This window comes from Aegilops tauschii, chromosome 3, assembly GCF_002575655.3.
Source record: "Aegilops tauschii subsp. strangulata cultivar AL8/78 chromosome 3, Aet v6.0, whole genome shotgun sequence".
Classification (NCBI taxonomy): domain Eukaryota; kingdom Viridiplantae; phylum Streptophyta; class Magnoliopsida; order Poales; family Poaceae; genus Aegilops; species Aegilops tauschii.
This window is the reverse complement of record NC_053037.3, coordinates 514,216,154-514,287,939: the sequence shown is the minus strand read 5'-3', so window position 1 is coordinate 514,287,939 and position 71,786 is coordinate 514,216,154. Positions and strand designations below refer to the sequence as shown.

At 47.8% G+C, this 71,786-nt stretch overlaps 2 protein-coding genes and 1 pseudogene across 4 annotated transcripts; 1 reads left to right on the top strand and 2 right to left on the bottom strand.

Annotated features, from left to right (window-relative positions):
• Positions 1–16,893: 16,893 nt before the first annotated feature.
• LOC141042483 (uncharacterized) lies at positions 16,894–23,349 on the top strand. Of its 3 annotated transcripts, XM_073510944.1 has the most exons (6): positions 16,939–17,249; positions 18,495–18,578; positions 18,983–19,557; positions 20,181–20,708; positions 22,449–22,501; positions 22,958–23,349. In XM_073510944.1, the coding sequence occupies exons 3-5, from the start codon at positions 19,071–19,073 to the stop codon at positions 22,478–22,480; spliced, it is 1,047 nt and encodes a 348-aa protein (XP_073367045.1). In that variant the 5' UTR covers positions 16,939–17,249; positions 18,495–18,578; positions 18,983–19,070; the 3' UTR covers positions 22,481–22,501; positions 22,958–23,349. The 3 variants fall into 3 exon arrangements, with proteins under 3 accessions (XP_073367044.1, XP_073367045.1, XP_073367043.1); XM_073510943.1 differs by lacking the exon at positions 22,449–22,501 and having other exon boundaries at positions 16,894–17,249; positions 18,500–18,578; XM_073510942.1 differs by lacking the exon at positions 22,449–22,501.
• On the bottom strand, positions 20,949–22,323 carry LOC109783646 (probable nucleolar protein 5-1; annotated as a pseudogene).
• A 37,459-nt stretch (positions 23,350–60,808) lies between the features above and the next one.
• On the bottom strand, positions 60,809–64,648 carry LOC109736556 (probable methyltransferase PMT19). Its single transcript, XM_020295769.4, has 6 exons — positions 63,901–64,648; positions 63,610–63,820; positions 63,190–63,487; positions 62,071–62,451; positions 61,889–61,966; positions 60,809–61,415 (listed from the first exon to the last, which is right to left on the bottom strand). The coding sequence occupies exons 1-6, from the start codon at positions 64,546–64,548 to the stop codon at positions 61,202–61,204; spliced, it is 1,830 nt and encodes a 609-aa protein (XP_020151358.1). The 5' UTR covers positions 64,549–64,648; the 3' UTR covers positions 60,809–61,201.
• Between the last annotated feature and the right edge of the window lie 7,138 nt (positions 64,649–71,786).

The following is a 71,786-nucleotide window of genomic DNA, read 5'->3' as shown; positions in this document are numbered from 1 at the left end:
AATCACCGACATCGTGGTTCATCTGATGAGATCATCATGGAACATGTGGGAGCCAACATGGGTATCCAGATCCCGCTGTTGGTTATTGGTCGGAGAACGTCTCGGTCATGTCTGCATGGTTCCCGAACCCGTAGGGTCTACACACTTAAGGTTCGGTGACGCTAGGGTTGTTATGGGAAATAGTATGTGGTTACCGAAGGTTGTTCGGAGTCCCGGATGAGATCCCGGACATGACGAGGAGCTCCGGAATGGTCCGGAGGTGAAGATCGGTATATTGGACGAAGGGTATTGGAGTCCGGAATTGTTCCGGGGGTACCAGGCTATGGCCAACATGTCCGAAAGGGGTTCCGGAGGCCCCGGCAAGCGTTGGGGGGCCTTATGGGCCAAGGGGACGGGGCAAACCAGCCCACTAAGGGGCTGTGCACCCCTCCCAACCCCTCTCACGTAACCAGGAGAGGTGGGGGTGCTACCCCTAGGGCAGCCGCCCCTCCCGGCTTGGGGGGCAAGTTTCCTTGGGGGTGGGGGCGCCCAAACCCATCTAGGGTTTCCCCTGGCCGCCGCCTCCTCCTTTAGATCTATCTAGAGGGGCCGGCCCCCTCTCCCCTTCCCCCTATATATAGTGAGGGGGTGGGAGGGCAGCCGCACCCCCTGGCCTGGCGCAGCCCTCTCCTCCTCCAACTCCTCCTGCTCCTCCGTAGTGCTTAGCGAAGCTCTGCCAGAGAACCACGAGCTCCATCGCCACCATGCCGTCGTGCTGCTGGAGTTCTCCCTCAACTTATCCTCTCCCCTTGCTGGATCAAGAAGGAGGAGACGTCCCCGGGCTGTACGTGTGTTGAACGCGGAGGCGCCGTCCGTTCGGCGCTAGATCGGATCTTCCGCGATTTGAATCGCCGCGAGTACGACTCCATCAACCGCGTTCTTGTAACGCTTCCGCTTAGCGATCTTCAAGGGTATGAAGATGCACTCCCTCTCTCTCGTTGCTAGCATCTCCTAGATTGATCTTGGTGACACGTAGGAAAATTTTGAATTATCGCTACGTTCCCCAACAGTGGCATCATGAGCTAGGTCTATGCGTAGATTCTATGCACGAGTAGAACACAAAGTAGTTGTGGGCGATGATTTGTTCAATTTGCTTACCGTTACTAGTCTTATCTTGATTCGGCGGCATTGTGGGATGAAGCGGCCCGGACGGACCTTACACGTACTCTTACGTGAGACAGGTTCCACCGACTGACATGCACTTGATGCATAAGGTGGCTAGCGGGTGTCTGTCTCTCCCACTTTAGTCGGATCGGATTCGATGAAGAGGGTCCTTATGAAGGGTAAATAGCAATTGGCATATCACCGTTGTGGCTTTTGCGTAGGTAAGAAACGTTCTTGCTAGAAACCCATAGCAGCCACGTAAAACATGCAACAACAATTAGAGGACGTCTAACTTGTTTTTGCAGGGTATGCTATGTGATGTGATATGGCCAAAAGGATGTGATGAATTATATATATGTGATGTGTAAGATTAATAATGTTCTTGTAATAGGAATCACGACTTGCATGTCGATGAGTATGACAACCGGCAGGAGCCATAGGAGTTGTCTTAATTTATTGTATGACCTGCGTGTCAATGAAAAACGCCATGTAATTACTTTACTTTATTGCTAACTGTTAGCCATAGTAGTAGAAGTAATAGTTGGTGAGACAACTTCATGAAGACACGATGATGGAGATCATGATGATGGAGATCATGGTGTCATGCCGGTGACGAAGGTGATCATGCCGCGCCTCGAAGATGGAGATCAAAAGGCGCAAGATGATATTGGCCATATCATGTCACTTTATGATTTGCATGTGATGTTTGTCATGTTTACATCTTACTTGCTTAGAACGACGGTAGCATAAATAAGATGATCCCTCACTAAAATTTCAAGAGATGTGTTCCCCCTAACTGTGCACCGTTGCGAAGGTCCGTTGTTTCGAAGCACCACGTGATGATCGGGTGTGATAGATTCTAACGTTCGCATACAACGGGTGTAAGCCAGATTTACACATGTGAAACACTTAGGTTGACTTGACGAGCCTAGCATGTACAGACATGGCCTCGGAACACAAGAGACCGAAAGGTCAAACATGAGTCGTATAGTAGATACGATCAACATGGAGATGTTCACCGTTGATGACTAGTCCGTCTCACGTGATGATCGGACATAGTCTAGTCGATTCGGATCATGTATCACTTAGATGACTAGAGGGATTGTAACACCCCCAGTGTCATGCTACAGTAATCCCCTGTTAATGGTGCCATGTCATCACATTACTGTTGCTAATCTTCACTTGATCCAAATCACTTTTCAAATTCAAATCCAATCTAAAGTAAAAAAAATCATATTTGTCACACATGAAATCTAAAATGTTCATCTTGTGCCAAATAATCCCATAACTAATATTGGTAGTGAACCAACTTTTTCACAAAGTGTTTAAGTGCACCAAATTAGCTAAAACAGTGCTTATAACATTTGTTTAAATGCTTTTTAATTTGTAAAAATGCTAACCTGTTTTATTTAAGTGCTAAACTAATTGTGGCAGTAGCCTAAAACATGATGATATTTTAGGTGTAAGTTTTATAATTTATAAAACTGTTTTGGTTCTGAAAAGTTTTGGAAAACAGAAAGTTTAAAAGGAAAAGAAAACTGTTAGAGAAAACAAAAGTGAGAGAGACACAGCAACCCCCCTGGACCTAACCCACCTGGGCCGGCCCACCTAACCCACCTGAGCCAGCCCAGATCCTCCCTGCCCGTCCCCTTCCCTATTCCCCTGACCAGGGTAGGAACAGGGGCGTAGCCTCGCCGAACCCACTCACCGTCGTCAGCGAGGGGATAAGGCCGCCACGCGCGCGCCTCGATCCCTCCCCCACTGCACGCCTCTCTCCCTCTCCGCCTCTCCTCTCAGATCCCCCCCACGCGCTGCTGCTTCTCCTCTCCGCCATGGTCGGCACTGCCGTCGCCTCCGCTTGCTCGCCCATGTAGTCACCGGCCCCTCCTCGACGAGCCACCGTGTTCAGACGCGCCGTCGACGTCCACTACTACGACCCTGACCACCCGCTCGAGCCGAAGCCCGCTACAGCACCGCCCCGACCAAGTCATCGTCCTCGGCTCCGACGAGCACCGTCGCCCCGCTTCGCCGCTTCTGCTGCTCCTAAGCGTTCACGGGGCCACCATGTGCCCGCTAGGTGAGCCTCCATGTCGCTCCCTTCCCTCTCTTTCATTCTCTAGCGCGCTCCGTCGCCGTCCCCGCGGAGGTGAGCTCCGCCGCCCGCCATGGCCGCCGCCCGCGCGCCGTACGCGCTTCCGAGCCCTAGCGCAAGTCACTGGAGTGCTCCAGGAGACGCGCAGCACCGAGCTGCAGCCCCAACCGCCCCCCTAGGTCGCTCCCGCCGCGATTCGAACGGGGCCTGAGCGCCACCGCTGCTCCCCGTCGCTACTCCAGCCAGCTCCGGCCTTCCCAGCATCACCTAATACCACCACTTGACACGACGTCGACCCGGCGTTCGAAAGAGCCCACCCGCGCCTCCGTTCGTGCCCCCTGTCGCCGACTGCATCCTCGCCCAACTCCGGCGACCGCAAACCTCGACGCCGGCGATGCTCGGATCGTCCCCGGCGCCGGCCGTCCTCACCATCGCGTGCGCGATGCCAGCACGCACCCGTAGGTCCAAACTGCCGGTCTGGAGGCCCTCTGTGGCCTTTTTTCGGCCGGCTCCGTCGCCGCCGTTGTAATATCCGCCGCCGGCGCGCCACCGCCACCGCTGACGTGGCCGCCCGGGGCCACCACCCTGGTCATTGACCGGTGGCCCCAGTGGCCCCCGCTCGCCCCCCTTGACCAAGTTGACCCGGTCAACCTCGCTGACTGGGCGACCACCAGTCACTGACTGGTGGGCCCTGCCCCTAACACTAATTAAATTAATTAATTTAGTTAAATTTAAACTGATTACTCACTGACAGTGGGCCCCCGTTATCTAATTAGTTAGATTAGTTGAAACTAAACTCTGTTAACACCAATGTTTATGACAGGTGGGACCTGCTGGTCAGTTTGACTAGTCAGCGGGTCAAATGACTGCTTACATCACCCTGTCATCATGCTGATGACATATTCCATTTCTGGAGATTGTTGTTAACTTATATAAATCCAAAAAGTGCTAGAAACTTTGAAAATTCATAGAAAATAAACCGTAGCTCGGATGAAAATGTTTTCTATATGAAAGTTGCTCAGAAAAATCCAATGAATCCGAATACACGGTCCGTTCATCTGTCACATGCCTCTAGCATGTTGAACATGGAACTTTCCCCTCTTTTCCTCTCTCCAGAATCCGCCTAACGCCGGGAATTCATCCTCGGATGTTTATCCCCTCCGTCTGCAACGTATAGTACTACGTTAGGTCGACCCTAGTTCTTCTTATCGTCATGTCTTGCTTTGTGATGCTATGTTTGCTTTATATTTACTGTTTCTTCCCCCTCTTCTCTTCGGTAGACCCCGAGACCGATGCCGCCCCTGTGATCGACTACGTCGTCGACGACACTTCTTCCTTTACAGCAGAGCTTTCAGGCAAGCCCCCCTTTGATCATCCCGATATCGCCCATTCCATTCTCTCATGCTTGCATTAGATTTTGCTACTGTTATTGTTTGCTCCTATTTTGATGCATAGCCTGCTTTCGTAACCTGCTTATTGTTACCTACCTGCTTATCCTAAACCGCTTAGTATAGGTTGGTTAGTGATCCATCAGTGACCTCCACCTTGTCCTTGTTGCCCCTGCTTCATCATTGAAGACCTGATCAACGGGATCGAAGACCAGGCCCCGACACCGCACATCACTTTCCCCTTAGTTGCTCGACACTATTGGGTTACTATCGAGTGCCGAGGGTGAGACCTCTACAACACTTCTGATGTTAACCCTGTAGTGTAGCTATTCGGTCATGGTCATCGAGGGTGATTCCGCCTTAACCACTTCCGATACGACTCTGTCGTGCAACCCCTCAAGTGTGAACCTCGGGGGTGATTCCTCTTACGTTCGCCTTGATGATTACATCGAGTGGAATTCACCGGGGTGATTCCTCGGGTTTTCCCCTTGATGTTTGGACACACAGTTACTATGGTTACTATGACTTTACACTGAACCATGCTACTAAAGACGGGTCGACCCTGAGGGGTACCCGCGCGAGCATAATTGCGAGTGATGTGGAGATGGGTTGACCTGGAGGGTGCCCGCGAGATAATTATGAGGCGTAGCCGGGCATTCTTAGCCCTTGCCGCAAGTCCTCGAGACGGGGCGACGGGGTCACATCTTTCATGAGCCTCTGCTTGTTACCGCACGTTCCTGATCCACTACGATTTGGATATTTGATCCAAGGGGCCTCTGGCCTAATAGCACTAACCATCACGTGGGCATAGTATGGGCGTTCTGCGTCGTATGCATCAGTCGAAGCTTAATAGACGTCAGCGACTGAGCGGTGCGCGCCGGGTTGGACTGGTAAGCTCCTGTCTTTTTAAGGAGGTAGCTAGGTCTGCTCACCGGCCGCCCACGCAACATGCAGGAGTTCCCGGGGCGATGGCCCATGACCCCTGGGGGCATACGTTTAGTCCGGCGTGCTGGCCTCTCTATTAAGCCTAGGTCGGGTTGCGGCGTATTGTTTGGCCGAGGCCGGGCATGACCCAGGAAAGTGTGTCCGGCCGGAGTTAATCGAGCGTGGTGGGTAAGTTGGTGCACCCCTGCAGGGAAGAAAACATCTATCGATAGCCTGTCCTACGGTAACGGACACTTGGAGTTGTATACCGATCGATACAACTAGAACTGGATACTTGTGATGAGTAATGGATTGTGATGATAACTGGATAGTATGGCTCTGGGATTGCTTTCTCGCAGGGAGTCGAGAAAGGATCTCTGGCCGAGGTTGATAACACTTCTACTACTTTACTTTATGCTATTCTACTCCCTCCGGTTGCTGCAAGATGGTGGTTTCCAGAAGATGCTAGTCTTCGATAGGTTAGGCTTTCCCCTTCTCTTCTGGCATTCTGCAGTCCAGTCCACAGATACAGCCCTTTTCATTGATACCGATGCATATGTAGTGTAGATCCTTGCTTGCGAGTACTTTGGATGAGTACTCACGGTTGCTTTGCTTCCCCTTTCCCCCCTTTCTTCTTCTTTCCGGTTGATGCAACCAGATGGTGGAGCCCAGGATCCAGACGACACCACCGATGACTACTACTACCCCGAGGGTGCTTACTACTACGTGGAGACCGCCGACGGTCAGGAGTAGTTAGGAGGCTCCCAGGCAGGAGGCCTTGCCTTCTCGATCGTTGCTGTTTTTGTGCCAGCCTTCTTAAGGCAAACTTGTCTAACTTATGTCTGTACTCAGATATTGTTGCTTCCGCTGACTCTTGAGTATTCGAGCTTATGTATTCGAGCCCTCGAGGCCTCTGGCTTGTAATATAAAGCTTGTATTATTCTAATTTGTGTCTAGAGTTGTGTTGTGATATCTTCCCGTGAGTCCTTGATCTTGATCGTACACATTTGCGTGTATGATTAGTGTACGATTGAATCGAGGGCGTCACAGGATGTCTATCTAAGTGGGAGTTTATTAAATAATCAGATGAACTTAATTATCATGAACATAGTCAAAAAGTCTTTGCAAATTATGTCATAGCTTACGCTTTGGTTCAACTATTTAAGATATGTTCCTAGAGAAAATTTAGTTGAAAGTTGATAGTAGAAATTATGCGGACTGGGTCCGTAAACTGAGGATTATCCTCATTGCTGCGCAGAAGGCTTATGTCCTTAATGCACCGCTCGGTGTGCTGAACCTCGAGCGTCGTCTGTGGATGTTGCGAACATCTGACATACACGTTTTGATGACTACGTGATAGTTCAGTGCGTAATGCTAACGGTTTAGAATTGAGGCGCCAAAGACGTTTTTGAAACGTCGCAGAACATATGAGATGTTCCAAAGACTGAAATTTGGATTTCAGACTAGTACCCACGTCAAGAGGTATGAGACCTCTGACAAGTTTCTTAAGCCTGCAAACTAAGGGAGAAAAGCTCAATCGTTGAGCATGTGCTCAGATTGTCTGAGTACTACAATCGCTTGAATCGAGTGGGAGTTAATCTTCCAAACGAGATAGTGATGGTTCTCCATAGTCACTGCCACCAAGCTATTAGAGCTTCGTGATGAACTATAACATATCAGGGATAGACATGATGATCCTTGAGCAACTCGCGATGTTTGACGCCGCGAAAGTAGAAATCAAGTAGGAGCATCAATTGTTGATGTTTAGTAAAACCACTAGTTTCAAGAAGGGCAAGGGAAAGAAGGGATACTTCATGAAACGACAAATCAGTTGCTGCTCTAGTGAAGAAACCCAAGGTTGAACCCAAACCCGAGACTAAGTGCTTCTGTAATGAGGGGAACGGTCACTGAAGCAGAACTACCCTAGATACTTGGTAGATGAGAAGGTAGGCAAGGTCGACAGAAGTATATTGGATATACATTATATTAATGTGTACTTTACTAGTACTCCTAGTAGCACCAGGGTATTAGATACCGGTTCGGTTGCTAAGTGTTGATAACTCGAAATAAAAGGCTACGGAATAAACAGATACTAGCTAAAGGTGAGATGACGATATGTGTTGGAAGTGTTTCCAAGGTTGATGTGATCAAGCATCACATGCTCCCTCTACCATCGAGATTGGTGTTAAACCTAAATAATTGTTATTTGGTGTTTGCGTTGAGCATAGACATGATTGGATTATGTTTATCGCAATACGGTAATTCATTTAAGGAGAATAATGGTTACTATGTTTATTTGAGTAATACCTTCAATGGTCTTGCACCTAAAATGAATGGTTTATTGAATCTCGATCGTAGTGATACACATGTTCATGCCAAAAGATATAAGATAGTAATGATAGTACCACATACTTGTGGCACTGCCATTTGAGTCATATTGGTATAAAACGCATGAAGAAGCTCCATGTTGATGGATCTTTGGACTCACTCATTTTTGAAAAGATTGAGACATGCGAACCATGTCTAATGGTAGATATGCATGAAGAAACTCCATACAGATGGATCGTTTGGACTCGCTTGATTTTGAATCACTTGAGACATGCAAATCATACCACATGGGCAAGATGACTGAAAGGTCTCATTTTCAGTAAGATGAAACAAGAGAGCAACTTGTTGGAACTAATACATTTGATGTGTGCAGTCCAATGAGTGCTGAGGCACGCAGTGGATATCGTTATGTTCTTACTTCACAGATGATTTGAGTAGATGTTGAGAATATTTACTTGATGAAACACAAGTCTGAATTATTGAAAGGTTCAAGTAATTTTAGAGTAAAGTTGAAGATCGTTGTGACAAGAGGATAAAATGTCTATGATATGATCATAGAGATATCTGAGTTACGAGTTTGGCACACAAACTTAAGACATTGTGGAAATTGTTTCACAACTAATACCGCCTGGAACACCATAGTGTGATGGTGTGTCCGAACATCATAACTGCACCCTATTGGATATGGTGCATACCATGATGTCTCTCATCGAATTACCACTATCGTTTATGGGTTAGGCATTAGAGACAACCGCATTCACTTTAAATAGGGCACCACGCAATTCCGTTGAGACGACACCGTATGAACTATGGTTTAGAGAAACCTAAGCTGTCGTTTCTTAAAAGTTTGGGGCTGCGACGCTTATGTGAAAAAGTTTCAGGCTGATAAGCTCGAACCCAAAGCGGATAAATGCATCTTCATAGAATACCCAGAACAGTTGGGTATACCTCCTATTTCAGATCTAGAAGCAAAAGTGATTGTTTCTATAAACGGGTCCTTTCTCGAGGAAAAGTTTCTCTCGAAAGAATTGAGTGGGAGGATGGTGGAGACTTGATGAGGTTATTGAACCGTCACTTCAACTAGTGTGTAGCAGGGCACATGAAGTTGTTCCTGTGGCACCTGCACCAATTGAAGTGGAAGCTTATGAGAGTGATCATGAAACTTCGGATCAAGTCACTACCAAACCTCGTAGGTCGACAAGGATGCGTACTACTTCAGAGTGGTACGTAATCCTGTCTTGGAAGTCATGTTGCTAGACAACAATGAACCTACGAGCTATGGAGAAGCGATGGTGGGCCCAGATTCCGACGAATGGCTCGAGGCCATAAAATCCGAGAGAGGATCCATGTATAAAAACAAAGTATAGACTTTGGAAAAACTACTTGATGGTCGTAAGGCTGTTGGGTGCAGATGGATTTTAAAAGGAAGACGGACAATGATGGTAAGTGTCACCATTAAGAAAGCTCGACTTGTCGTTAAGATGTTTTCCAACAAGTTCAAGGAGTTGACTGCGATGAGACTTTCTCACTCGTAGCGATGCTAAGAGTCTGTTGGAATTATATTTGCAGTTACTGCATTATTTATGAAATCTTGCAGATAGGATGTCAAAACATTGTTTCCTCGATGATTTTCTTGAGGAAAGGTTGTATGTGATACAACCAGAAGGTTTTGTCAATCCTGAAAGATGCTAACAAGTATGCAAAGCTCCAGCAATCCTTCTAAGGACTGGAGTAAGCATCTCGGAGTTGGAATGTACGCTTTGATGAGATGATCAAAGATTTTGAGTTTATACAAAGTTTATGAGAAACTTGTATTTCCAACGAAGTGAGTGGGAGCACTGTAGATTTTTGATGAGTATATGTTGTTAACATATTGTTGATCAGAAATGATGTAGAATTTCTGGAAAGCATACAGGGTTATTTGAAAAGTGTTTTTCAATGGAAAACCTGGATTAAGCTACTTGAACATTGAGCATCAAGATCTATAAGGATAGATCAAAAACGCTTAATAGTACTTTCAAAATGAATACATACCGTGACAAGATTTTGAAGGAGTTCAAAATAGATCAGCAAAGAAGGAGTTCTTGGCTGTGTTACAAGGTGTGAGTATTGAGTAAGACTCAAGACCTGACCACGGCAGAAGAGAGAGAAAGGACGAAGGTCGTCCCCTATGCTTTAGACGTAGGCTCTACAGTATGCTATGCTATGTGCCGCACCTGAAGTGTGACTTGCCATGAGTTAGTCAAGGGGTACAATAGTGATCCAGGAATGGATCACATGATAGCGGTCGAACTTATCCTTAGTAACCAGTGGACTAAGGAATTTTCTCGATTATGGAGATGGAAAAGGAGTTCGTCGTAAAGGGTTACGTCGATGCAAACTTTGACACTAATCCGGATGACTCTGAGTAGTAAACCGGATTCGTATAGTAGAGCAGTTATTTGGACTAGCTCCAAGTAGCGCGTGGTAGCTGCATCTACAAGATGACATAGAGATTTGTAAAGCACACACGGATCTGAATGTTGCAGACCCGTTGACTAAAACCTCTCTCGTAAGCATAACATGATCAAACCCTAGAACTCATTGAGTGTTAATCACATGGTGATGTGAACTAGATTATTGACTCTAGTAAACTCTTGGGTATTAGTCACATGGCGATCTGAACTTTGAGTGTTAATCACATGGTGATGTGAACTAGATTATTGACTCTAGTGCAAGTGGGAGACTGTTGGAAATATGCCCTAGAGGCAATAATAAAATGGTTATTATTGTATTTCCTTGTTCATGATAATTGTCTATTGTTCATGCTATAATTGTATTAACTGGAAACCGTAATACATGTGTGAATACTTAGACCACAACATGTCCCTAGTAAGCCTCTAGTTGACTAGCTCATTGATCAATAGATGGTTATGGTTTCCTGACCATGGACATTGGATGTCATTGATAACGGGATCACATCATTAGGAGAATGATGTGATGGACAAGACCCAATCCTAAGCATAGCACAAGATCGTGTAGTTCGTTTGCTAAGAGCTTTTCTAATGTCAAGTATCATTTCCTTAGACCATGAGATTGTGCAACTCCCGGATACCGTAGGAATGCTTTGGGTGTACCAAACATCACAACGTAACTGGGTGGCTATAAAGGTGCACTACAGGTATATCCGAAAGTGTCTGTTGGGTTGGCACGAATCGAGACTGGGATTTGTCTCTCCGTATGACGGAGAGGTATCTCTGGGCCCACTCGGTAATGCATCATCATAATGAGCTCAATGTGACTAATGAGTTAGCCACGGGATCATGCGTTACGGAACAAGTAAAGAGACTTGCCGGTAACGAGATTGAACAAGGTATAGGGATACCGACGATCGAATCTCGGGCAAGTAACATACCGATAGACAAAGGGAATTGTATACGGGATTGATTGAATCCCCGACATCGTGGTTCATCCGATGAGATCATCGTGGAACATGTGGGAGCCAACATGGGTATCCAGATCCCGCTGTTGGTTATTGGCCGGAGAACGTCTCGGTCATGTCTGCATGGTTCCCGAACCCGTAGGGTCTACACACTTAAGGTTCGGTGACGCTAGGGTTGTTATGGGAAATAGTATGTGGTTACCGAAGGTTGTTCGGAGTCCCGGATGAGATCCCGAACATGACGAGGAGCTCCGGAATGGTCCGGAGGTGAAGATCGGTATATTGGACGAAGGGTATTGGAGTCCGGAATTGTTCCGGGGGTACTAGGCTATGGCCAGCATGTCCGAAAGGGGTTTCGGAGGCCCCGGCAAGCGTTGGGGGGCCTTATGGGCCAAGGGGAAGGGGCAAACCAGCCCACTAAGGGGCTGTGCGCCCCTCCCAACCCCTCTCACGTAACCAGGAGAGGTGGGGGCGCCACCCCTAGGGCAGCCGCCCCTCCCGGCTTGGGGGGCAAGTTTCCTAGGGGGTGGGGGCGCCCAAACCCATCTAGGGTTTCCCCTGGCCGCCGCCTCCTCCTCTAGATCCATCTAGAGGGGCCGGCCTCCTCTCACCTTCCCCCTATATATAGTGAGGGGGTGGGAGGGCAGCCGCACCCCCTGGCCTGGCGCAGCCCTCTCCTCCTCCAACTCCTCCTGCTCCTCCGTAGTGCTTAGCTAAGCTCTACCGGAGAACCACGAGCTCCATCGCCACCATGCCGTCGTGCTGCTGGAGTTCTCCCTCAACTTATCCTCTCCCCTTGCTGGATCAAAAAGGAGGAGACATCCCCGAGCTGTACGTGTGTTGAACGTGGAGGCGCCGTCCGTTCGGCGCTAGATCGGATCTTCCGCGATTTGAATCGCCGCGAGTACGACTCCATCAACCGCGTTCTTGTAACGCTTCCGCTTAGCGATCTTCAAGGGTATGAAGATGCACTCCCTCTCTCTCGTTGCTAGCATCTCCTAGATTGATCTTGGTGACACGTAGGAAAATTTTGAATTATCGCTACGTTCCCCAACACAAAGCACGTCGGTAGAACCAGTCTCGCGTAAGCGTACGCGTAATGTCGGTCTGGACCGCTTCATCCAACAATACCGCCGAACCAAAGTATGACATGCTGGTAAGCAGTATGACTTATATCGCCCACAACTCACTTGTGTTCTACTCGTGCATATAACATCTACGCATAAAACCAGGCTCGGATGCCACTGTTGGGGAACGTAGTAATTTCAAAAAAAAAATCCTACGCACACACAGGATCATGGTGATGCATAGCAACGAGATGGCAGAGTGTGTCCACGTACCCTCGTAGACCGAAAGCGAAAGCGTTAGCACAACGCGGTTGATGTAGTCGTACGTCTTCACTATCCGACCGATCAAGTACCGAACGCACGGCACCTCCGAGTTCAGCACACGTTCAACTCGATGACGTCCCTCAAACTCCGATCCAGCCGAGCTTTGACGGAGAGTTCCGTCAGCACGATGGCGTGGTGACGATGATGATGTTCTACCGACGCAGGGCTTCGCCTAAGCACCGCTACGATATTATCGAGGTGGATTATGGTGGAGGGGGGCACCGCACACGGTTAAGAGATCAATTGTTGTGTCTAGAGGTGCCCCCTGCCCCCGTATATAAAGGAGCAAGGGGGAGAGGCGGCCGGCCAGGAGGAGGCGCGCCGGGGAGGAGTCCTACTCCCACCGGGAGTAGGACTCCCTCCTTTCCTAGTTGGAGTAGGAGAAGGGGGAAGGAGGAGGGAGAGAGGAAGGAAAGGGGGGCGCCGCCCCCCTCCTTGTCCAATTCGGACTAGAGGGGGAGGGGGCGCGCGGCCTGCCCTGGCCGCCCCTCCTCTTCTCCACTAAGGCCCATCTTGGCCCATTAAACCCCCCGGGGGGGTTCCGGTAACCCCCGGTACTCCGGTAAAATCCCGATTTCACCCGGAACACTTCCGATATCCAAATATAGGCTTCCAATATATCAATCTTTATGTCTCGACCATTTAGAGACTCCTCGTCATGTCCGTGATCACATCCGGGACTCCAAACTACCTTCGGTACATCAAAACACATAAACTCATAATATAACCGTCATTGAACTTTAAGCGTGCGGACCCTAGGGGTTCGAGAACTATGTAGACATGACCGAGACACGTCTCCGGTCAATAACCAATAGCGGAACCTGGATGCTCATATTGGCTCCTACATATTCTACGAAGATCTTTATCGGTCAAACCGCATAACAACATACGTTGTTCCCTTTGTCATCGGTATGTTACTTGTCCGAGATTCGATCGTCGGTATCTTAATACCTAGTTCAATCTCGTTACCGGCAAGTGTCTTTACTCGTTCCGTAATACATCATCCTGTAACTAACTCATTAGTCACAATGCTTGCAAGGCTTATAGTGACGTGCATTACCGAGAGGGCCCAGAGATACCTCTCCGACAATCGGAGTGACAAATCCTAATCTCGAAATACGCCAACCCAACAAGTACCTTCGGAGACACCTGTAGAGCACCTTTATAATCACCCAGTTACGTTGTGACGTTTGGTAGCACACAAAGTGTTCCTCCGGTAAACGGGAGTTGCATAATCTCATAGTCATAGGAACCTGTATAAGTCATGAAGAAAGCAATAGCAACATACTAAACGATCAAGTGCTAAGCTAACGGAATGGGTCAAGTCAATCACATCATTCTCCTAATGATGTGATCCTGTTAATCGAATGACAACTCATGTCTATGGTTGGGAAACATAACCATCTTTGATCAACGATCTAGTCAAGTAGAGGCACACTAGTGACACTCTGTTTGTCTATGTATTCACACATGTATTATGTTTCCGGTTAATACAATTCTAGCATGAATAATAAACATTTGTCATGAAATAAGGAAATAAATAATAACTTTATTATTGCCTCTAGGGCATATTTCCTTCAGTGGCGACTTCCTGAAGATGGAATAAGGTTCTTCACGCCTGCCCCCGTTATGGTGATTCGCCTAGCATCGTCAGAGGGCGTGTGGAGGTGTGTCTCCACCGGGCCTTGCGGGATTCGGTCGGTGCTGATCCTCGATGGATCCGCTTGGATCCATCCTTTGCTCATCTTCGTGCGTGTGTCTACAGGTTGGATGCTTTCGATCTATACTTCACTTCATCGACGGCGGTTGTTGTTCTGGTGTGTTGGTCCTGTGAGGCCTTAGCACAACGACTTCTCGACTATCTACTACAACAAGTTTGACCCGACTATAGTGAGGGAGGGGTAATGACAGTGACATGCCTTAGCCTCGCTCCGGTGCTTGTAGTCGCCGCTAGATGGTCTACGGACATGGATGCATTTCTTGTTATTTCTGAGTTTTTTGTATTGCCATGGCATGATGAATAGATCAAAAGTTAAAAAAATGCAAACTTGCCGGGAAGATGAATTTGGTTGTTCTCGTGTCGACAGTCCACATTATCTGTGTGGTACGTAGAGCCGCTGCCTCATCCTCCCAAAACTAGGGTTTGTGCCTCTCGCCGGCTCCGCCACAGGTCCGCCTCGTCTCCGGTGGCCGTAGGGCCATGGGGGCGTGGTGGATCCTGGCAAAGTGGCAAGGCCGGCGGGATGGCTCCGTTGTTAGTCGTTCTTTTTAGATTTGTTAAGTTTGTGTCCTGCCCAGGAAGGCGAGACGACGACGACTCCTTGAAGATGGAATAAAGGTCTCCTCGCCTAGCCCCGTTCCGGTGATGTGTCTAGCATCGTTGGTGGGCGTGTGGAGGTGTGTCTTCGGAGGATCTATCCTCGGTGGATTTGCTCGGATCTGGTTGTTATTCGTCTATATTCGTGTGTCTTCGTGTTGGATCCTTTCGATCTACGTTATTTTTTAGGAAAACGTTTGTATACGGCGGACCGGCCGAGCGTTCCGCCGGTCGCGTGCCGCGCGTCGGATCAACTAATATCGTGCGTCTCCTAGTACTCTACGCTAGACACATGTCTAGTGGGCCAGACGCACATCATTCTCTAATCTCTATCCAGTACGATCTGGAGAGTTCCCCTGCCTCGTTCCCAATCGTGGCTCTTATCCTCTCCCCACTCCTCGCTTTCCCTTGCGATAGATCGCGCCGGCCACCATTGTCACTGCACGAGTCGCTGCAAACTCCCCTCTTCCACCCCCATCCATCCTCCCCCTGCCTTCATGCCGACAAGCCGGACTGGGCCTCCGCGGAGCTTTTTGTTGCAAAACACCGTCCAGTCCTGTAAGCCTTCAGGGGGCGGGGCCGAGTGGGAGACCGGGTGCCGGTGCCGGAGCTAGGACCGGTGCCGCTTGGTGTTGGGACCGACGCTACCCGGTTCTGGGACGGTGGCCACAAGATTGAAGACGACGACTACAAGTGCTGCAACCAGCACCCATCGGTGCTGGATATAGTGGCGACAAGTGCTGGAGAGCTGCGGCGGCCGGCGTTCAGGGCGTTTGAAACCACGGCAACAAGTGTGGGAGATCCGGCGAGGTTCTTTTTTGCAGGAAGGAGCCCCAAATATTTGCTACCATTGTCTTTTTTTTGCTGGAACCAGTCATTTTTTTGCTACCACGGTTGTGTTTTGCTGGAACCAGCGTACCAATTTGCTACCATCATGTTTGATTTTTGCTGGAACCAACCCAAAATTTTGCTACCATGTTTGTTTGGGTAGAACCAGAGTACCAGTTTTGCTACCACTGTTTTTGCTGCAACCATTCTTGTTTTTGCTACTACGGTGTTCAGGTTGTTGACAGTTTTTGCTACTACGGTGTTCAGGATCGATACATATGTTGATAGTTTTTGCTACTACGGTGTTCAGGATCGATACATATGTTGATAGTTTTTGCTACTACGGTGTTCAGGCTTGATACATATGTTGACAGTTTTTGCTACTATGGTGTTCAGGATTGATACATATGTTACAGTTTTTGCTGCTACCATGGATGAACAGGGGAAGGCCATGTAAATGCTGATACGGGACCATTGGATTTTTTTGTTGCATTTGATGGCCCCGAGCGTTGGAGGTTTGATTCGACGACGAGCGTCGGGGGCGAGACGAACGGGGAGGGCAGGAATTAGCTCTGTGGAACGCGGTGGCGAGAGGGCGGACCGCCATGTTTTTCTCAGAGGAGGGGGTGCGAGGGGTGAGGCGTATGGGGAACGAAACCAATCGAACGGTTAGACACAGAGGGATCGAAGGGCTGCGCGACGACCGGCCGAAATATTGGGCCGGTCGACCGGCGCCTAGTAGTCGCCTATTTTTTATCGGTGGCGGTTGCTGTTCTGGGGCGCTGGTCCTATGGGGCCTTAGCACGACGACTTCTCGACTGTCTAATACAACAAGTTGTGCCCGACTCCGGCAAGGGAGTGGCGATAACGGCGGCACGCCTTCGACTCGCTTCGGTGCTCGTAGTCGTCGCTAGATGGTCTATGGTTTTTGTTGTACTGCCATGATTGAAGATGAATAGATCGAATTTTTTTTGAAAAAAAAGACAGTCCACACTATCTGCCTTCTGCTGTTGCACACTTTGTACCACTCCTTTTTTTGAGGGAACACTTGTAGCACTCCTGCGTGCAACTGCAACCACATATTTCGCGTTCGGCTCGAAAGTCGAAACGCACGCCGCCCTCACTCGCGCCTCTCTCTTCAAACCCCAACCCAAACCATCCTCGACCGCCTCCTCCGCCGCACCGCTTCCCTCTCCCTCCCACCGCCACCGACCGGTGTCTTCAGCTCGAGGGTTTCTCCCTTCCCCCCTCCTCTCCGATCACCCTCTCAACCCCTCCGAGTCCGAGGAGAGCCTGGTGGAGTCCCGCGACCCGGCTCCCCTCCGCCCTGCTCCCCAGCCGGCCCATCCCCTCCGCCTCCGCCGACCCACTCGCTTCGCTCGGGGGCACGAACGACCACGGCGACGATTTCGAGTCGGTGAGCTCGCCCTCACCCCCCTCCGCCTCCCTGCGTGTTTTGAGATGGTGAATTGCGATGTCGTCGCTTGGTTGTTCGACTTCGTACCCGTAACACTAACCCGGCCGAATCAACCAACCACCACCACTTGCTGTTTATTTCTGTATGTATGCCTCTTTTGCTAGTGTTATTTAACCCTAGAAAACGCATGCTAGCACTGACATAATCACCTTGTTCAAGTGATTTTTCGAAAACCGAGGAGACACGGGAAAGCGTTCAGAGTCGAATAACGATCTGTTCAAGGTTGGCAGAATAATCTTCTGGAACGACTTGCTTCTAAATCATTTGACTTGCGAAAAAATGGGTAGGATATGCTTGATTGAAATGAAGATCTTAGGCTTCCTCATTCTGAATTTTACTTGATATGTTTGACTGATTGGGGATTATACATGGTCAGGGTGGTTATGTGTTCATATGCTTGAGGTTGCAACCCTTTGTTTATCCAATATGAGCTACTGTTTCATTACATTCAGCTAGCGTTTGATTCTCAAGTAACAACTTGTAGTAGTATAACTTGACACTTTGATTCGGAAAGAGAATAGTGTTAGCTTAAGGTGAACTAAGAAGAGTGATTTCTTCATACATTTTGGTGATAATTATGGCACAGGATTTTATTTCGTTGTATTTTGCACTGTGGCCAAGGCCAACTCTGTGTTTCCTGTAGTAGTTTATATTTTGCATATTGCATAAAAAACTCCAATTGGACATCTTTTTGCATAATTAACAATTATATAAAAGGGGATTGTAATAGGTTATCTGTGTGATTTTTCTTTGAACAAAATTCTTGAGTTGTCCACGAGTTAGATATAATTTGGTCTAACTTGTAAGAAATGCAAACATGAAATGTTCTAAAAGCACCCATGTTTACCTTATATCATGTTTGTCAACCATATCTGGCTTGAAATACTTCTGATTAAATGCAGGCCATCTTTTATATGCAATCAACAATTTATACAAGTTAAGTAAATTGATAAGAACATATATGTGATTGTGCCTTTGTGACTTGCAACAGTTCAATGTTTATGTGATATATGACACTATATTGCTGCAAATTAATTAACTAAAGTAGGTATCATGGCCTGTTGCAATTCAATCTTATTAGAATAGTCAATGCTTGTTGTATAACAATAGAAGGAGGGCATGACTACCATTTAATTAGGCTTGCCATGCCCTTTCATCTCTAAATAATGAAATGTCTTGATGCAGCACAGGAGTTGGTGGGTGGTTCTGGACTGAGCTACAAGGTGGAGCTGTTGAATTCAGTATGCATTGAGCAGGATCATTTGCAACGTAAGCCGTGTGATAAGTTGCTTCCCAAGCAGCATCCAAGGCTGCATCCAAATCACAGACTTAGAAATGTTTTAGTGAAATCCAAGCTTTCAGCAGGGGCCCATGCTGCGACCGAGTTATAGACTTGGCAATTTTGTATCTTCATGTTTATATCCTTGATGGTTGATTGTGTTCCTGGTGCTTATAGAAACTCAACTAGCAACTGGTAGGATAGTTACTGTTACACAATTATCACTTGATGTTCATTGACATAGATTCATGCTGGAAATAAAATAAGAAACTAGAGTGCATGCCACTGGCGCCATTCTTTGCATTGCATGATCATGTATTCTGTTAGTTACTATATCCAATTACTCATTGCAGTTCCTCTTTAACTATCATTATTACTTTTGTGGCATTGGCAGGCAAAACTGAATTTCTCCGATTGCTTTAGCTTCCCGTTTGTCAACTATAAGTCTGCGGCCCCCTTTATATCCCTGGGGAACCTTCTCGATGTCTCCTAGACGAGCACAGGCCAACGCTGATGTCGATTTGGGTGCAGAAATAAGAAGCAAGGTGTTCTTTGCATTAACTCCTAGGCGTCCACATCGCTCCCATACTGTCCGCCAGGAGCTGGGGCTTATCGAGCAGCCACGTCCCCCTTCTGCACGACCAGCTGAGTCACAAAACGCTGATGTGGATGTGGGTGCAGAAATAAGAAGCAGGGTGTTCTTTCCATCAACTCCCAGGCGTCGACGGTGCGTTCATACTGTCTGCCAGGAGCTGGGGGCTATCGAACAGCCGTGTCCCCCTTCTGCACCACCAGCTGAGTCACCAAACGCCATTGAAGCATGCCGGGAGAAGATCAAATGGTGGGAGAGCGTGAGGATTTGGCTGCAGCATAAGTCCAAAATGATCAATGAGTCTTTATGCAAGGATCCTAAAGATCTTATTGTGCTACACAGTGGGCCAAAATTCGTGGAATTGAGCACAGGAGGCTGTAAGTGTTACATCCCATTGTAGTAATAAAAACATTACTTATTTTCCTCTATTTAACTTGATAGCAAAACTTGTAAAACGAAGGAACATACTAGAATAGATGAAAATAGGACTAGAGGTGGAGTTACTGGAATACATGATAAATAGGGTGGTCAATGTGACAGCTTTGGTTGAACTGAGTAAGTGGCTGCATACCCTGGTAACACCAATGGTGCACCACCAATTGGAACATCCGAATTTGGGTTGGTCAATTCTTGCCATGTATGGGATGACACTGGCATGGGTCATTGTTTTGCCATGTCACAAGTTCTCTGTTTAACTCCTCCTTTTGAACAGAATGGATTTCATTGGATTGTGGTGTTTAGCATTCATATAGCTTAACCATCTCCATGCTTGTATTAACTTTAATTTGATTTTCATGACTTACAAGTCAAACTGTATGGTGTTTCTGTGCATCTGATTTAGGAATGTCAAGTTGATAACAACTAGAGAAAATATTTAAGCTATCATGATGAATGAAATATATGCGGCAACGAAGTGTTTGTAATCTGTAGATATATATTATATATGCAATATTTAAAACGAGTTTTGAGTTTTGAAATGTTTTTTTTTTTGGTCATGCAGTATATTGCAATCCAATTCCACAGGACATCGTACCACGAAGAAAAATGCGTATGCCTGATGGTTTTTGGTCATCTTATGAAGAAGACACACACGGATATTGGAAGGTGTATCATGATCAGCAGCGGGACATCCAAACCTGCAGTTTGAGCGATAAGTTCTATGGTCCCATGTGCCTCCCTGACATCAAGAATCCGTCTGTGCATGATGTTGGCGTAATTCAAGACTTCTATTATTCCCACCGTGGGTACATGGCCAAGCATTTTGAACATTTAATGTACCTCAAATATGTGATAGAGGAGAACTTGATACTACAAGTAAGCAGCAAAATCAAGGACCTGATACAACATCTTAAGTGGCTGGAACAAAATCCTGGTTTAATGTTGCCTGAGCCGGTTCATTCGATTGAAGATTGGGAAGCCGAGGAGGAATCGGTTGACTATTTAGTTCCTGAAACTGAGAATGATTATCCCGATCAGTCAGATGAGGAAGATAGAGATACCAATATGATGAGCAGGCTCAATCTTGAAGGTACCGACTATTTCCACGTGACTATTTTTTTGTTTCTGAATATGCATGTTTTTTTAATAGATAGAGCAAAATTTAAGTTTCACCAATCGTCTAAATCGTAGTTGTTCAATACAGCCGCATGATCAAACTGAACCCTGCAATGTTCCTATACCACGGCTAACTAACACAGACTAGCCAACAAAATTCCATTTTACCGAATAGGAAGTCTTGAACCGAGGCCTACAGAAAATGACTTGCCTTTCTCCCTTCTTCTCTGGGGAATTGCTCACCAACCAACCTGTTTACTTCTTTGTTTTATCCCCTTAACTAGACTCAGCTTCCATGATGACAATCTCCTCAGCTTGTGCTTTGGTTTTCTTCTTTTTTTACTTCTTGCCTTCGGCAGTGGTCATGTCAGGATCCTTGCTCTCCTTGGACTCCTTTTCTTTTCTTGTCGCCATTAGCACCCCCTGCAGGAGACTCCTCACTGTCCTTGTACTCTTCCGATTTTCCTGGTTCCCACCCTTTTTGAATTGCTTCGCCAGCAAGCTCAGTTGATGGTGCAGTCTCCGCATCATCATGTTTCTTCTTCGTTGAAGCCGCCTCAAGCTTCTATGGTGTTTGTTCGGTAGATTGTGCACGAACCAGATCAGCGAACGGATTGTACGTTTTAGCAGGAGTAATTAACCCAGCACCCTTCTTCCAGTCTTTTCCGTACACTTCTATCTTGGGCGTTCCCTTCGTGGAACCAGCAGATCTCCCTAGTTCTCTACCCTCAAGAATCTGAACCCATGTTTCAAGCTTCAGTTGACTCTAAAGACCGATGGAGTTACCTTCACCGTCACCAAGGGCATCACACCGGATGGCAAGAGTGACTTTTGAAGCAAACGAACGAGAAATTTTTTCCTTGTGTTTTGGAGCTGCCTGACAATCGAGGATGCATGGTAGATGATGCCATACTTAGGTGTAGCATGTTCTGACTTCAGAGCTCTGAATAAAGCCTTCTCTGCATCGAGTATCTGAATTGTGCTACCAGGCTGCTTGGCCAAATTTAGAAGACTGCCATCATGTGAAATAAGTCAAGCACCAATAAGTTTGCCCACTAGTACAGTTAAATTTGGTGCGATTGCACTCGTCCTACTTTTCAGATAATCATACAGCTGAGCTCTGTACTCAGAAAGAGCCAAGAATCGATCACAAAGTACCCTAATGTTTGATAAGTCGAGATCATTACCATGGATATTATTTTGGTGACCTCTGGGAAGTGCCAACCATACCTTTCATGAATCCTGCATATTAGGCCATCTATCTAGTTCTGTGTCCTCAATGTCAATGGGGCTTCTTGGTTCTCTGCTTGAGGGCCCAGGATGAGCAGCTGTGAGTGTCACGTTTATGGTACTGCAGTTGCTATGCATACTTTTGCCTGCACTGAGCCGAACAAATCCTTGTTTTGTGCTGTAATTTAACCATAAACCACCACTATACTGTAGCTTGATCATGGTTTCCGAATTTCTAGTGGTAAATGTTTCTACACTCCTGCAAGCTTGCTGTTTAGTCATAGGAGGAGTGCAAAATGACTCTGGACTTTTGCTTTTCAAACTACCACCCAGTTTGCTTCTTTGTTCTGCATTCCCATGTTAGCATCACTGAGAAATCATTTGGTAGAAATTGGATAGATCAGGACTCATGTTCATTGGTCTTGATCCACATTGCACCAACAGATGAGAATGAGATTGATCCCCATGTTCATGTTTTTGGTAGTAATTGGTTTTCTGGAACATGAAGTTACATGACCTGGCAAGTTTACAGATCAGGTATTTGCATACATTCTTTACCTAGATGATCCTCGGCCAATTTATTCAGAAAACGATTATGCCATCTTTTCACTCAAATTTTTAAACCTGTTACTATTTGCCTACACACTTTATGATGTATCTGAGTTATTTATGACTAATGAGGGGTCCATGGATTATACTATTCAAAAAACTTTAGCTATGTTGTCATGTGCCAAGCTAATTCTTTGTGATTCCAAGTGTTTTTTTCTTGTCCCAAATTGTCACTTGTTTGTAAACTAGTCCATTCTTGCTTCATTTTGGCCTTAACTTGCTGTGTTGCAAGTGTTTGCGTAATTCATATACAGTTCTAGGAACATTTTAGTTGTGCTGGTGCATAATGCATATACAAATTCAGCAGGCCATATTTTTTTGTCTAGTGTTTGCATTCTTCAGTCTACTCTTGTGCGTAATTAATATTTTGTCTTATGTTTGCAGCTTCAAGTGGTAAGACGACAGGCATGGAGTGAACACAGTTAAAAGTGCAGAATCGTCCTGGTACATACTAGTACAAAGTAGTTGAAGCTGATGTTGGGTTGAAAAAGAAATTGCATTGGCTGTGCCGCTCTTGGTGGTTGGAACTGTGGGATATATTCCAGAACGATGAGAATAAATGGCTGCGACACTCTGCGTACTATGTTTGCAAGCTTGTGGTTGAATGGAATTCATGCTCTATCCCTACTTAGCTAGCTGTTGGCATAAGATAAAGACATTTTCATATCTCGGATGACATAGGTTATCTGTTGCATGTGTTATTTGAATGCATCTTCACTTGGAATTTGTAGTAAATGTTATTTTTCTTAGTTTTGCAGTAAATGGTTGCTTGCTTGTGGGTTGTGAGCGTGACATAATTTTTTTTTCAGTTTTTATCACTTGAAGTATGCTGTAAAAATCAAAGTTTTTACGCTATCCTTTATAGAATTTCAAGTTTAGAATCGGCAACAGTTTACGTTACACAGTCGCAATGCTTCTGCAAGAGCTTGTGCAAACCGTTGGTGGGCTTGCTATCAATGATGGTTGCAGTGGAAAGGGCGTCAGATATGTTCTCAAACTTGTTGAAAGGCTTCAGCTCAATCACCTTTTTTGCTCCAACGTCGTGACCTTGTTGAGCTTGCCCTTGCCGATTGTGCGATGGAGAGCGTGAGGTAGGAGGAGCCGAAGAGGGAGTTTGGCTGCGTTGAGTAGGGTGGGGAAAAGGAAGGCATCGCATCTCGTATATACTGGGGGAAAGGAAGGCATCGCATCTCGTATATATAAATACGGGATTGCTAAAACTCACCTAGCTTTGATGCGTCTAGTATCGTCGATGGATGTGTGAAGATGTGTCTCCAGCGGATTTGTTTTGGAAAACGTTCTAAATAAACCGGATGATTTTGTCCCTGCGTCCGCCGCCTTTCCCGCCCGATGCGTGTTGCTTTGGGGCCCACCACCTCCTATCCTCACGTTCAAGTCCTTCATCAAGATCCATTCTCCTTCCATCCCCGTGCTGCACACTTCTCTGCACCGTGCCACTGTCGCCGTTGCACAAACTCTCACCATCTCTGGTCGTCACGCTCGCTCTCACCAATCCACCGCTGCCACGAACCGGGTGAGGAACGACGGCGACCGTCGCAGCATCAGAATGTCACCGTCATATGCTTCATCGCAGTACCCCATCACCGCCGCAGCTTCAGACGTCGCCGCCGCATGCGCGCAGCGGTGCTGCAGAGGAGCGCTCGTTGGCGGCTCCCGATGCTGCGATGCAGCGCTTGCGTGGAGGCCCGGAGCTCGGTGATGCAAAGAAGCTTCACCAGCGGCTGCAAAATGGAGCTTCACCGACAGCTGCAATGGAGCTTCAACGGCGGCTCCCGGAGTTGCGATGAGCACGCGAAGCTGCAATGAATCTTCACAGGCGCTGCAATGGAGCTTCGCCGACGAGCCCCGAGCTGCGGCGCGGCGGGCGGTGCTGCATTTGAGCTTCACCGGCGGCTGCAATGGAGCTCCACTAGCGGCTTGAGCCGCGATTCAGCGGGATAGGCGCTGTAGTGTAGCATCGTCGGCGCCGTCGACAACAGCAATGAAGCTTCGCCGGTGAACCCCGAGCTGCGGCGCGGCGGGCGGTGCTGCAGTGGAGCTTCACTAGCGGCTGCAATGGAGCTCCACCGGCGGCGCTGAGCCGCAGTGCAGCGGGGTAGGCGCTACAGTCTAGCATCGCCGGCGCCGGCGACGACAACGATGAAGCTTCACCGGCGCTGTAGTGTAGCTTCATCACCGGGGGGGGGGGGGGGGGGGGGAGGTGGGGTGGTGTGAGGGGGCGTGGTCTCTGCCGCGAGCATGCGGTGCTGCGTCCCTTTGGCGACGCGGTTGTTGCTCGCGTTGACCTGATCCAACGGTTGTTAGTAGATGAATCCAACGACGCGCAACCTGACTGATTTCCCCGTGAAATCAGCCGGATGATTTGGGCAGCCACCTTTGTATTTGGTGGGTATGCTCGAATCTGGTCGTCATTTGTCTACGTTCGTGTGTGTTCAGGTTGCATCCTTTCGATCTACGTTACTCTTCATCGATGATGGTTGATGTTTTGATGCGCTGGTCCTATGGTGCCTTAGCACGACGACTTCATAACTGTCTACTATAACAAGTTTTTGCCCGGCTCCGGTGAGGGAGGGGTAACGACAGCGGCACGTCTTCGACTCGCTTCAATACATATAGTTGACGCTAGGTGGTCTATGGATCCGGGTGTAATTATTATTATTTTTGTTGTTCGTTATTCCGTCGTGATTGAAAATGAATAGATCAAAAGTTTACTCGAAAAGAGAAAACTAGTACTAAAGGTTTACGTTGGAATTAGCTTGCAATGCCATATGGAACAAGCTGAGTCCGGCTTGAAGTCCAGAACAAGTACGAGTAGGTTTAGGTGATCTTCCCCCGCAAAAAAAAAGGTTTAGGTGATCTTCGGGTCGGTTCGTGCATATATATGCATATCCCCTGCATAAGTCTGTACCACCGAGGAAACAAGAGAAGGAAAAAAGTAAAATAAGAAGAGACATAAGTTACGTGTCTTTGGCAAAGTTTTCTGGACGTGCGTGGTCATTGATTTTGATGTGATCTATCCGTGTTATAATATTAGTATTTTTGAAAGCCTACCTGTTGAAATTGTTTTCGAGGACGAACTGTTAGAATTTCCACTACCGAATACGTCGGGAAGTCCTACAGTGTTTCGGATTCCAGCACGATCCGAGATTTTTCGCTTAACTATATAGGTCCAGCCTGTGAAACCAGAATTTTCCGGTGAGCTCGACGATGGAGTCGTATCATCCCGCTGACACAAAGCTTGAAGATCTTCCAGAGGTACGTGTACATCGCGCCGTACATATTCAACAGTTCGTGTTATATTATGCGCAGTAGCTATATGTAAATTGTCTATAAATGTAACAAGATGAGCTACCGCGGCATCACAGGTGGAGGGATTTTTTAGGGTACATTCTTTTGTGTGTGTGTGTGTGTGTGTGTGTGTGTGTGTGTGTGTGTGTGTGAGAGGGTTTTTTTGGGAGGAGGGGGGAGGTCCGGCTCGCCAAGGTGAGGTGGGAGGCGGCGATAACACGGCGATGGGAAAGGCCCAGGTGCACGCTCGAGTGTCCCCGGCCGCTGATGGCGGTGAGATCAGGTGGACAGAGAGGAAGAAGACGATGGAAGATTAAAGAAAAAAGATGAGCTTTGAAAAGACTAAAAGAACTACCTGCTCGGCAACCTATAAATAGTCCGTCTATATCACAGAAGTCCAACTTGACTCTTGGGAGCATATGCTTCTGCTCGTTAAAATATTTTCTATAAATGTAAAAAGTATGAGAAAAATCAGTTGTGTTCACCGTGACACCCAAATGTTACATGCAATTTTCTTTTTGAAAAAACTTAAGCATCTTGACCTGTGCTGAAAAACAAATCAAACGCCAAATGTTATACTTAATTTTGTTTTTTATAGCGAAGACCGCTATCTCATTTGACATGAAAATCAAGCACGCTTGTCACACTAACATGAACACCTACAAATAAGATTAGAATTTTTAAATTTTATTTAGTATTTGTTTTAAATTTACTGTTCATCCGGTGTGTCTCTCTGACGGCGGAGTATGCATGCATGCAGGACGTTCTGTGCAGGATACTTTCGTGCTTGTGCATGAGGGACGCGGCTCGTGTGTCCTCCTCGTGTTCCGTCTTCCTACGGGCTTGGGGGAGGTACCCTCGTCTAACCTTCGACGAGGATACGCTCCGTCTCAGACGACAGCACCCGGAACCGGAAGCAGCCGCTCCTCATGAAGCCGGCGAGGACAACCTGATGCCTCCCCCAATCATACTCGGACAGCAGCAGCAGCAAGACGACGTGCTCGTTGCGCTGCGGGAGCGAGACGAGCTCGCGAGGGGCTTTGTGCGCCACGTGGATGCCGTCATGTCGCGACGCCGCAGCGACGCGGCACTGGATGCGCTGACCATCAAGTTGGCCTACCTGCGGGAGCAGGACGCTCCCTGCGTCGACCGCTGGGTGCGCCTCGCCCTGACGTCGACGACCACCAGGCGCCTCAGGCTCGACTTCCTCCCGCACGGCTGCTACAACCCGGACAGGCTCCGGTACGAGCTACCCTGCTCGCTCCTCTCCGCCGGGACGGCAGCGGCCGGCGCGCTGGAGCACCTCTACCTCCGGATGGGAAGCATACGGGCCCCCATGCCGGAGCTGGCCAGCTTGGTGACCCTGGTTCTGTCGAGGGTGCGCGTCACCGGGGAGGACCTTGGGCACTTGCTCTACTCGTGCCACAGACTGCAGAGCCTCAAGCTCAAGCGCTGCGAGGACCTGGCGTACCTCAAGGTGCCGCCTGATCGTCTGAAGCAACTGAGGACTCTTGTGGTGAAAAGCTGCTGGTCGATGAGGGAGATGGACATATCGGGCTCCTCCGTCGAGTCCCTGCGGTTTGAAGGCCGACACATGCCGGGAACCCTGCTTTGTGGGTCAGTTGGACCCGCCCTCAGGGTGACAAGTGCGGAGTTTGACCTCGAGCAACTGATTGCCCCCGCCGAATCTGAAGCCACCGAGTCATCGCGGCTTCAGCTGTTAAGCCTAGCGCACCTCATGCCGCGCCTGGAGACCTTATCCTTGACCTTAGTACGCCACATCAAGGTTTGTCAATAATTTCTTCCAACTCAAATTTTCTTCTTCTTCTTCTTCTTCTTCTTCTTCTTATCCAACCCAAATACCAAATACAAATGCTATTTATTTATATACAAATACGATTTAGTAAGAGAATAAATGCATGCAGTGTAGTACTCCCTCCGTTTTTATTTACTCTGCATATTAGAGTTGACTGATGTCAAACTCCGTAAAGTTTGATCAAGTTTATAGAAAAGAATATAAATATTTACCATAACAAATCTATATGATGCGGAAGTACGTTCAATAATGAATCTAATGATATTGATTTGTAATTGTACATGTTACTATTTTTGTCTATAAACTTCGTCAAAGTTTACAAAGCTTGACTTTAACCAAAGTTAATATGCAAAGTAAATAAAAACAGAGGGAGTACTACTACTAATGACTAAGAGGAGTTGCAGGTAGTTATGACTTCCCCACACAGCAGCGGCAACAGGTTCCGTCATCTGAAGCGTGTGAAACTCGAATTCTACATGCCGGGGCGAGATGGAAGAGACGATTTTCTCTTCCTCTATTCATTTCTCGACTCAGCGCCGATAATGGAAGCGCTTTCGTTGGATGTACGTAGCAGCTAGCTAGTTCTACATACTATCACTAGCACGTACTCCCTCCGTTCCTAAATGTAAGTCTTTATAGAGATTCCACTATGAACCACATATGGATGTATATAGATACATTTTAAGTTTAGATTCATTTATTTTGCTCCGTATGTAGTCCATCTAATGAAATCTTTATAAAGACTTATATTTAGGAACGGAGGAAGTAAGTAGTAGTAGCTTGCTAATTAATTGCCATTATTATTAAGATCTTTTTACGTGTATATATCTGCAGGTGATGCGTGGTGCACCGGTTTTCGACGCGAGACGATATAGACGACAGCAGCAGCAGCAGCAGCCAGCGGGTGGCTATTTCAGGAAGCACCAAGGGCTCCCGCACCATAGCCTAAAGGATGTCGTCATCACCGGGTTCGATGCAGACCTTGCTTCCCTAGAGCTCGCGCTCCACATCCTAGACAGGGCGTGCGTGCTTCGCTGTATGTCGCTGGAGACGATATGGAGCCGTGACGACGATGACGACTCGTTTCAGATACGCCTTATTCGGGAGGCCGTTTCCAAGTATATCGCCCCGGCGGTGCCATCGGGATCTGGCATACTGCTACAAGTCAAGTGAGGTGGTGTTTAAAACAGAACGTAATAAATCTTCTGGTCCTGATGGCTTCACTTTTGAGTTTTATCATCACTTTTGGGATTTGGTTAAATATGATTTAAAATCTCTTTCTGATTATTTTCATAAAGGGTAGTTGGATATCTCTAGGCCAAACTATGGTATTATTACATGGCGTCTGCTACGCGTAAGTCGGATGATCTTAGAAAAGATCAGCCGCCTGTGCAGCCGTCTGATTTAAGCATAGGTGGCCGTTAGATCGCAGGCTTCCAACAGCGTGTCTTCATCTTCTTCCTTCGCACTCTTCTCTCGTAGTGCCCAGTCGTTAGAAGCAGAAGCCCCTCCCCGGCAAACAATGCAGCGCTGCCGTTCGCTGGAATCTCGTCTAGTCGGAGCAACCCCGCCATCGGCCGCAGACGATGCTCCGACGCAACATCGACCGGCCCGGCGATGCTCCAATGCAGCCCCGGAGCCCCGGCAATGCTTCATCGCAGCACTGGAGAACCTGACGATGCTTCAGCGCATCTCCGGCGCCTCGGCAATGCTTCGTCGAAACACCGGCGGATGTTACGCAGCACACGGCCGCGACAATGACGCATGCTGCTGCTACGCAGCACATGGCGGCGACGGTGGCGCATGCTGCGATGCAGCGGCGGCGACGGTGGAAGCTATTATGCAGCACGAGACGGCGATGGCGCATGCTGCGATGCAGCGGCGGCAACGGCGACGACGCATGCTTTTATGCAGCACGCGGCAGTGGCGGGCACATTGCTACGATGCAGCGGCGGCGACGGCGCATGCTGCTATGCAACACACGGTGGTGGCGGGCGCATGCTGCGATGCAGCGGTGATGACGATGGATGCAGCGGCAGCATGCGACGGCGAGGTTCCGACGATGAATACTGTGTTGGAGCATCGTGTGTGGATCGTGTGGTAGTGCTGGTGGCCGGGGATGGGAAGCAGCCATTGCTGCCATGCACTTGGAGATCAGAGCAGTTACAGAAGACGAGCGGCTCACATGCTCGCTTGGAAGGATAAGGTTGGGGTGTCTTGGGTGGGTCCATGGGAAAGCATGGCATGAGTGTAATGATTAAGAAGCGTGTATACCGCATGATGAGTTTCATCGGTTGGCTCGGGACGCGGCTTACGCAACGGAAAGATCAGTCGGTTTACACAAAGAGTTTTCCTTATTACATTGGTGCCTAAGACTAAAGAGGCAAATCAGATCTACAAATTTAGACGCATATGTCTTCTTTGAGCAGTGGCGGAGCTTGAAAAAAATCTCAAGAGGGGCGAAACTGCATTAAAAAAATATGAATACAACAAGTTAGACATTGCAAATTCAGAAAACTTAGATAATTATATATTGATCTTGCCCACATTAGCTTACAAAATACATTTCTAATATTAATTAGATGTATAACCTTCCCATGACAAAAGAAACTAAATACTCCCTCTGTCCCATAATATAAGACGTTATCGCATTCAATGTACTCACATTGGATGTAAAACCTACAGGGCGGAGTGAGTACTATTTTGAAGGAAATATGCCCTAGAGGCAATAATAAAGTATTATTTATTTCCTTGTATCATGATAAATGTTTATTATTCATGCTAGAATTGTATTAACAGGAAACATAATACATGTGTGAATATATAGACAAACAGAGTGTCACTAGTATGCCTCTACTTGACTAGCTCGTTAATCAAAGATGGTTATGTTTCCTAGCCATAGACATAAGTTGTCATTTGATTAACGAGATCACCTCATTAGGAGAATGACGTGATTGACTTGACCCATTCCGTTAGCTTAGCACTCGATCGTTTAGTATGTTGCTATTGCTTTCTTCATGACTTATGCATGTTCCTATGACTATGAGATTATGCAACTCCCGTTTACCGGAGGAACACTTTGTGTGCTACCAAACGTCACAACGTAAATGGGTGATTATAAAGGTGCTCTACAGGTGTCTCCAAAGGTACTTGTTGGGTTGGCGTATTTCGAGATTAGGATTTGTCACTCCAATTGTCGGAGAGGTATCTCTGGGCCCACTCGGTAATGCACATCACTATAAGCCTTGCAAGCATTGTGACTAATGAGTTAGTTGCGGGATGATGTGTTACGGAACGAGTAAAGAGACTTGCCGGTAACGAGATTGAACTAGGTATCGAGATACCGACGATCAAATCTCGGGCAAGTAACATACCGGTGACAAAGGGAACAACGTATGTTGTTATGCGGTCTGACCGATAAAGATCTTCGTAGAATATGTGGGAGCCAATATGGGCATCCAGGTCCCGCTATTGGTTATTGACCGGAGACGTGTCTCGGTCATGTCTACATAGTTCTCGAACCCGTAGGGTCCGCACGTTTAACGTTACGATGACAGTTTTATTGAGTTTTGATGTACCGAAGGAGTTCGGAGTCCCGGATGAGATCGGGGATATGACGAGGAGTCTCGAAATGGTCGAGACGTAAAAATCGATATATTGGACGACTATATTCGGACTTCGGAAAGGTTCCGAGTGATTCGGGTATTTTTCGGAGTACCGGAGAGTTACGGGAATTCGTATTGGGCCTTAATGGGCCATACGGGAAAGGAGAGAAAGGCCTCAAAAGGTGGCCGCACCCCTCCCCATGGTCTGGTCCGAATTGGACTAGGGAAGGGGGGCGCACCCTTCCTTCTTTCTCCTTCCCCCTTCCCTTCTCCTACTCCCACAAGGAAAGGAGGAGTCCTACTCCCGGTGGGAGTAGGACTCCCCCCTATGGCGCGCCTCTCCCCTTGGCCGGCTGCCTCCCCCTTGCTCCTTTATATACGGGGGCAGGGGGGCACCCCAGAGACACAACAATTGATCCTTGAGATCTCTTAGCCGTGTGCGGTGCCCCCCCCTCCACCATATTACACCTCGATAATACCGTTGCGGAGTTTAGGCGAAGCCCTGCATCGGTGGAACATCATCATCGTCACCATGCCGTCGTGCTGACGAAACTCTCCCTCAACACTCGACTGGATCGGAGTTCGAGGGACGTCATCGAGCTGAACGTGTCTAGAACTCGGAGGTGCCGTACGTTCGGTACTTGATCGGTCGGATCGTGAAGACGTACGACTACATCAACCGCGTTGTGATAATGCTTCCGCTGTCGGTCTACGAGGGTACGTGGACAACACTCTCCCCTCTCGTTGCTATGCATCACCATGATCTTGCGTGTGCGTAGGAATTTTTTTGAAATTACTACGTTCCCCAACAGTGGTATCAGAGCCTGGTTTTATGCGTTGATGCTATGCACGAGTAGAACACAAGTGAGTTGTGGGCGATATAAGTCATACTGCTTACCAGCATGTCATACTTTGGTTCAGCGGTATTGTGAGATGAAGCGGCCCGGACCGACATTACGCGTACGCTTACGCGAGACTGGTTTCACCGTTCGGAGCACTCGTTGCTTAAAGGTGACTGGCGGGTGTCTGTCTCTCTCACTTTAGTTGAACCGAGTGTGGCTACGCCCGGTCCTTGCGAAGGTTAAAACAGCACCAACTTGACAAACTATCGTTGTGGTTTTGATGCGTAGGTAAGAACGGTTCTTGCTAAGCCCAGTAGCAGCCACGTAAAACTTGCAACAACAAAGTAGAGGACGTCTAACTTGTTTTTGCAGGGCATGTTGTGATGTGATATGGTCAAGACATGATGCTAAATTTTATTGTATGAGATGATCATGTTTTGTAACCGAGTTATCGGCAACTGGCAGGAGCCATATGGTTGTCGCTTTATTGCATAAGATGCAAGCGCCAAATAATTGCTTTACTTTATCGCTATGCGATAGCAATAGTTGCAAGAGCAATAGTTGGCGAGACGACCATGTGACGACACATTGATATAGATCAAGATGATGGAGATCATGGTGTCATGCCGGTGACGATGGAGATCATGACGATGCTTTGGAGATGGAGATCAAAGGCACAAGATGATGATGGCCATATCATGTCACATATTATGATTGCATGTGATGTTTATCTTTTATACATCTTATCTTGCTTTGATTGACGGTAGCATTATAAGATGATCTCTCAATAAATTATCAAGGTATAAGTGTTCTCCCTGAGTATGCACCGTTGCGAAAGTTCTTCGTGCTGAGACACCACGTGATGATCGGGTGTGATAGGCTCTACGTTCAAATACAACGGGTGCAAAACAGTTGCACACGCGGAATACTCAGGTTAAACTTGACGAGCCTAGCATATAACAGATATGGCCTCGGAACACTGAGACCGAAAGGTCGAGCGTGAACCATATAGTAGATATGATCAACATAGTGATGTTCACCATTGAAACTACTCCATCTCACGTGATGATCGGACATGGTTTAGTTGATATGGATCACGTGATCACTTAGAGGATTAGAGGGATGTCTATCTAAGTGGGAGTTCTTAAGTAATATGATTAATTGAACTTAAATTTATCATGAACTTAGTCCTGATAGTATTTTGCAAATTATATTGTAGATCAATAGCTCGCGTTGTTGCTTCCCTGTGTTTATTTTTGATATGTTCCTAGAGAAAAATTATGTTGAAAGATGTTAGTAGCAAAGATGCGGATTGGATCCGTGATCTGAGGATTATCCTCATTGCTGCACAGAAAAAATTATGTCCTTGATGCATCGCTAGGTGACAGACCTATTGCAGGAGCAGATGCAGACGTTATGAACGTTTGGCTAGCTCAATATGATGACTACTTGATAGTTTAGTGCACCATGCTTAACGGCTTAGAATCGGGACTTCAAAGACGTTTTGAACGTCATGGACCATATAAGATGTTCCAGGAGTTGAAGTTAATATTTCAAGCAAATACCCAAGTTGAGAGATATGAAGTCTCCAACAAGTTCTATAGCTAAAAGATGGAGGAGAATCGCTCAACTAGTGAGCATGTGCTCAGATTGTCTGGGTACTACAATCGCTTGAATCAAGTGGGAGTTAATCTTCCAGATAAAATAGTGATTGACAGAATTCTCTAGTCACCATCACCAAGTTAGTAGAACTTCGTGATGAACTATAGTATGCAAGGGATGATGAAAGTAATTCCCGAGCTCTTCGTGATGCTGAAATCGACGAAGGTAGAAATCAAGAAAAACATCAAGTGTTGATGGTTGACGAGACCACTTCAAGTGTTGATGGTTGACAAGACCACTAGTTTCAAGAAAATGGCAAAGGAAAGAAGGGGAACTTCAAAAGAACGGCAATCAAGTTGCTACTCAAGTGAAGAAGCCCAAGTCTGTACCTAAGCCTGAGACTAAGTGCTTCTACTGCAAAGGGACTGGTCACTGGAAGCGGAATTACCCCAACTATTTGGTGGATAAGAAGGATGGCAAAGTGAACAAAGGTATATTTGATATACAGATTACTGATGTGTACTTTACTAGTGTTTATAGCAACCCCTCGGTAATTGATACTGGTTCAGTTGCTAAAGAGTAGTAACTCGAAAACGGGAGTTGCAGAATAAACAGAGACTAGTAAAAGGCGAGGTGACGATGTGTGTTGGAAGTAGTTCCAAGATTGATATGATCATCATCGCACACTCCCTGTACTTTCGGGATTAGTGTTGAAACTAAATAAGTGTTATTTGGTGTTTGCGTTGAGCATGAATATGATTTGATCATGTTTATTGCAATACGGTTATTCATTTAAGTTAGAGAACAATTGTTGTTCTGTTTACATGAATAAAACCTTCTATGGTCATACACACCAACGAAAATGGTTTGTTGGATCTCGATCGTAGTGATACACATATTCATAATATTGAAGCCAAAAGATGCAAAGTTAATAATGATAGTGCAATTTATTTGTGGCACTGCCGTTTAGGTCATATTGGTGTAAAGCGCATGAAGAAACTCCATACTGATGGGATTTTGGAATCACTTGATTATGAATCACTTGATGCTTGCGAACCGTGCCTCATGGGCAAGATGACTAAAACGCCGTTCTCCGGAACTATGGAGAGAGCAACAGATTTGTTGGAAATCATACATACAGATGTATGTGGTCCGATGAATATTGAGGCTCGTAGCAGGTATCATTATTTTCTGACCTTCACAGATGATTTGAGCAGATATGGGTATATCTACTTAATGAAACAAGAGTCTGAAACATTTGAAAAGTTCATATAATTTCAGAGTGAAGCAGAAAATCATCGTAACAAGAAAATAAAGTTTCTACGATCTGATCATGGAGAAGAGTATTTAAGTTACGAGTTTGGCCTTCAATTAAAACAATGTGAAATAGTTTCACTACTCACGCCACCTGGAACACCACAGCATAATGGTGTGTCCGAACGTCATAACCGTACTTTATTGGATATAGTGCAATCTATGATGTTTCTTACCGATTTACCACTATAGTTTTGGGGTTATGCATTAGAGACAGCTGCATTCACATAAAAAAAGGGACACCATCGAAATCCGTTGAGACGACGCCTTATGAACTGTGGTTTGGCAAGAAACCAAAGTTGTCGTTTCTTAAAGTTTGGGGTTGCGATGCTTATGTGAAAAGGTTTCATCCTGATAAGCTCAAACCCAAATCGGAGAAATGTGTCTTCATAGGATACCCAAAGGAGACAGTTGGGTACACCTTCTATCACAGATCCGAAGGCAAGACATTCGTTGCTAAGAATGGATCCTTTCTAGAGAAGGAGTTTCTCTCGAAAGATGTGAGTGGGAGGAAAGTAGAACTTGATGAGGTAACTGTACCTGCTCCCTTATTGGATCACAGAAATCTGTTCCTGTGACTTCTACACCAATTAGTGAGGAAGTTAATGATGATGATCATGTAACTTCAGATCAAGTTACTACCAAACCTCGTAGGTAAACCAGAGTAAGATCCGCACCAGAGTGGTACGGTAATCCTGTTCTGGAGGTGATGTTACTAGACCATGACGAACCTACGAACTATGAAGAAGCAATGGTGAGCCCAGATTCCGCAAAATGGCTTGAGGCCATGAAATCTGAGATGAGATCCATGTATGAGAACAAAGTGTGGACTTTGGTTGACTTGCCCGATGATCGGCAAGCAATTGAGAATAAATGGATCGTCAAGAGGAAGACGGACGCTGATAGTAGTGTTACTATCTACAAAGCTAGAATTGTCGCAAAAAGGTTTTTTCGAAAAGTTCAAGGTGTTGACTACGATGAGAGTTTCTCACTCGTATCTATGCTTAAGTCTGTCTGAATCATGTTAGCAATTGCCGCATTTTATGAAATATGGCAAATGGATAAACAAAACTGCATTCCTTAATGGATTTATTAAAGAAGAGTTGTATATGATGCAACTAGAAGGTTTTGTCAATCCTAAAGGTGCTAACAAAATATGCAAGCTCCAGCGATCCATCTATGGACTGGTGCAAGCATCTCGGAGTTGGAATATACATTTTGATAAGTTGATCAAAGGATATAGTTTTATACAGACTTGCGGTGAAGCCTGTATTTACAAGAAAGTGAGTGGGAGCACTACAGCATTTCTGATAAGTATATGTGAATGACATATTGTTGATCGGAAATAATGTAGCATTATTCTGCAAAGCATAAAGGAGTGTTTCAAAGGAGTTTTTTTAAAGAAAGACCTTGGTGAAGCTGCTTACATATTGAGCATCAAGATCTATAGAGATAGATCAAGACGCTTGATAAGTTTTTTCAATGAGTACATACCTTAACAAGATTTTGAAGTGGTTCAAAATGGAACAGTCAAAGAAAGAGTTTCTTGCCTGTGTTACAAGGTGTGAAATTGAGTAAGACTCAAAGCCCGACCACGGCAGAAGATAGAAAAAGAATGAAAGTCATTCCCTATGCCTCGGCCATAGGTTCTATAAAGTATGCCATGCTGTGTACCAGATCTATTGTATACCCTACACTGATTTTGGCAAGGGAGTACAATAGTGATCTAGGAGTAGATCACTGGACAGCGGTCAAAATTATCCTTACTGGAATAAGGATATGTTTCTCGATTATGGAAGTGAAAAAAGGTTCGTCGTAAAGGGTTACGTCGATGCAAGTTTTGACACTGATCCAGATGACTCTAAGTCTCAATCTGGATACATATTGAAAGTGGGAGCAATTAGCTAGAGTAGCTCCATGCAGAGCATTGTAGACATAGAAATTTGGAAAATACTTACGGGTCTGAATGTGACAGACCCGTTGACTAAAATTATCTCACAAGCAAAACATGATCACACCTTAGTACTCATTGGGTGTTAATCACATAGCGATGTGAACTAGATTATTGACTCTAGTAAACCCTTTGGGTGTTGGTCACATGACGATGTGAACTATGGGTGTTAATCACATGGTGATGTGAACTATTGATGTTAAATCACATGGCGATGTGATCTAGATTATTGACTCTAGTGCAAGTGGGAGACTGAAGGAAATATGCCCTAGAGGCAATAATAAAGTATTATTTATTTCCTTGTATCATGATAAATGTTTATTATTCATGCTAGAATTGTATTAACAGGAAACATAATACATGTGTGAATATATAGACAAACAGAGTGTCACTAGTATGCCTCTACTTGACTAGCTCGTTAATCAAAGATGGTTATGTTTCCTAGCCATAGACATAAGTTGTCATTTGATTAACGAGATCACCTCATTAGGAGAATGACGTGATTGACTTGACCCATTCCGTTAGCTTAGCACTCGATCGTTTAGTATGTTGCTATTGCTTTCTTCATGACTTATGCATGTTCCTATGACTATGAGATTATGCAACTCCCGTTTACCGGAGGAACACTTTGTGTGCTACCAAACGTCACAACGTAAATGGGTGATTATAAAGGTGCTCTACAGGTGTCTCCAAAGGTACTTGTTGGGTTGGCGTATTTCGAGATTAGGATTTGTCACTCCAATTGTCGGAGAGGTATCTCTGGGCCCACTCGGTAATGCACATCACTATAAGCCTTGCAAGCATTGTGACTAATGAGTTAGTTGCGGGATGATGTGTTACGGAACGAGTAAAGAGACTTGCCGGTAACGAGATTGAACTAGGTATCGAGATACCGACGATCAAATCTCGGGCAAGTAACATACCGGTGACAAAGGGAACAACGTATGTTGTTATGCGGTCTGACCGATAAAGATCTTCGTAGAATATGTGGGAGCCAATATGGGCATCCAGGTCCCGCTATTGGTTATTGACCGGAGACGTGTCTCGGTCATGTCTACATAGTTCTCGAACCCGTAGGGTCCGCACGTTTAACGTTACGATGACAGTTTTATTGAGTTTTGATGTACCGAAGGAGTTCGGAGTCCCGGATGAGATCGGGGATATGACGAGGAGTCTCGAAATGGTCGAGACGTAAAAATCGATATATTGGACGACTATATTCGGACTTCGGAAAGGTTCCGAGTGATTCGGGTATTTTTCGGAGTACCGGAGAGTTACGGGAATTCGTATTGGGCCTTAATGGGCCATACGGGAAAGGAGAGAAAGGCCTCAAAAGGTGGCCGCACCCCTCCCCATGGTCTGGTCCGAATTGGACTAGGGAAGGGGGACGCACCCTTCCTTCTTTCTCCTTCCCCCTTCCCTTCTCCTACTCCCACAAGGAAAGGAGGAGTCCTACTCCCGGTGGGAGTAGGACTCCCCCCTATGGCGCGCCTCTCCCCTTGGCCGGCTGCCTCCCCCTTGCTCCTTTATATACGGGGGCAGGGGGGCACCCCAGAGACACAACAATTGATCCTTGAGATCTCTTAGCCGTGTGCAGTGCCCCCCTCCACCATATTACACCTCGATAATACCGTTGCGGAGCTTAGGCGAAGCCCTGCATCGGTGGAACATCATCATCGTCACCACGCCGTCGTGCTGACGAAACTCTCCCTCAACACTCGGCTGGATCGGAGTTCAAGGGACGTCATCGAGCTGAACGTGTGTAGAACTCGGAGGTGCCGTACGTTCGGTACTTGATCGGTCGGATCGTGAAGACGTACGACTACATCAACCGCGTTGTGATAACGCTTCCGCTGTCGGTCTACGAGGGTACGTGGACAACACTCTCCCGTCTCGTTGCTATGCATCACCATGATCTTGCATGTGCGTAGGATTTTTTTTGAAATTACTACGTTCCCAACATATTTAACCATGGAATATTCAGTTCACTACAGATAAATGAGTTATACCCTCCGATAGACCTGGCAGAAGCTGTGGCGGCGGCACCGGCGTCCTTCTTGTCGGCCTCGAGCTTCGAGGTGGCGAGACGGTCGGCTTTGGTCTGAGACATGGTGATGACGAAGACGACAAAGACGTAGCGGATCGGAGGCGACCAGTCGCGTGGTCGCTTCCCAAAAACATAATCGCCCCTCTCTCATACAGGATCTGTCGCGTCATGCCGAGGCGTGGCGGACAGAGGAGGAGGAGAAGCGCGCGAGGGTCTCTTCTCTTCTCAAGCTCCAATAGCATGTGAAAAAACCCTTATAAGGAGGTCCAACTCCTCTCCAACTAGCGGGGTGGGACTAAATTTCCCACTACACCTAATGCCAATTAAACCCACGTGGGCCCTTACAATTTTCAGAAATTGTTAGATGGGCCTTAGGCCCACCCTAATATTTCAACAGTGTATTCTTCTGCAATGAAGGCACGCGAGGTCCCGTGCACGGGAGATTTTGCGCTTCCGATAATACGGGTAATATATGCCGAAGGCTTTTTAGTCGTTAGCTATTATCACATAAGGCCCCTCCCAATGCTCCACCTTGTACATGTGCTAAGGTTGTCAACTAAGCAAAAAAAACTGATGTGGCATGCTAGTTAAGAAGAGAGAGAGTACATGGTGACCCAGGAAGAAACGGTGCTAAGCACGTGTACCTAGGTGAAAGCGCATTTCTAAGTCTATAACTAATTAAATGCATGAAGCTTAGCATCTTTGCATTGAGAACTTGAGTTGCTAAGTCATTTAATATACTTAGCACCTCATCTAAGCACATTTGCATTGGAAGAGGTCTAATAGGTCATCATAGTGCAGCTTGAGCTGAGAGCGGCTGGGTCCTACGACTTTGCAACAACTCGGGAAAAGTCCAAAGCAAACCTTGATCTTGTAGGCGAAAGCTAAATTGAACCTTGAACTCGCAATCCCTGAAATCAGCACACCGAATTCATTGATCCCAGTTTATTTTGAACCTTGAGATCGTTCCCAAACAGGGGTCGCTGATGTGGCAGATTAAACCCGGGATTGTTTTTTTAGGTGTGAGAAAACCTTTATTCATCACCAAAATCCACATGCCGTGGGATACATCGAGGGTCATGGGGAGTGCCAACCAGACATGGCGGCCCGTACCCTGAGAAAGAGAAAAACGAGCTAATCCATGTGCTTCATAATTAACAGCACGTCCCTCGAAAATGAAAACATAATTAAATAAAGTAGCTTTTGCCCTAATCTCGGTGATGATTTCCCCATGAGCCCCTAGTGTTCCATTAGAGATGTCGGACACCACTTGCTTGAAGTCGCTGGAGATAACACAATTCGTCAAATTTAGATCCTCCGCAAGAGCTAGCGCCTCCCTGCATGCTATAGCCTCCAGCGTGGTTGGGTTGCACACACCATAAACGACCAGCGCCGAGCTTCCCAGATAATTTCCTCTGTCATCCCTACAGACCGCTGCTGCTGCTCCCCCACACGAAAGGCCCTCTGCGCCATAGGGGTTTCTTTGCGCTTTTTCCTCTCTCGTTAGGGTTCCCCGCCCTCTCGGCAACTCTAGGAGCCGCCGTTGAGATCTACCTCTCCCCCTCGCCGATCTTTCCCCTGAGCCCTGGCCGGACTTGGACTGAATACGGGGCGATCTCGTATGGCTGCCCGGTCTTGGACCAGCTAGGGTTTGGGGTGTTAGAGGGTAGCTAGGGTTTCTCCACCCGGTGATTTCTCTTGTTGTCTGCTTCCTCCCCATGCGCACTGACCAAATAGCGGCCTGTAGCGCACTGACCGAATCTGCCGCCGCTCCTCCCCATGCTGTTGTTGGAAATATGCCCTAGAGGCAATAATAAAATGGTTATTATTATATTTCCTTGTTCATGATAATTGTCTATTGTTCATGCTATAATTGTATTATCCGGAAATCGTAATACATGTGTGAATACATAGACCACAACATGTCCCTAGTGAGCCTCTAGTTGACTAGCTCGTTGATCAACAGATAGTCATGGTTTCCTGACTATGGACATTGGATGTCATTGATAATGGGATCACATCATTAGGAGAATGATGTGATGGACAAGACCCAATCCTAAGCATAGCACAAAGATCGTGTAGTTCGTTTGCTAGAGCTTTTCCAATGTCAAGTATCTTTTTCTTAGACCATGAGATCGTGTAACTCCCGGGTGTACCAAACGTCACAACGTAACTGGGTGACTATAAAGGTGCACTACGGGTATCTCCGAAAGTGTCTGTTGGGTTGGCACGGATCGAGACTGGGATTTGTCACTCCGTATGACGGAGAGGTATCTCTGGGCCCACTCGGTAATGCATCATCATAATGAGCTTAATGTGACTAAGGAGTTAGCCACGGGATCATGCATTACAGTACGAGTAAAGAGACTTGCCGGTAACGAGATTGAACAAGGTATTGGGATACCGACGATCGAATCTCGGGCAAGTAACATACCGATTGACAAAGGGAATTGTATACGGGATTGATTGAATCCTCGACATCGTGGTTCATCCGATGAGATCATCGTGGAACATGTGGGAACCAACATGGGTATTCCCGCTGTTGGTTATTGACCGGAGAGGCGTCTCGGTCATGTCTGCATGTCTCCCGAACCCGTAGGGTCTACACACTTAAGGTTCGGTGACGCTAGGGTTGTAGAGATATTAGTATGCGGAAACCCGAAAGTTGTTCGGAGTCCCGGATGAGATCCCGGACGTCACGAGGAGTTCCGGAATGGTCCGGAGGTGAAGAATTATATATAGGAAGTCCAGTTTCGGCCACCGGGTGGGGCCACCTATCCCGGAGGGCCCCATGGGCTGAAGTGGGAGGGGAACCAGCCCCTGGTGGGCTGGTGCGCCCCCCCTTGGGCCTCCCCCTGCGCCTAGGGTTGGAAACCCTAGGGGTGGGGGCGCCCCCCACTTGGCTTGGGGGGGGGAAGCCACCCCTTGGCCGCCGCCCCCCTCAGATGGGATCTCCAGGGGGCCGGCGCACCCCCCCAGGACCCCTATATATAGTGGGGGGAGGGAGGGCAGCAGTACCCTAGCCCCTGGCGCCTCCCTCTCCCTCCCGTGACACCTCTCCCTCCCGCTTGCGCTTGGCGAAGCCCTGCCGGGATCCCCGCTACTTCCACCACCACGCCGTCGTGCTGCTGGATCTCCATCAACCTCTCCTTCCCCCTTCCTGGATCAAGAAGGAGGAGACGTCGCTGCTCCGTACGTGTGTTGAACGCGGAGGTGCCGTCCGTTCGGCGCTCGGTCATCGGTGATTTGGATCACGACGAGTACGACTCCATCAACCCCGTTCACTTGAATGCTTCCGCTCGCGATCTACAAGGGTATGTAGATGCACTCCTTCCTTCTCGTTGCTAGTAAACTCCATAGATGGATCTTGGTGATGCGTAATTTTTTTTAAATTTCTGCAACGAACCCCAACAGCTGTCTCCACTACTGCCGGCAATGCCTCGTCCCTCTCCCAGCATATTTCATACTTAAATGGTCATGGGCCCCTTCTGCATGCATGCACGTCGCTATAATGCAATAGCAACGGTACGTGATCTGAGGCTGTCGTGGTCAGGTGTCGAAGCTCTGCCCCTGGAAAAGCAATGGACCAAGCTGGTTTGGTGACTCCCCTATCTAGTTTGACCCTTGTGTAAGTGCCTCCTGTCACCCTCTTTTCAAAAGTCCAGCTTGTCCCTGAGTAGCCGATGTCAGATAGACTGCATGTATCTAGTGCATCACGAAACAAATCCATCTGAGCTTGGCTTCGATTCCCTACACCATCATGTTCGTGTGCGTGGATTACTTCATTAAAATCCCCCAACACCAGCCACGACATGGTGCTCGTTCCTGCAATCCCACAAAGCATGTCCCACGTTTGGTAACGCTCATTTGTTCTCGCCTCTCCATAGACAAAAGTTACCCTAGTCTGAATGTCAACCATCTCATCAACTATAACATCAATATGATACTCTGAGTAACCCACAACCTCAAGCTTTATTTCTTCATTCCAGAAAATACCTAATCCTCCACTTCTACCAGAACTGCTTACAGCGAAGCTTTTGTTGTAGCCTAATGAACCGACCAAATTTTCAACTCTGGAACCCTCTATTTGTGTTTCAAGGATACATGTGCTAGAGGGGGCATGTTGCCTCGTGAGGTCACGAAGCTCACGAGATGTCGCGGGTTTGCCAGCCCCACGACAGTTCCAACACAAAAGACTCATCGCGCTAGGCGCGACCCCACTTGGGAGCCCGCCAAACGTGCATCATTATCAATGTTCAGAACTAGGTTCTTCACCATGGTGTTGTCACTAGAGGGTAGAGTCGTCTTGGTCCTCTTCGGTTCTTGCTTCGATGGGGAGCTAGTTGTAGGCTCCGGTGGAGGCGGCAGAAGTAATGGGTTGCTTGCAAGCATAGCTGATGTTGAGCTTTTAAGCGCTGCACCCCTCTTCCTATTGTTGTCTGCTTCCTCCATAGAAACATCTCCCGCAGGATCTTCAGGCTCCTCCTGGTCCTGCCAGTCCCGCTGGTTCCTCTGTGAAGCTCCACGTCCACGTCCCTGACGACCGCGTCCTCTTCCCTCTCCCGGCCCCCAACCCGGGCCTCTGAACCATGACGCCCTCAGGTTTTTGAAAACCAGGGCTTGAGGTGGATGAACGCCATCGCCATGTTCCTTGAATTGATGACCCAAATGGCCACACACAACACACCAATCAGGCAATCGTTCATATTTAACCAAGAAAAACTGCGTCTTGCCTTCCTTCACCACCGAGACAACATTCTTAAGTGGTTTATGGACATTTATCTTGACCCTGACACGCACAAAGTTTCCCTCAAAGTCTTGGGATTTTGGCTCGGCATATATGAGTTCACCAATTTTTCCAGCCAGCGCTTTCACCATCGGAAAGTAACCATCAGGCAGGTCGTGTATCTGGACCCAAATATCCAGCATATCCGAATTAACCTCCGATGGCTTTGTGAAGCCATCGTACTCAGCCAGCACAACCGCATTGCCCTTGAAAGTCCATGGGCCCTCGGCCATTACACGCTCCCAATCGCCCAAGCACGAGAACTGCATCGTGTATAGATTACTTTCAAGCGGGCGGATTTTGACTTCCTGGGCCAGATCCCACGCAGCCCTCATGTTGCGGAAGAACCAATACTGGCTGTAATCTTTTGGAGTATGAACCCTCGCTATGGCCATCCACCTGACGGCTGCATCTGCTGGAACCTGTTGCTCCTCGAAGACCACTTCATCTAGATCATCTTCCGTTAAGCCCAGATTCTTCATCATCTCCTCAACATCACCGGTTCCCGAGCCCGCGCCTGATGCCGAACTCGCCATTACTGCAAAACCCTAACCTGACGAACAAGAGAAATCACCGGGTGGAGAAACCCTAGCTACCCTCTAACACCCCAAACCCTAGCTGGTCTGAGACCAGGCAGCGATACGAGATCGCCCCGTATTCAATCCAAGTCCGGCCAGGGCTCAGGGGAAAGATCAGCGAGGGGAGAAGTAGATCTCAACAGCGGCTCCCAGAGTCGCCGAGAGGACGGGTAACCCTAACGAGAGGGGAAAAAAGCGCAAAGAAACCCGGGATTGTTGACTGCGAGTGAGGGAGAATTTATTTTCTGCGGGGCAAATTACCGTCGTTTCACACCCACCAGTCGCGATGGGCCGGCCCATTAGTGTTCGCGCCAGATAAAATGTAAGAAAAAGAAAACCGAGCTGTAGGAATCGCGTACACGGGAGCTACAGCTAGAAGCGCGGGATGATAACCTATGGAGTTAACGAGCATTCATGTTTACCAGTCAACGCAACAAGTTAAAATAAGCTAACAGCAGCGCCTGATCCTAAAAACAAATGGTAAACACTCTGTTTTAAAATAGTGAATATTTTTTAGAACGTGAATATTCTGCAAAATTCTGAAAAAAAATTGAACTCAACATTTATTTCGAATTTTGAACATTTTGAAACGCGAACATTTTTTGAAAGTACAAATAATTTTTGAAAATATAGGAGGTACTGTAGCAAACATTCTTTTTAAACACAAACATTTTTTGGACTCGGATATATTAAAAAAAAAACAGAGAGGTACTGTAGGGTTAATTTTTTAAAACGCGAACCATTTCCTCTAGCTCCTGTAAAAGATCTTAGATGGACTAGTGGTTTTTGAATTTGCGAGCAGTTATTTAAAACATGAATATTTTTTAAACATGATTTTTTAGAACACGGACAATTTTGAAAACCTAGGAGGTACTGTAGCGAACGACTTTTTAAAACGCAAAATAATTCAAGTTTGTGAGCATTTCTTTTAAACAAGAATATTTTTCTAATTTGAACATTTTTTTTGAAAACCTAGGACATACTTTAGTGAACATTTTTCTAAAGCACAAAAATTTCCAAACTTTGAACGATTTTTGAAAATGAGGTATTGTAGTGAACAATTTGTTAAAACACAACCATTTTCTAAATTTATGTGAATTTCTGTAAAACACGAATATTTCTTGAATTTAAACATTTTTAAAAGTCTCGAACAATTTTTGAAAACAATAACATTTTCTCGAGGCAACGATCAACACGAACAGAGGAACACACCTCATAGTCAACAATCCCAGGGTTTGACTTGCCACGTCAGCGAATACCAGCTAAACGGTCTTAAGGTTTAAAATAGACCGGGATCAGAGAGTTCGGTGTGCCAATTTCGGGGATTGCGAGTTCAGGGTTCGATTTAGCTTTCGCCTGAAAGTTGAATGTTTATTTTATACTTTTTCCTTGCAATTCAGGTTCGAGCGGTGGAATGGAGGGTGGCCGTTGTTGGGAGGGCGGTGCTGGTGGACAAGGGAGGTCAGGACGGAGCAATTGAAAGTCCGGGTGGCAGCGGCCCCAAGAGTTCGCAACGTCAGGTGCGTTGACCTTGTGTTGTGTGGGCGGTGAGATTCCTCTGCCATGCTATGGTGGCCGGTTTGGTCAATAGGGTTGGAAGCCACGTTGGCGACAACTCTGGCTTTCATTAGAGTTAGGTAATCAATACTGGTCTTTTATTTCATACCGACAACATGAGGGTTCAAAAGGATCTTAAGTCCAATTGTAGGTTCCGGAATGGAAGGGAATTGAATGTCGGAAAATATATCGAACCAACCTGTGGTTGGATGGTTAGAGGGATTGTGGTATCTCCAGCTCACCAGGGTTCAAGTCCTGATGCTCGCATTTATTCCTGGATCATTTCAGAATTTTTGGTGATGCATTCAATGGGAGGAGACGTTCCCGTCGACGACGAGGTGCTTACGGTGACTTCGGAAATTTAAAAATGATATGTCGGCTCACTCTTTCGAAGATGCTCATAGGGGTAGGGTGTGCGTGTGTGCATTCATAGGGGTGAGTGGATGGGCGTGTATATGAGCGCTTGCGTCTGTACTGTGTTAAAAAAATAATGTCAGAAATATAGGGTGCTTAACGTAAAATGGGCAAAATTCTTTTTTTTAACACTAGCAAAATTCTACATGCAGCGCGTGTGCTTCCCAACCGCTCTCTGGTACACAAGTTCATTCGTGAAATGTTGTTCGTTACAGAGCTTAGCAAGGCACCTAATGCATACCCCTTTTTTATGGGCATGCATACCCCATACTAGTATTGGATGCGTACAAAATCTGATTGAACAAAACTAGTCCACGATAAAGTTGTTGTGTGAGGAAGGACATATGGCACGGTAACATGATAGAAACATTTATTCAACCAGACAACCACGCGTTCAATACAAACATCAATAACCACATGAGAGCAATACTCTTGCAACCCGAGGAGGAGATATAGTACACTGATACACAGAAATCTAAAGAGTGCACTCGAGAGAACAACAACAACAACACCAAGACAAGGCTCGCAAATCAACAAGCTAATAGATGGTGTGGCAGGTCGCAGGAGCAGGACATGAAGCTCTTCCTTACTACTCATCTTCATCCTCCTCCTCGTCGCCGTACAACTCATCTTCATCCTCCTCGTCGTCTTCGTCTTCATCGTCCTCCTCGTCGTCTTCATCCTGCTCCTCGTCTTCATCCTTCTCCTTGTCGCCTTCATCCTCCTCCTCGTCGTCTTCATCGTCATCCTTGTCACCTTCATCCCCCTCCTCCTCCTCCTCCTCTTCTTCATCCTCCTCCTCCTCTTCATCCTCCCCCTCCTCTTCTTCATCCTCCTCCTCGTCGTCTTCATCCTCGCCGCCTTCATCCTCCTCGTCGTCGTCTTCATCCTCCTCGTCGTCACCGTACAACTCATTCTCAACACTGGGGATCCACTTTTCTTTTGCTTCCATCTTAGTGTCCTCAAACATAGCACGGTGGTGCTCAAATCTTCTAATGTTTCCATCAACATCCTTGTCGAGCTCGTGGAACGCGTTGATGTCCATCGTTTGGACAGAACTCAAGAGTCTCTGCATATCGGTGGTGTGATGGTAAGTAGTAGTGTGGGCATCAGGGTCACCTATGAAATGATTGTCTTCGTCGTTGTGTTCGGTGTCAGCTATCGCTTCCAAGACCCGCAGCTTCCGCTCCAGCTCCTCGGCCCTCTCCTTCAACTCTTGGAGAAGAGGGAGACCCTCGATGGACAGCTTATCGGACTTGGCCTTCTTCTTGGCTCTATTGACAGCGGCCAAGAGCGTAGGCGCTGCAACTAGTTGGTCGCAGCCGGTGATGCTAAACACAATCTCCCCATACTTTTCGTGGTTCTTGTTGAAGAACCGCTTGGCTTCCTGAAGGCTGTCTAGCGAATCAATGTAGCATGTGTGGGTGGTGGTGTCGCTCATGGTGTTCTACCTTAGGCAGCTAGCAAGAGGGCATGAGGTGGGCGAAAGCAACGGGGGTAGTTTGGAAGTGGAGCTACAAGGTGGATGCCATTTATAGATAAGGCTATAATCATTTGTTTTAGGGACATTGTAAGTAGCATGAGAACTCCAGCAGCATGAACGCGGCATGATTGCACGGCTATCTACGAGTGCTGCCGTCTACTACGGTCTAGGAGCCACATGCATGTCAGACATATGAAGACCAGACGAGCTTGTGAATGTGACACATGCATGATCTTACTTTTCAGGCTACTGGTTAGCTTTATGTACAAGTACGGAAGATCTCCTCCCTCCTATTGCTTAATTTGTTCTCTCTTAACATCCAACCTAATGGGCAAAGGCCACTGTTTGAAAACCCGAAAGTCCTTTTTGGAGATAAATAAGGCTATAGTTAGTTTCTTATAGAAACAGTGTATAGCGCTAACTCGCTATGAGTGACAATGTGACATGCAGAACTCGATCTTATGCGGAGTGGTCATCTCTTCTCTTCTCAACATCGTCGATATCTGACAAACACACCTGATTATGTTGACGTTGGTGTATATATTTTGTTTTTGTTTACCAGAGGGAGCCGGTAGAACGCGGCATGATTGCACGGACTCTACAGCACTCTTGAAGTGCTGCCATGTACTAGGTGCCACATGCGTGACACTGTACAACACTCTTGATGTATGGACAGCAGGCTGTGTACCAGCAGTCAAGCTTGTGAATGTCAAAGGATAAGAATGCCAGTGCGTTCCAACATGCATGTACTGCATGGATCCATGCCTATATCTTATCTTCTTGAGGCTAGACTGATGGCTAGTTCTCTCTCTTCTCTCACTCTTTTTCCCGAGCAATACTAGCACTTGGTCATGGACTCCATATATCAAGCTCTACATTTCCATTTGAGAATTGCTACTTGATTCAGCCCTTTGGACATTTCAACATTCTTACAGATACTTCTTAACATACAATAAACATGCACAATAGTACTTCCGGTCCTTGTCAGGAAACGTACAGCTGATGAATCCACCGCTCAATTGTTGGATCATGAGCCAGTTATCGGAATGGAGACGGGACCAAATAACTTTCTTCGGATCAAAGTAGATTTTTTTTCTCAAATACGCACAAGTATGCGTATCATTCATTAAAGGAGGATCAAAATAGACCTATCGTGTGTTCTGCTCGCATGCAGGTTCATATTTGGGTTTTTTTTGCGGGTGCAAAATAATTTTCATTTATCACTCAGGATCAATCTCACTCTTACATAAGTCAGGCACCTCGCCTAGTCCCAAACCCAACCATACAACTGTGCGTTTCTCAATTCTACCAAAAGCAGCGAGGTAATGGCTAATGCCATTCTGCTCTCTACGTACGTGAGCTAGTTTAACTAACGGGTATGTTTAGGACACATCTAAACTGATGTCCATTTTGTTTGTGGTATATTTTTTGTCCTAGTTTTTTTTTATTTCTTGTTGCTGCATTATATACTTGTGGGAGTTTAGATGTGACATCCTTAAAAAACATCTAGATGTGAATTAGACAAACTGTTAACTAATCTCCCGTCTTCCAGCAGTCTCCTAATCTGATCAGTAAGCATGGCATAACAAGACCGGTCCCTCTCCACTGCCTTGATCATATTGAGCGCCATGCGGCTGTCCGTCTCCATTTCTATCTGCTTTAATGCCTTTCTAATACTAGTATGTATTTCAAACCACTGCTGGGGATTGCATGGCTTCATCATTCATACTCCCTTCGTCCGGTGAAAAATGTACATTTAGAAATTTTAGGACAAATTATGAAGTGGAGTAAAAAATGCATTGAGAAGATGCAAGCCACCACCTCTCTCCTCTTTAATTACCCAACCCTCAATGAGCTAAGCGCATGTAGAAATTAAGAAGACTATGTATAGAATGATATTGGTCTTAATTACCGTGTGATGAAAGAAAATCCTCTAAAGTACACTGGGAAGATAGAAGTACACTCTTTTGTGGACAAATTTAAACCCAAACGTACACTCTTTACCGAACGGAGGGAGTATACTTTATTCAACTACTGTACCAGCTCATCAGAGCAAGTACAGTAGAGCTGAGTCAGCGGGCTATAAGGATTAAAGTAGTATATTTCTGCTTAGTTGGAGAAAAGACAAGAGGAGAGAGAAGGTAAGCGGGCTCTTCGTGAAGACCCAACTCTATCACGTGCTCCTAGGCATTTTATGAAAATGAAAGGTGAGCCACATAATAAAAAAAGTACATTTTTTTAATCTACTATTATACATGTTGGCTATAAGATGAGCTGTAGATGACATAGCACTGGCTTATAGCCAGCAGCTGACTATATTATTAACCATGCTCTCACATGCATGGGAAACCGATGACCATGACCGTGAATGCATGCCAAAGGTATGAATACAAACCGTGCATGCATCGTCGGCATCTATCTTCTCATTGTATCCTGCAATCATGCATCCAAAGCGTGAAAAGTCAAATGCACTACACATACACAACAACAATTTTGCTAAAGAGAAAAGTATACTTTTCATCCCTTAATTATTGGCGGAGTCTAGATTTGGTCTCTCAACTTTAAATCCGGATAATTTGCACACTCAACTACTGAAACTGAACAAGTTTCGTCACCGGACTCGGCTTTGATCGGTTTTAGTCTTGACTCGCCCCGGTTTTGACCATGCTGTCTCAAATTCGCACAGTTTTTCAACGTGCTTGGAATTCACGTACTTTTTAAAAATCCGCTTACTTTTTCCATGTTCACGTATTTTTTAAAATTCGTGTACTTTTCCAAAATCCGTGATTTTTCATTTGAAACTCATGTATTTTTTAAAATCCACATACTTTTTCCAAGTTCATGTTTTTTTACTCAAATATTTTCTTCAAATTCATGAACTTTTGAAAGTATCACATATTTTTTCAAAATTCACGTACTTTTTCCAAATCCATGTTTTTTTAATTCATGTACGTTTTCAAATCTACGTACTTTTATCCAAGTTCACATAATTTTTTTCTAATTCACATACTATTACCAAATTCGTGAACTTTTAAATTTTTCATTTCTCTAATCCGCATTCTTTTTCCATGTTTGAATTTTTTTTCAAATTTATGTACTTTTTTAGCATTCACCTACTTTATTTGGAAAAACTTCATGAATTTGAAAAATTGCGAACTTGGAAAAAGTAGGCGAATTCTGAAAAAAGCACGCGAACATGATAAAAGTACGCGAATTTCAAAAATGTGTGTGAGTTTGGAAAAATTACGTGAACTTGAGAAAGGTACTCAAATTTGAAAATTTTAAGTGAACTTGTAAAAAGAGCATGAATTTTAAAAAAGTTCATGTATTTGAACAAAGTATGCGGATTAGAAATGTACGCGAACTTGAAAAAGTACCTGAATTTTTTTTTAAATAAGAGAACTTGAAAAAGCAACGCAAAATTTTAAAAAGTTCATGAATTTGAAAAAAAGTATGCGGGTTTAAAATATACACAAAGTTGAAGAAAGTACGCGAATTTGAAAAAAATACTCAAACTTTAAAACAATACATGGATTTAAAAAGGTATGTGAATTTCAAAAAGGTTCATGGATTTGAAAAAGTACGCGACCTTGAAGAAAGTACCCGGTTTAAGAAAAGTTCATAGATTCTAAAAAATTACACAAATTTGAGCCAGCGCTGGTCAAACCGGGGTGAGTCAACACTGAAACCGGTCAAAATCATGACAAGGGACGAACTGTGTTCAATTCAAGTAGTTGAGAGTGCAAGTTGTTCGGTTTTGGAGTTGAGGGATCAAATCTAGACTCCATCAAAAGTTAAGTGACGAAAATTATACTTTTCTCTTTGTTAAATATGCTCACTTTAGTCCATTAGCTCGTCGGGCATCAGCCAAAACTCTGATCTAGCAGCCAAAACAGGGGTCATGAAGCTTGCAACCTGGAAGGCCGCGCTGTAATCTCACGGTGAGCGGCTTGCCCTCGTGCGTCACGTGCTCACCGCCATGCCCGTCCACATCCTTATGGCCATCACTATCGACCCAACGATCCTCAAGAAGATCACTTGTCATTCGTGACTTCCTTTGGCATGGCCGGCGTGACGCCAAGTCGGGAACCTGTCTGGTCAGTTGGCCGCGCGTCTGCCGCCTTTTGGAGTACGGTGGCCTCGGCGTGTGTGACTTTCATCTCACCGGCATCTCGCTGTGTTGCCGTTGGCTTTGGCTCAAGGCCACGGACCCTTTGCGCCCATGGCACCACCTGCAGCTCCCCTCCGACGACGTGACTAGCTGCTTCTTCCGCACCTCCACATCTTGTCACCTCGACGATGGGAGAACTTGTCGTTTTTGGAGCGACCACTGGCTTGACGGGTAGGCCATCTTAGACATCGCCCTGCCCTTCTATCCCTCGTGCCACGTCGACGGCGCCGCCATACGTTGGTGTGCGACGGCCTCGCGTAGCGGGTCTAGATCAGCGACATCCATGGCGCCCTTGGACCTCAGGAGGTCATTGAGTACGTCAACCTTTGGCACAAACTCCAAGGCATAACCCTCACCTCCGAGCCTGATCGCATCACCTAGAGGTGGACGGCAAATAACACCTATTCGACCAAGTCTTGCTACCAAACTTTGTTCCATGGATCTACCTTGCCGCCATGCTGGAGACTATATGGAGGAATTAGGCCCCTTGCAACAACAAGGTGTTCCTCTGGCTTGCGTCCCTTGACCGATGTTGGACGACCGAGCACCGAGCTCGTCATGGCCTCACCCAAGACTGCACCTACATCCTTTGTTCCTAAGAGACGGAGTCTATCGACCATCTTCTCTCTGGTTGCGTGTTCTCCCGGATCACCTGGCACGAAATACTCTCTTGGTGCCGGCTCACCTCCCCTCCGATGGATGGCGCCACGAGCTTCTTCGCCTGGTGGTCACTGGCGGCCGAGACCTCCCCGAGCTACCTGCGTAAAGGCCTCAACTCCAATGTCGCATTGGCCGCCTGGGCCATCTGAAAGCATCGCAACGCGGTCATCTTCGACAGCTTACAACCTTCCACCGACGATCTGGTCCTAGCTATCAAGGAAGACGCTCGCCTCTGGGCCAAGGCGGGTGCCAAGGGATTAGCTAGCATCATACCTGTAACCTGATCTTTTATATTGAGGCTGCGCATCCTCCTTCCCCTGCTCGCTAGCGCACCCTCCCAGACACCTGGCTGTGTACGTCTGTGAGGCTGCACCCTGTATTATACTCTCTCTTTTCACCTATCAATGAAATGATACGTTGGTCAGCATATTCATAAAAAATACATGGCATAATATTTTATGCATGTCCATGGCCCCGCCACTAAATATTGCTTATTGCGTTTTCCTGTGACTTTGCCACCCCTCTTGAGTTTATGGTGACGAGTCCAAACTTGTTTTATGGTGTGGCTAGATTTTCTGCCTTGCAATCTTAGTACGGTTGTGCTAGTGTGTACCTGCTGCATAGCATCCCATCATCCGCGCGTCACATGTGGGTGTACATTTTGATAGGCTCCTTGATCGTTGGATGGTATTATTAATTGTTGGGGCTTATCAAAGCTAATTTGTTAGCGATCCAACACAAAACGCTGTCATGGCAGCGAAATATTAGCAACCCGACACAAAACACTGCCATGGCAGCCGAAAACGCGGCCATGGCAGCGAAACGAGTAGAGGAGCCACCAGAAGTGTTGACATGGCAGCGAAACCCACGGAAGGCTCCAACCAAGGCGTTGAACGCATCGTTAGTAAACCTGTTGAGTATCGTGATTATTAGGAAAATTAGAATATTATAGGATATTGTTTTGCTTGTCTTGTATTTTAAGATGATTTTGTACTCCTATATAAATGCCTATGAGGCTCAAGTAATACAATCCATCATATTCTACAACAATCCCTTTCTCTCCTTTCTAACATGGTATTAGCTTTATCTCGATCCTAAACCCTAGCCGCCGCCGCTTACGCACCGCGCCGCCCCCGAGGCCATCGATCCCCATGATCACCACCGGGGGCCGCGTGACCCGTACTTAGGGTTCGTCCGCTGGTCCAGTTGATCGGCTGCCCTAGAGAGTTTTTTTTCTTCCCGATCAGTTGATCCGGGTTTTCTTTTGTCGCCGGTCGCTTCGATCGGTACTTCCTTTTGGTTTTCCGATCTACGATTGGCTTGAGTCGCTCATCGCCGTCCGTCATCTACAACGTGTGTCTGCTCCACCAACATCTGCATCAGCCATCACTACGTCTGAGTCTTCACGTTGGGCATTGCATCATGTGAGGGCGTGCGGCCGCCGCTCGCATCGTCCGCAGGCCTGTTGATCCGCGCCGTGAGGCCACTAACGCGGCCGCGCGTGCGTGGGTTACTTGGTCGCGCGTTTTGATCCATCGCTGTACTCACGTGGCCCAGGGCACTTGAGCATCTCGTTCTATGCTTGCATGCATGCACGACGTCCGGTGCAGTTTTTCTGCGCAACGCATGACGCTTTTGCCACGTCCGGCCCATGACTTGTAGATCTCGTCCGCTGCGCCTCCGGTCTGATCAGCCGTTTGCGTGTCGGTTCGCTTCGCAGGTCCCATAAAAGATTGTCTTCAAATTTAGCGCGGCCCTCCATCGATCGAGCATTGGGTTGCCGCTGCGTAGCCCCGTCGGGCCGCAGCATCGTCACCCCGCGGTTCTCCTCGCGGCTGCATCGACTCACATGTCGCCGCTTCGTCGCCCCTTCGGACCGTAGTGCCGCGATACGCGATGCCCGCCGCCGCCCCGAGGTCGTCCCGGCAGTGCACCGACCCGCGCTCGGTCGCTGCGCCGCCCCTTCGGGCTGTAGCACTGCGATCCTCGGTCCCCGCTACCGCCCCGAGGTCTTCCCGCCGTCGTCCCGACCCGCCTGCTGCCGCCCCGTCGCCCCTTCGGGCCGTAGCGCCGCGGCCTGTGGTCCACCGCCATCCCCGTGCGTAGACTTCCGGGGTATGCACCGCGACGTCTTCCTTGGCGCGAGAACGGCACCGTCCACGCCGATCTTCATCACGCCGTCGGGTTCCTCGCCTACTTCGAGTATTGCCGCCACGCTCCTAACCTAGCCGCTGCCGCCGCCATCAGGCCGCCGCTGTCGCTCTTCTTCGGCCACCGCCGCCGCTACCCCCGTAGTCGTCCCCGCCGCCCGTCCACCTCCTTCGTCTTCATCCAGCACCAGCCCGTGACTAGCATCGTCGTCATCTTCCCCGACCACTTCGTCTACTCCAACCACTGATGGCGACATCGGTCCCGCGCCGATTGGAGCCGCAACCGTCGTCGAATCTTCTTCTCTGCCGGCCCTCCGACTCCTCGACATGGCGTACAGCTCGTGCAGGTCCCTCGTCTACGCATGCCCAGTGCTGGCAACACCGATGGGTGTCTTCGTCCACAACGTGTCCCCGGGCCTGGCTAGCCCGGTGCCACGCTTCGTCAACTTCGTATTCGTCTGTCTACGCATGCCCGATGCTGACAACATCGACGCGTTCCTTCGTCTACGATGTGTCTCCGGGTTTGGCAAACCCGATGCGACGCCTCGTCAACATCGTCTTCTTCCCGGCGTACCACTACTTCGACACCACTGCGCCCATGCTAACTCGGCGCCTCCTTGCGTCCGCGGCTCCACGGCGACATCCTCGACACCGGCTACCCCGACTCAACATCGACCACGACATTCTTCGCACAGCAACCTCAACCACGGCTACACCACCTACGCTCTCGGCTACTTTGACAAACGGCACAAAGGGCTACCGCCTTGCTTGAGCAACCTCGTCGGTTTTCACTCCAGCCACGACTTCTGCGATGTGTCGACCGTTACGACTGGGGGGGGGGGGGGGTCCGTCGGCTTGCCTTCGGATTTTTCTCCAGTCTCATCGTCTGCGTCGCTACAATTGTGACTACGGGGGGATGTTGAGTATCGTGATTATTAAGAAAGCTAGGATATCGTAGGATATTATTCTACATTGTCTTGTACTTCAAGATGATCATGTACTCCTATATACATGCCTATGAGGCTCAAGCAATACAATCCATCATATTCCACAACAATCCCTTTCTCTCCTTTCTAACAAGACCAGCTCAAATCATGCACCCCAAAGCAGATTCTTTGGACTCAAATGTGTCAACCCTGCCATGACTCGGCCATGTTAGGCTGCGTTGGCCGGTGCACCTTACCACAATATGAACTGGTTCCTAACATAATTGCATAGCTTGGCGCCTTATTGAACGAGTCGTTCATATATGATGGTGTAAAGGAATATCAGCCTCTCGCGCAAGGCACAACACTGCCTGACGTGAGTGCATACTTCTGTCCAGTGGATTGGATAGGTAACGCCCCAGCCAATGGCATTCCAAACCCAGACGCCAGCCCAACAATCAAGTACACATGTGAAGCACTACAAAGAATGCGACGAATTGAATGGCCCCCACCAACACGCTAGTTGGCTAGTCGGCGTGTGATCGAGTGGCATGCCGCTGGCCTTACCCGGCTATGTTTATCACCCAAAGCGACGCAGGAAAAACGAAACAAGCCGAGCCGGCCATAACATCCACGAGGGAGCTGAGCAAACCGACCAGGCTATCCAGGGGAAGAGCATGATTGGAGAGCACTGGAGCCTCGTGCACACAGAGCACGCCATCCCAACATGTCCATCCCCAGTCAGAACGAGCAAGAGAATGGGATTATCTGAGGGCCTTCCTGAAAATAGCATACCATATTTTTTATGAAAGATAGAAAGCAATTTACAAGAAACTTGCGAGAGATGCGAACATCAGCGCAAGTCCAACCCACACAACACCTATACCACAAGTCTAAAGCCTACTCTCTTACAAATCGGTGTAAAACTCCAACTCCAAGTCCTGCCTCTTTCCCATCCCTGAGCTCATTTAGAATGTGATTCTTGAGTTGCCCGGGTGATTTGAATTCAGTCTTCCGGTTGAACACCGTAGCATTTCTTTGTTTTCAAAGCGACCAAGCGACCGCAATGACAAATGTATTATTTCACCCATGCACTGAAATTCCTCCGTGTTTGCTACCACCAAAGCCACGCCTTAGGGCATCTTCAAGACGGATCCGCAAACCTTTCGCTACCATCCGGACTGCGCTGTTTGAACCGAGAAAGTCATTCAACGCAGTCTTGTATTGGTCTGCGGAGCGGTCTGGATACGATTTTTCACGCAAATCGAAGACAAACAAGGCCAACCAAAAGCCCTGCTCCTTCGCCCGCGCGCGTTTCCGCCCGGCGCCAGCTGCCCGCATTCATGCCACTGTAGAGCGCGTCGCTCAACATTGAAGATGGCTCAGTGCGGGCGTGCAATCTCACTGCCTCCGCCATTGAAGCGGCGCGCCAGCCGAGGGCGCCGCCCGCGATGCATCTCCGATGTCCGCGCCTGTTCAATGCCAGAGACGCTTGACTGGACGGGACGGGACGGATATCTACCACGCCCATTCAATCCGTCCGTTCGTATGCCTCCATTAAGCAGGCTTGTCGGCCGAGAAACCCACTCCGGCGTCCTGCATTGACACCTGGCCTCACCGAAATCCGCTATTTAGAGCATCTCCAACAGCCGCCGAACGCGCCGCGCGCTAAAAACTACTTTGCCGCGCGCCCATCGCCTGGTTTGGTGCGGTGGGCAGCGCTAGCTCCAGCAGCCGCGCTAAAATGCAGCGCGCGCGACTCTCGCACAAACAACATATGCATTCCAAAACAGAAGCAAAAAGTCAAACACAAACAAAATAAATCAAATAAATAGTTCAATTTCGTTATTACAACTCAAACAAACAGTTTATCGTTCAAAACAACAAATAGTGCAATAAACACAACAAATAGTTCAACAATACAATATCGAACGCACAAATCATGATGCTCTTTGTCGTCCATTCCATGCCCACCACTCCTCAATGAGATCCTTCTGAAGATCATCATGTGCTGCGGGACGTCGAACGACATGGTAGGAGGCAACAAAACGGGCGATCCTTTCAGCCCTCCGTCGCACTCGCACAGGATGTCCCAACAGCTCATACTGAGGGTAGTCTACATCTTGGCCACACTCGTTCTCGATGATCATGTTATGCATGATCACACAAGCGTGCATGATGTACCAAAGCATTTTTTGATCCCAAAATCTAGCTGGTCCTCTCACAATAGCAAATTGGGTACGCAAAATCCCAAAAGCTCTCTCCACATCTTTTCTAGCCGCCGCCTGAGCATTGTGGAAATCAAGATTTTTCTTATCTTCCGGCTTGTTCAACGGCTTCACAAAGGTTTGCCACTTTGGATAGATGCCATCCGCTAGATAATATCCGTAGTTGTATGTACGGCCATTTGCTACAAACTGCACCGGTGGCAAATCACCATTTGCAATCTTATTCATCAGTGGTGACCGGTTGACAACATTGATGTCATTCAAAGATCCAGGCATTTCAAAGAATGCATGCCAAATCCAAGTCTCTTGATAGGCCACCGCTTCAAGGATTATAGTGGAACCCTTTTTTTGGCCGTGGAATTGCCCATGCCATGCCTTTGGACAATTCTTCCAACTCCAATGCATGCAATCTATTGAGCCAAGCATACCAGGAAAGCCGCGAGCTTTGTTCATCTCCAATAGCCTTGTGGCGTCTTCAGCATTGGGAGATCTCAAATACTCCTGGCCAAACACTTGCACAATTCCGACTGCGAAGCGCTTGACACACATGATGGCTTGGCTCTCACCCATAGGCAAGTGATCATCAACTAGATCAGCCGGGATACCATATGCCAACATACGCAAAGTGGTTGTCACCTTCTAAAAGGTGCTATGCCCGAACTCTCCGGCGGCATTCCTCCTTTGCTGAAAAACCGGTCATGGCTCGCCAGTTTCTCTGCAATGCGCCTGAACAAAAAGAGTACTACTACGGCTGGTGCTCGTCGATCTCTGCCGCCGCCTCCATGTCCAGCTCGCGCCCGACGGTCTCCTAAGGAAGGGGCTCCATGGCATCAATTGCACCATACTCGGCAAGCACCTCGCCATCCGCGTCCGCCATGTCTTTGGAATAGGCCGCCACGAGCTGGGCGTGGGCGGCCGCCACGAAAGTACGACTCTGGGTATGTGGGATTCTCCACGAAATAGTGCCTCATCAATCTGTTATGGGCATCGATCCTATCCCTCCAAATTTTCTGCCGACCCATAACCGAACCACCGTGCTTCGGTTTTTTTATTGATGTGCATAGCTAGGATCATTGCAAGATCCTCCTCCTCTTCCATATCAAATTCTTCTTCGGAAGAATCATACGACGAACTCATCTACAATGTTCAATACTATGCTATTAAAAACTACAATCAACATGCGCCAAATTCATGAAGTTTGAGCAATACATACCTTGCAAGCATTTTGTCGAACACCTTGCGGGCGCTGTTCGTCGGAGGACGGACGCGCGCGAGGGGCGGCGGTGACTAGAGGGGGGCGGAGGAAGCCGCCGCGGCGCGGGGATAGGCCGGGGAAGCGCCGGAACGGTCGCCGGGTGGCGCCGCGGCTGGAGGAGGGGGGATGAGTTGCGAGCGAGCGTGCGAGAGTCCAACGCGCGGGAGCGGGCGTAGCAAATAAGGGGGGGGGCGAAGGAGTTTCGGCCCGCGCGCTGAACTGCATATGCCGCGCGCGCGGTTTTTGCGCGCCCGCTGGAGCCACTATACCGGTTGCGCGCGCGCTAAAACGGGCAATTTTGCGGTGCGGCGCTTGTTTGGCGCGGCTGTTGGAGATGCTCTTAAGGGCAGCCACTCCCGGCTATCTCCATAGGACAACACATCCGCTCCACATCCTCCTCCTTTCCTCTGCATCTGCCATGACCGTCGGCGGGAAAGCACTGTGGGGCAGTCTGTCGCCGGTGATGAAGCACGCGGTGGTTGGCCTTGCCACCGTCTGGCATAGCCGTCGTGCCAGGCGGATCAAGGGCGGCTTGCCGGCCAGCTCACCCAAGGTCTCCGACGAAGAGAACGACAGCACGATGGAGACAGGCTCTGACGACTCCGCCTCGGCTCCCCGCGCCTCCTGTGCACGCCGGCTTCACCATGGAGCAGACACAGGCGCACTTCAACGCCGCCATGGCGGAGGTGCAGCCTGCGTCGGCGCCTCTATCAGTGTTCCAGCGGGCGCAGGAGGAACAACGGTACAACTTGTTCCTCCTGGAGCAGCACCGGCTGGCGGAGGGCTAGATCTACGGCGAGCGTGTGAGCGAGGAGGCCGTGGCGGCCATGGCCACGGCGAACCCCACTTCGTGGCGGAGCAGCGTGCCATACGATGCCGTCCACGCTCAAGCCGCCGCTTGCCAGGAATTGGCCGCCATGGAGGCGCGGCTGCACACGATCACGGAGGAGAACAACGCCAACCGCGCCTCCTACGCATCATTGACGAACCATCAGCCGGCCCGGTGGGACGGAGACAGCACCGACGCCACCATTTTCATCGTGGACCTCATGTCCACCAGCGACGGACAGGTCGCGGATTCCTCCGAGGATGAGTAGGCCACGGGAGGCGGTGGTGCCTTGTGTCCCATGTGGGCCAGTCCGTCTCCCTTGTTCTACTCTTCCTCGCCAGAGACCACACCTTCACTTCGTCGGTCTTATCGCCGGTGCTCATGGAGACGACGGATGGAGGACGACACGGGCTTGGACGCCGGCCGCCGCCTCCGTGGGATAGGTTTAGGGGAAGGTCTTTTTTTTTTCTTGTTCTAAATGTTCGAAATGTAATGAAATATGTCATGTTTGTATGAAATCCGGTTGTGTTTGCATGAATTTCATCCTATCTGTTGAAAAAAAGTTTGAAATGCAAGAGGCTAGCGTTGGATGTCGTCCTCCCGCATCCGTTTCCGCGGACGGATGCAGGAGGATTTTTGCGGGTTGTGGTTGAAGATGCCCTTACATCATTTAACCAACTCGGTGGCATTTGGACGCCGTTAGCCAATAGGATAATTGAAAAAACATCACATTGCTTCCCAATATTAATATACTCTTCCCTTTATCCAAAAACCATACATTGCTTCAGGAGCAAACCGCGGGAATCCAAACAGGTCTGACCAGTGACCAACTCTTCACTCCTACAAAAACATGTACATTATAATACAAACGCACGTTCATTATATTTACAAAGTGCCAGGGTAGGTGTTGGTAGCAGCTACACCACACTACTCAACACCATGCATGCTGGGGGGCAATGTACCAAGCCTTGGCAGGGTTATTTGCTTATCTTATCTGGACATGTAACTGCAAGTGTAGCCTCGCCTTCGGGCTCTTCGTCTGTACTCTGTACAGGTAACTGCTAAGATCATGGTACTGTCAACGGATGCCGTTGTAGTTCTTGTACTAGCTCCCTGGCAGTTGGAGCGAATTGTCGACGATGAGAAGCTTCTGAGGGTCTGGGCCCTCATCGTCCGTGTTGACAACCCGGCTGCGCCATTGCAGCCGATCAGCAGCCTCCTTCACTTTCAGAACAACATCAGCTGCGTCTCGAATTATCGTGGCGCCCCCTGGCCGGAGAATTCGGTCCATCTCGACCAGTATGTCAAGGGTACCACACCTGAAGATAAATTGGTGTCAAAATAGTGCGGTGAACTGTAATACCTTCCTGAGTTGCATGGTGACTATGTGCTTTTTGAAGGCATCATGTTTGCCAGGCCATGCGTTGAAAAAGGAGAAGCATAACTTTTAGGCCCCTTTTGTGGAACAGAAATTGACAAATTGTACACATACTGATGGTATTCAGCAATTAAGGGATTCAAACAATTGCTGTAATTAAGCCGGGCGGATTTCATGTTAGCTACTCCATGAAAAAAGTCATGGTGCGTGCCTCCTGAAGTCTTGATGTTCAGGGAGAGTATGCCCCTGGCAAAACTACGTGAACCATAAGGTTTGTAGTGGCACAGTGGGTACTCTTTATTTAAGTAGAGTTTGGTACCCTCAAGCTAAGTAAATTAGAAATAGCATTCATGTCTCTTTCTGAGTCTGTTCTGCCTCAGAACAGAACAAGTATACTTGAACAAAGTCACTTACTTGTTGATATACAAGCTGAATACTCCATTAGCATGTATCAGATCATATGTACGTGGATAAGTAGAGAAAGCTTCACACCTAACATAAAAAAATGACTCGAGATAGTGAGTTCTTGTCTATATCTTAATGGAAAAATAGGAATAGTACTCCATTACAAGACAACAGTCGCTCTGTAACATTACCAGTCCATGTATGTTCCAATCAGGCCGCGCTCATAGATGATACCAAGGGTGTTGTTGTCTGTTATATTTGCAGGAACCACGTTCATGACCCAAACAGGGTATTTCAACATGGCAGCGGCAAAGCTACCAAAACCAGCATTCATGTCCATGACATTTCTGTAACTCCTATGAGATAAATCTTTCAAATATGTTCCATAGAGTTCAACTCTTCTCCTCCAAACTGAACAGTCATGTTTGTATGCCTGGATGGACATCCCCTTAATTTCCCCATTGGCTATTCTTGGTGGCACTGTAGCAAGTCTTTGAGGCCATTTCTCCAGCGGGCCACCATCAAGTTCAACTCTTGGAAGATGAGTTCTACACATCGAAATATTTACATACCTGCAAGATAGAAGACCAAACACCCTTTAAGAGTTTGTCGATAAAGTAATCATTCAGTGCAAGCAAGATAAGGCTAATATGTTAGATTATCCAATGACTCAGCAAGTGCCTTCTTTTTGTCCTGTTCAGCGGTAAGCTCTTTGGATTCACTGGTGTTGTACTCATACTCTTACTAACTCACTGGGTAAAGTTCTTTTTAGTTATTGAGTTGTCTCCTGAAAATTTCCAGGCACACTTATGTAGAGATGGCTAATATTTTAGATTATCCAATGACTCAGCAACTGCCTTCTTTCTGTCCTGCTCGGAGGTAAGCTCGTCGGATTCACTGGTGCTGTACTCATACTCTTACTAACTCACTTAGACGCACCTTTTTGTACATGCTTTAAGTGTTGGGTAAAGTTCTTTTTAGTTATTGAGTTATGTCCTGAAAATTTCCAGGCACACTTAAGTTCAACTAACCCGGAGAACTAACATTAATGTGTATACAAGCCCTCCCATGTTATGTACAGACTGACAAACTTCAGAAAGTAACGGCCATAATTTGTATGTTTCTTCTCAGCCTCACAATAACACGCGCGGAGTATAACATAAACATTAATCCTGGCCAAATTACTCTGTGCAGTGTCAACTTCTTGGGTAGCATTGAGTACCATGGAAAATAAAACAGTGAACTATTATGCTTCAACCACACAAAAATTCCCAGAAAAGCAAAGTTCAGGCTGCCAAGGAGAACCTTACCAAGCAGTATCTGGGTCATCTTCTGTACAGAGTGGTGGTGATCTCAAGAACTCTGCTTCTTGGGCACAATGGAGATGATTAATAGGCTTTCTCCAAACAGAAAGTGTGCCCTTATCTGACACCTTTTCCCAACAAAGCTTATTTGCAGTATCTTCCATAGCTAACTGCTCACCATCAAGGTTCTCGATTGTTTTGTTGGGGCCCTTGTAGGGTGATTTCCAGCTGATGGGTGGACTGGACATAACCCAATACCCACCAGGTCTGAGAAGACGGTCAATTTCCAGCATATACAGCCCATCTGGAATCAGCTATAAGGTGAATGAGAACATCAGAAAATATGTGCAATCATAAGTTGGATACAAAGACAGAAAGTATTTATGTGATTTTCCGCAGTTAGTATCGATTTAGTGCATGTCCTACCATGAGCAGTCCATGAAACATGGCAGTCGGCGCAGTGCACCATGTCGAAGGACCTCGAAGGATAAGGCAGCCTGCGAGCGCCGAGCGCTCCAATCATCGCGGGCAGTCCACGCTCCAAGGCGAACTGGACATCCGCACCGTGTCTCTCCCTCGGAGCAATGGACATGGTCAGGACGCCATAGCTCAACAGGTAGTCCCCAAAGCTCGCAACCTGCAACGAGCCACAGCATCAGCGATGAGAACATACGGTAATCTACTGGAAGCACGAAGTGATTTAGTCCAGTTACTCACTCCGCAACCGATGTCGAGCGCCGTTCGCACCGCGCCGCCGCGGAGCGGCACCACGCGCTCAAGCTGCTCGACGTAATTCCCCGCCCCCTTGGGGAACACCAGCCACTCCCCGCGCGCGTGCACGGGGTCCTGAGAGGCGGCCAGCTTCGCCACGGTAAGCGCTGGCAGATCCACGTTGGCGTACCGCGCGCGCTCCCGCCGCGCGGGCCACGGCGGGGGCGGATGGTACCCGGGGGGCGGGGGGACGCGGCAGTGCGGAGGCGGGGGCGGAGGATGAGGCGGTGGGTCCTCGGGCGGGTGCGGAGGATGAGGCGGCGGAGGGTGCGGGGGGCAGTGCCGCTCGCCGGAGGGAGGCTCGTGGCAGGGGGTGTGGTGGGAGGCGTTGGGCGGGCAGGGCGGGACGGGCGGCGGCGGGGGATGGGGGTGCTCATGGTGCTGCGGCGAGGGTTCGGGCGCCGGGGGGAGCGCGGCGGTGGTGGAGGCGCTGGTGGACGGGGGCGGCGAAGCGTAGTCGTCCCGGGCGCGGGAGACGACGGCGGAAATGAGGAGGAGAGACGTCGCGGCCGCAGCGGCCGCCGCCCCCGCGAGGGAGAGCGCCCGCGGCAGCGGCTTGATGACGGCGTCCACCGCCGGCGCCGGGAGCGGCATGGCGTCGCGTGATGGATACACTGGGCTGGACAGCAGTATCGGATGCTCCGAGCATCCGAGCTAGTGCTCGAAGCGTAGTGGAGTGGTTCCGGTGCGGCCGTCGTGTTCGTATTTGAGGAGGGCGGCGGGTACCCTCGCAGGCCCGGCCGTTGTTGTTGGATGGGCCCCGCAGAAAGTCCAGTCCATCCATTTGCATCCAAGGCAGAGCAGCTAGGCTCGATTAAAATATGGCCACCCCTTAAGAAAACGGCTTATCTAAAAAGTTAAAATATAGCTTGTGTTTGAGTAGTATATATAGCTCAAACTAACTTGAAAAGGCAAATAAACTTTAGTGTACAAACCAGTTCGTTTGGTTGTTTGGATAGTTTGCATTTGTCTTTTAACCAGATGGTGTTCTTTTTATGGGTTTTAACCTGATGGTGTTTGTTGGGGTTTGGGAAATAAATCCAAATAGATCACTAAATCCATGTATAAAAAATTGGAAAACTCCTTGTCTGGTTGTAGGCACAAATGGATTGGGCTGGTAAATTCCTCTCAATATTCAAATCTTCTTGTGGCAGCTATTTTAAGAGGTTGTGATAACTAGATAAGTTATGTAAAGAAAATGTTTTCACGGTAATCCCATGTGTTTCTTTTGCAATCAAGTGGAACCATCCTAACACTTGCTCCTTTTCTACCCTGTTGCCAGGGTGGTTTGGAGAACCGTGGGCACTTGCCTATGCCCTCATAGTTCTTCGCAATTTTCTGGTTGGTGTTACGTATTTTGGCGTGATGGCGAGCAACAGTTTACTGTTGGGCTTGCTACTATGGTCTAGTCCATTTGAAATGCTCCAAACAAAATGACCTTGGAGAGCAAGATGATAAAACACACTTTTTAGATTGTTTTTGCCGTGACGGCGATGCGGCAGTGACAGGCGGTATTCTCCTGCACCGCTTCCTCGCATTGTTCAGAGAGCATCTATCTCCGGGCGAAATCGAGCTATCAAGGCCTTATTCAGAGCCTTCCAGCTCTCCAAGGCCACCAGCAAAACTCACAGGCGCCCCGCTGCATCTCGAAGGGGTAAGGGTCGAGGCCGACGGGCAGCGGCTGGCTGACCATTTGTGCGCGCCACCTTCATCGAGTGCACTCGTCTTCATGTACATACTCTTCGTGATTAAGGACAGCATTTGGAGCTGCATCCCCTTCCCAGTGTATGTCACGACCGGATTTTCGGGATAAAATTTCCCAGAAAACGGCCTTTGTGCTCACCAGCCCCAGGATTACTGTTAGCTGATGAGACACCAACTTGATACAAGAATTCCAAGCAAGGTACAAAAATATGTAGTACAAGACCATTGTGGCCTAGGAGTACAACATTTGGTTTCTAGCGGTTGAAGGCGGAAGCGGTCTGAGATACAACTGCGTCTATGGGACTCCATTTCCCACAAGAACAGCTGACCAGGATAACTCCTATCTTCGCGAGGCTGCTATCGTCAATACGTAGGTTCCGAGGCTGTCACCGCGATGCTTATCTCCATGCGCGAAAATCTGGCCAAGACAATAGCCAGGGACAAGCCAGTGAGTACGTTTGAATGTACTCGCAAACATTAAGAACACGGGGATAATATAACAGGAGATAATCATACTCCGAAACACTTATGATGATAAGTCTGCCATGAAGTAAACAAAAATCTGTGATGCACGTGTGCAGAGAAAATATGGACGTGTAATACGGGAGTAAGAGAAATGCACTGAGCGAGTGTCTAAAATGATTCCTCGAAAGGTTGCAAATAAATTAACGATGCCGCAGTAATAATGCCGGTGCCAAACGAGGGTCTGAAAGACTCCTCGAGAGGAAACTGCAAAAATGATAATGCCGGTGCCAAACGAGGGTCTGAATGACACCTCGAGAGGAAACTGCAAGAATAATAATGCTGGTGCCAAACGAGGGTCTGAATGACTCCTCGAGAGGAAACTGCAAGAATAATAATGCCGCAGTCGGGCGTCGGGGCGACACCACATAAAGGGCTTATAACAGAAAAAGAAAGACAATGCGTGCCACAGTCGGACGTCTGAGCGACATCGCATAAAGGGCTTATAAAAGAATAAATAAACCACAAGCATGCCGCAGTCGGGCGTCTGAGCGACACCACAGAAAGGGCTTATAAAAAAATAATCACAGTGAATATCCAGGAGGTAGAACCATCGTAGGGATACTAAAAAAATACATAATGTAAAAGGTTAGTCCATATTAATAATAAAATTAAAACATGATCCTCAGATGTCACAGGTCATAAACAAAAATCTAGTCTAGCCGTTTCTCCATCCGAAGACCGTCACTGAGTTCTAGCTAATTCGTTCTCCATCCGAATACCGTTACTATGATCCAGTTAGCCGTGTCTCCATCCGAAAACCGTCACTGAGTTCTAGTTAAATCGTTCTCCATCCGAATACCGTTACTAGATTCCACTCAGACTGTGGTCCTTACCTATGAACATGGCTATCCAACAGGATATATCCTCTGCAGAGGGAGTACTATTTTCCCACGAGTAACGGATTTACTTAGTCCATCGGGACTAATTCCGCCTACGGCCTTTTAATTGAAAACACGCCTGACCTGCACACACCAGCTTAACTCACCGATGTCTGGAATCACCCACGACACCTGCCAAGCAAAACTCTAAGTGGGGAGGCTACAACCTCGACGTAGCATGGGATCAAATTTCTATACGCGCGCTCTAAGGGGTGCCCCCCTCTCGGTCCCAACCGGAAACACCCATGCCCCCGGACCAAGTGGCATGCCTACCGGAGGCCTCCGGTATCTTCCACTATGGCCTCTCTGTACGGTGTGTGCTTTGGTAAGGGGTTGACAACTTACTGAACCATACCCCGTCTGCGACAGGGACAAGTGGTGGTACCAACAAATAGGGAAGCTACTGATCAAGACTCGACCTACTACCGACTCAGGTGGTCCAAGTGTCCTCCAACAATATTACCAATAGTGGAATAAATCACCACTCATCAAGCCTCACCATGCCATACCGGACATACCCGTCTCGACGAGGGACTAGGGACAAGCTCGTGTCTACCCAAGACCACGACTTTCCCGGCTTCCTTCCGGTATGCATGAGGAGCTCACGAGGGTGATCCAAATCCCTAGCGTATCCATTGCTGACCACAAAATAACTCCAAAAAAGCACTCATGCATGAGACTTTATCGTTACATAAAGATAACGCACACTCCAAGCCAAATGGTGTTGTAATCGTATCAGAACACCACAACAAAATATTATGCCAGAGTCCAGAAATGCTTGCCTTCAAGAGTATGTAAAGGATGCATTTTTTTGAAAGCTTTCTCTCCTCTCCATTATCCCTATTTTGCAAAAAATCCAAATAACAAATATTTCAAACACAGTACAAAAAGTTGACTCAAATATTTTTGAAATAAATCTTAAAATAAACTAGATGAAATTTGGGCGAGGTAGGAAAAAGAATCAATTCATTTGGAAATTTATTTTAAAAGTTATAGCCAGTCAAAGTTTGGTCAAATCTCTGTTTTTAAATAAAACCAGAAAAGAAAACGTTTCGGGAGAAATACGCTTTCGCAGCAGATGATACGTACTCGGGACTTATGCGCCTTCACTTAAAACAGAGAAGACGGCGCGCGGGTCACTGACAGTGGGTCCAGAGGGCCCACTGGTCAGGTTTGACCGTTCTTCCCTCTCCCTCCTCTTCTCTGCCCGACGGGAGCAGGACTCCGGCGATCGCCGTCGACGAACGGCAGCGCCCCACGGGCATCCGAAGGCGGGGATGGAACGGCCAGACTGGGGTGGTCCTCTTGGTGGTAGCTGGGTCGTCGGAGGTGGAAGGAATCGCCGGAGGCGAGCTCCGCGGCGGAGGGGGCTACGGGTGAGAAGTGGTTTTTGGGCTCCGGTGGTCTCCGATCGAGGTTGGGTTGCTGGGCAGCTCCGCAAGGACAAGGGGAAGTTACTGGTGGCGTTGGTTGGGCGAAAGAGGGGCTGGCTGCGACGTATTGCACCGGAGTTTGGCGGCGGCCGAACTGGCCGGAGTTGGTGAAGACGGTCTTCTCCGGTCAATCCATTGCTAGGGAAGCTCTGCGGGGAGGGTCTGAGGTCTTGCACGAGCTCGGGGGTCCCTTAAATAGGCGCCCGAGGTTGGACCGCGGCGGCCGAAGATAAGATCGCCGGCGACACCCGTGCTGTAGCTGCAGGGCGACGTGGCGGCGACGAGCGTGTGCCGACGAGCTTCGGGATAAGACCGAGCTGTTCATAGGGGCAGCTGGCGCGCTGGTGTGGTTTGGGCGGTGCCGAACATGGCAGAGCTCGCTGCCGACGCCGGCGTGCCGCCAAGAGCTCTGCCAGCGGCGCTGCAGGGCGCCAGGGGTGGCGTGGGGAGTGGGCGAGGCTAGTGCGCTGCTCAGCAGGTGAGCAGGGGCCAGGGACGGGTCGCGTCGAGTGCGGCAGTGCGGCGCGGCGGCTCAGTGCGCGCGCGTGCAAAACGTGCGCTCTGGGCGCGCCCAGAGCACGCACGGAACCTGCTCGACGAAATGCCAGGGCGGTCTAGAGCGCGAGGGTGGGGCTGGCAATGAACAGAACAGGGGTAGGGGTGGCTAGGAGCTCAGTGGACATGGTTGCTGGGTCATTGGAGCAAGTTCACAGTGCAAACTAGGAAACATGCCCAAAACTGACTGTGCACACCAAGTGCTCGACAGAATGCCAAGTGCACTTAGGCAACTCTTGGAGTGGCCAAAATCTCCAGATCAGGGTCTCTTTAGGTGTAGGAGATGATGTCAAGATCATAAGGGCAAAACCAGAAACTTGTTAGTGCAAGTTTTGCAAAACTCCAGTTTTGGACAGAAAGAAAAGGGGTTTATAGCATGCACTTAAAAACCTCCAATGAGTCCACTCTCCTGGACTTAAGGGTTTTGAAGGGAGGGCTACAAGTAGGAAAAAGCTCAGGGTCACTAGAGCAAAATAAAATAAGGTTGCAGTACAAATCACCAAACTGGGCCAGAATGCAAAAGAGGTTGTTTTACTCAAATTTTTCAAAGAACAACTCTGGGTTTTGGTGTAAAGTTGAATTGTATGCATCCACTGACATCTCCAAACACTTGGAAGAATTTTTAAAGAAATATTTAAATGGGTTGTAGTGCAAAAGTGCCTACTGGACCAGATTGGAAAAGTTGGTGTAGAGCTCAAAATCTCCAATGGCCAAAAGGTATTTTTGCATAAAAGTGATGTGGAAACATCACATGACATCCCCAAATTTTGGTGGAAATTTTTAAGGCATTTATCAAATGGTTGGAGTGCAAAACAGGCTCCAAATTCAAAGAAATCATTTCTGAGAGAATAAAGTTCTGAGAAAACAAATCTTGCAATTAAACCCACTGTTAAAGAATTGTTTTATAAAGAGGGCATTCAAGTCCAACAATACCTTTTGAAAGTTTTCCACTTGAAGTAAAAATCCACAATAACAAAAGGGTAAATCTTGACAAATGGAAAAGTTTTATTTCCTGGCAAAATTTTAATAAATAAAACAAGGTCAAAATTTTGGGGTGTCACAACACTACCCCCTTAAAAAAATCTCGTCCTCGAGATTTGTTAAAAGCTGTTTTGAACAAAAACTGTTTTTATCAAAAGAAATCATTCAACTGCACAAAAACAAAGCGGCTATAGTGAGAGGGCAATAAGTGGTGTAAAACCACAGTGTAATACACTGGCGTAGCGTGGGAAAATATCTATGGTTGGGGAAAAACGAGATATATGCTGGTCGTACCCGAGAGCACAGTGCTCTCTCTGGCTGACAGGTGGACCCAGGGCCCACTGTCGGCCTCTTCTTCTACCTCTGGCTCTCTCTTCTCTCTCGCGCGCTCTCCCGCGCTTCCTCCACCGGCGATGCCTAGCTCGTAGGGCATCGAGGCCGTACCGTGGTAGTGCGCGGCGTGCTAGCTGCCGGTGCAGCGTGCACTCACCTCGCGGGCCAGTGCGCTATCAGCACTGCTCGCGGACTCGCCTCCGAACACCGGCGGTCGAGCGACGAGTGGCGCTGGTGGACCTCGCCCACCGTACACCGATCTCGAGCTATAAACTGATCGCGGTGCTCCTCTCTTCTTCCTCACACCTGGCCTCGCTTCCACTTCTCCTTCCTTCTCCTCCACTGCTGCTAGCAGGAGCTCGAGCCGAGGCTTTAATGGCGGAGGCGATGCCGGACTGGTATGTGGTCCTGGTGTGTGGAGGATTGGCGGTGCTGCTGGGGTTCTCCGTGCTCCTGTGCGCGATGATCCTGGATGATCGTCGAGATGCTGCCGCTCGAGTAATAGCTCTTCGCGGTGGCGGCGATCACGTGGATTAGGCGCGGCCTCGAGGGCTAACTGCTGTCGGTGTGCTGGGGCAACTCGTGCCTGAATGATCACTCACAAATCTCTCTCACTGAGACTGTGGTGTCCTCGAGTGTGGTTAGTTAGGCGCAACAATGTGCTCAAGGATTGGTAATAGTGCTCGAGGTCGAGTGGTTGTTGCCGTGAGTCTGCTGTTACGATGCTGCGCGAATAAAAATCTATGTCGTGAAAAAGGCATACGCAGCAGTGACTCGGGGAAAGAAATCTCATCAAAACATGTTGCGAGAGAAAAATAATTAAAACAAAACTAACAGCAGTAAAACTGCTCACATAACAGGAACTAAAGAAAATCGGATCCGTCGCACAAAATTTGGGAACCACGAACATGCTACATCACATAAATAAAATACTGGGATAATAAATACAGCGGTGACGTTTACAACGAAAATGGCAAAAGGACAGGGTCCTGAGAAAACGCCTCTGGTACTGGGGCACACTCCTCTTCTATCGGGGGAAGCGGGTTGACTAGTCGATGAAAGCGCCTCTCCTGGTTAGGCCTCAGTGGTCTGCCAATAGCGATTCGAGGATTTAAATCAGCGAGGCTCTGGAGATAACTCATTACCCGCTGAGTCAAACGCTCCTGGGCGATAACGTACTGGGCAAGGTTGGCCAGTACTGGATCTCTCTCAATTCGTCCACCGGGAAAAGATGCAACTTCTCCGGGTGCTGTACGACTCGGAAAATAATAGTATCCTCGCTCGCTGGCATAGGGTACCGCGAATCGAAGACGAGCGAGCGCTTCGTACGCAGCAGCTTCTATGGCCATATGCGGAGTCGGCATGGATTTCCCCACGAAGGAGACTTCTGTTGGGTCTTGGTTTGGTATGCGGGAGGGATGTG

Excerpts from the sequence above, each read along its gene's own strand:
- LOC141042483 (XM_073510943.1), top strand. The coding sequence starts at position 19,071 with ATGTCTCCTAGACGAGCACAGGCCAACGCTGATGTCGATTTGGGTGCA. Across the intron at positions 19,558-20,180 it reads GGAATTGAGCACAGGAGGCT|TATATTGCAATCCAATTCCA; the intron begins GTAAGTGTTACA and ends TTGGTCATGCAG. Across the intron at positions 20,709-22,957 it reads GAGCAGGCTCAATCTTGAAG|CTTCAAGTGGTAAGACGACA; the intron begins GTACCGACTATT and ends TTATGTTTGCAG.
- LOC109736556 (XM_020295769.4), bottom strand. The coding sequence starts at position 64,548 with ATGCCGCTCCCGGCGCCGGCGGTGGACGCCGTCATCAAGCCGCTGCCG. Across the intron at positions 63,488-63,609 it reads TGTTTCATGGACTGCTCATG|ATGGGCTGTATATGCTGGAA; the intron begins GTAGGACATGCA and ends AGCTGATTCCAG. Across the intron at positions 62,452-63,189 it reads GATGACCCAGATACTGCTTG|GTATGTAAATATTTCGATGT; the intron begins GTAAGGTTCTCC and ends TCTATCTTGCAG.